The 53615-nt window shown below is 35.4% G+C and overlaps 1 protein-coding gene across 1 annotated transcript; it reads right to left on the reverse strand.

Moving 5' to 3' along the window:
* Positions 1-25874: 25874 nt before the first annotated feature.
* dpep1 (dipeptidase 1) lies at positions 25875-47451 on the reverse strand. Its single transcript, XM_056462147.1, has 10 exons — positions 47234-47451; positions 44417-44543; positions 43901-44033; positions 39871-40021; positions 38070-38139; positions 36029-36205; positions 29846-29930; positions 29653-29728; positions 26210-26345; positions 25875-26116 (listed from the first exon to the last, which is right to left on the reverse strand). The coding sequence occupies exons 1-10, from the start codon at positions 47350-47352 to the stop codon at positions 25946-25948; spliced, it is 1245 nt and encodes a 414-aa protein (XP_056318122.1). The 5' UTR covers positions 47353-47451; the 3' UTR covers positions 25875-25945.
* Positions 47452-53615: the final 6164 nt, after the last annotated feature.

Consider the following 53615-nt stretch of genomic DNA (forward strand, 5'->3'; position numbering starts at 1 on the left):
ATTGTAAACAACCTAAAATGTACAAAATTTCCAGGAGTTAACTAAGTTGGGCTTAAATTCGGATGGTCAAATGGTCATTCTGATGATTGAAAGCTTGTCCATGCACACATCACAAGTGAGTTTATGTAAAAATTGTTCAGACGTGATTTTATGACTTGGCTATTTCCTAAGTAATCACATGAAATTCACAGCCAATAACGTGAACAGAGGAAAACACTAGAAAGCTGAACTTGTAGAATTTTTATTTTATTTTATTATATTTTATTTTGTGGAAGCACCATCTACTGAATCAGAGAACCACGGTCCAAGCTGCATTTTCAAGACTTTACAGTACTTTTAAGGACCAAAAATGTGCAACTAAGGCACCCAATAACTACCTACAGTTTTAGGGCATTTAAAAGTTCCCTACACAATTGATAAAAGATGGATGTTAAGTAATTATTGTGACTCACAACCATAATAATAACATTTTTTTATAAAAAAAAACATTGAATGATGGTACAGCAGCCTTCTCAGTCAAAACATGAACCACATTTTCATGTACAGAAGACACAACGATGAGTAAGGTAAATGTAATATTTAAGAAAATAACAACAGTTGAACATCCAGTCAATCAACCAACCAAGCAACCAACAAACCAATCAATCCATCAATGAATGAATGAATGAATGAATCAATCAATCAATCAATCAATCTATTAATCAATCAATCAACCAACTAACAAACCAATCAATCAACCAACCAACCAACCAACCAACAAATTGCTGTCGGCTTGAATTTGTGAGGTGTGTCCAGTTGAATGAGCTGATCATAAAATCATGTTCTATATCACTACATTAGAATGATTTTGAATCCACCTATTTCACCCCTTTTTCAAGATTTAAGATACATCTTTTGTGTCTACGGAGACATGTTAATACATGGCAGTCAATCAATTCAGCCGGGGAAACCACACTCCTACGTTCCATTGTAGACATTACACTCATTGTCAAACGGGAGAAAGACTGAAGTCAAAGTGTAAGAAGAAGTCAATGAAAGGTGGAAGTGTCATGGATGGTGTCATCTGCAGCAGTACTGCAGTAAGTCCTTTAACAGATACACAAAAATGCAAATGTTCATCAGAAGCTCCTTCAGCAACATGCGTTTCCATCCTTCATACTAATACTTGATTGCTGCAACCTTTAGAATTCTCAATTGTACCAGCGTGTTTACCACTAATTATAAGGCTATTGTTAAACTAGCACGGCAAAGCCATGACCAAAATTCCTTCCAAATTTGAACGATGCACTGTAGGTGACTATTTCATAATATTTATAAATAATTTTCTAATGTTGATCTCCATTTATTGCAAAACACACTTAAATTAGGTGTACAAAACATTACTATCAATTTTATACACTTACAGTTTACACAAGCTGAATATCATTTCCATATGAACTATTTAATGAATGGCACAGTATACTTTTCATAAGGATTACCTATACTATAAGATGTACTATATTACTGTATAGTATGTTTGTCTGATTTATCTGCCAGATGGCACTATAAATATGAAAAGCAACAGCACAGTTTGTTTGTAAATGTGATTTAAAGACTAGTCTTAATATTTTTTGCCTCCCACAGATTACGAAAGCAAACTGCCTCTTAAATTGTGTGCTGTCGTCCTTTCAAACTTCCACATCAGTCAAATCCCGCCTGATCTCACAAGCAAACAACTATTTTACTTTTTGTCAGTCTGGTGGCCAATATACAAATTTGTATGAGTTTATTTTTTAATTTTTTATTTTTTTACGAATTGCCTTGAGATTAATTTCATAATGTTATTGTAAAAAAAAAGGTTTAAAGCATACAGAATGACAAAAACACACCAAACTTGCTATAAAATGCTGGTCTTTGTAAAATTTCACTAAGTAGTCGATTGTCTTTTATGAAAACCAACATTTTGGAAAGTACTACAACAGTACATGAACTACTAGGCAACATCAGATAGCCTACACTCAAAAAATATATATATTTTTACTTGTTCAAACTACTCAATTCAAATGAGCTGAAACAACACAATTTTTGAGATTCCAATGGGACAACTTAATTTTTTATGTTCAATCCACATAAATTTGTTAAAAGTGTTAAGTTAACTTAATTGAGTTGTGACAACATGAATGAATTGTGTGGAACCCTGCATTTTTTACAGTGCATGTGCTTTTGGTCTTAAAGTGACCACCGCTTTAGAAACCTGCTCTTGTCTCAATCCTTTGATTACATGACAAAGAAAAATCATTCAATTATTTAATTAAAACCGAACTTAATAGCATGGATAATAATTTGACTATGTTATATAAATTTCCATATAGTTGACTATTGTTTTTAGTAGGATTTTCATTTGTATTTCTCTCTCTCTCTCTCTCTCTCTCTCTCTCTCTCTCTCTCTCTCTCTCTCTCTCTCTCTCTCTCTCTCTCTCTCTCTCTCTCTCTCTCTCTCTCTCTCTCTTATATATATATAATAGGGAGGACTTTATTATGAATGACAAATGAACAACCAGTTGTCAAAATGAATGTGGACACAGCCACTAGTATTGTTTTTGAATAAACAGGCCTCAGGACCTCTGGAGGTTAATGGTTAAATATAGATAACAGGAAGAACAAGTAATAATAATAATATAATAATAAACATAATAATAATCAACTTACAGTACCTACAAAAATATTGAGTTGAGACTGATGCTGTGTGTAACAAATATATTTAACATATCTGTATATTCAATTATGTCCACCAGGCGGAGATGTTGACTTGCAGTTTTAAAAAGCAGCACAAGGCTGACACACTCCGGATGTTTTCAACACATATTCGCTGTGAGCCTGTCTTTTAGTCACTCAGCAACGTTTGAGATAGAAACAGTCCGAAATTGCATTTATCTTTATAGACAAATAATAAATCTAAATAAATGGATAAAAAAATTAATGTGTAGTTTTATATTTTTAATTATTAAAACCAGTAAATTTCAATGGATTCTACTGTGTTTTGGTACATATTAAACTAAGACTCCATATTCCAGTAGAATTTATTGATTTTAACTTGACATGATGAATAGCAAGCAGTAATTTACAAATTGTTGATGTCGTGATGTTCATTCAAAGCGCTATTCTGACATTGAAATTTTGACACAGGAGGATTGGGTTTAAGGGTGGGGTAAGGACAAATAATAAGTCGTTTTTACTGTTTGAAAGCATTATGCCTACTGTGGTGTCTGGTTGGTTTAATAACATTAATTGTAAAAGACACAAAACTTCACTTATATATTTGAACATTCCTATGCTTAGCAAAACCATAGATGTATACACTGAATATTCCATACTGACTCATTCAACTGCACTATAGTCGAGACTAAAGCCAATGTGAAGATGCTGAATTTTTTCATAGGTAAGATTTTGTTTTTTACGTTTTTTGTATGTTATGAACTTTTGTGCTCAGCAATTAACGTTATTGATGAAAATACAGTCTCTTACTGCATTCACTGTAATGCAAAGTAGCACCAACTTGCACTAAATACTTGGCTTATGCTAGTTTTGCTGAATAAAATAAGCAAACAATGTTAATAAAATATGACAATAAGATTGTATTATTATTGTCAGCTAAATGAACGAGTCGATCATCATTCCATGTTTACAAACACACGCTCTTTGTCAGCAATGCCAAAGGTCACTTATCCATCAATGAAGAAAAGTGATATGAAATTATACATTTCCAAATTGAAAACAAATTAGCATACTGACCACCGGGAAAACTCCAGATCATAGATATGTGCATATATGTATATATCTCTTGCTCTGGATGGCCACAGTCCTCCACTGCACCTTGGTCCAGCATTCGTTTCATAGAAGCACTACCTTGTACTAAAATGGCAGCTCTATTGATGCATTCCTTCCAATATACAACAACAGGGTAGGCGACATCTAATGTAAATATCTATGACCAAAACAGCTGTTAACAATGAGAGAAAGCATAAGAGACGACAGAGGAGCCTTCGACAGAGAGACTGAAGTGGGTCAGCCATCTGCTGGTGCTAAAGGAGGATACAGTCCAGATAACAGTTCTAAACAATTGCTAATCGCAACCTGGAGGAGGTAAGGGAATGCCACCTCCAAAAGAAGATATCCTTGACCAGCTAAAAAATATGACTTTAGTGGACAACCCTGATGAACTGTCCAAATGTTGATTTACATATTTAGAGATATACTACAAGCTACCTTGATATAGATATTCTACAAGCTTTCCTGATATAGTAATACCCAAAAATATCAGCAGTTACACATGTATGAATACTGTGCAAAAGGCTGGAGCATACAAACCAGCAGTGCTCTTAACTGACTTCTTTATACTGAATGTCTTAGGCCCTTTATTGTCTGCGGAGAATAAAGTAAATGATTTTGTTTTGTTCTCTTCCTCATTGGAGAGGACACTGGCTTCATTTGCAGAACCCATCAAGATACCTTGTGTGGTAAGGTATGAATCTAATTATTCCTTGAACAACATTACTAAGATGGTCCTAAACAAAACTAGAGCTAATATAGCCAAGAGGGGATTCTGGTTTCTTTATTTAATTAGGGTATTAAATAAAGGCATCCCGCACACTATGGAAAGGGCCTGTAAATCACCAATACCAATATGTGTGTCAGTTTGTTAATGTGCATAGATCACCTTGTTTTGTTAGGACCTTGCTGCATCAAGTTCATCTGCTGGTGTGCCTATTATCTGAGCCTTGAGTTCCCTGTGTTTTCCTGTTCTCTGTGTTATTGTCTGAACTGCACTGCACTTTGTCTATTGTGACTATAGTGCCATGCTCTTTGTTTCAGAGGTTTTTGGAGGAGCTCAAAAGTGTGTTTGACTGAGCGGCCTAGGGCAGAAAGGTGGAATGGGTCCTAGCTGAACTGAATATGTACCTGCACTGACACTTATACTATAAGACTTAAAATCTCTGGTAATCACTCTGAGACTATTCGTTTTTTTTTAACAGATTCCACCATTTGTCACAAGCTCCATATTAACTGCAGTCATGTCTTATGTATGCTTGTTCTCCTGTGTCTTGTTTTGTTTTTCGAGAGAAGCACGTGGACCTGTCAGATGTGTCTTTTGATTACCTCAACCGAGAGAATCATCAAGCTGCTTCTCTACCTCCACATGGTCGTGACTGTGCAATAGATTTATCACAAGGTACGTCTCTGCACTTCTGCACACATCTCCACTGTCTTCATGATGATCTGAGATCAGCTCTGGCCTTGAGAACCAGCTGCATCACTGATCTCCATGAACAACAAGTCAAGTGGCGTTTCTTGATGTAGCAGCAGACTGTTATGAGTTGCTGGGCTCCTGAGCTCATGTGGCTTTATTTGACAGCATTTTTTTTCATCAGTTTATTATGTATACAGTTTAAATCTCAGGTTCAAAGCCGAAACACATTTAGCTGATGGTTTTTGCCTGCTCTACACAGATTTTTCTGGATTTACTCAATATTTTCACAAAATTAAATATGGTCATAAATTGATTTTCATTTAACATTGATGAATGCGATTTTTGAGTTATTTGATTCTCACATGACATTTGGCAGGGCGACACGGTGGCTCAGTGGAAAGAAGTTGCTGGTTTGTTTCTCGGCTGGGTCAGTTGGCATTTTTGTGTGGAGTTTGCATGTTCTTCATGTTCATGTGGGTTTTCATGTGCTTCTTTTTCCCCCACAGTCCAAAGACATGCGCTATAGGTGAATTGAAAAAAGTAAATTGGCCATAGTGTATGTGTGTGAATGAGAGTGTGTGGGTGTTTCCCAGTACTGGGTTGCAGCTGGAAGGGCAACTGCTGTGTAAAACATATGCCGGATAAGTTGGCGGTTCATTCTGCTGTGGCGACCACAGATTAATAAAGGGACTAAGTCGAAGGAAAATGAAAGACTTTTGACACAGAATAATGAGTCATGATCCTGCCTTATTTACAAAGACTGATCCGCAAATTTTATGCCCAACCATGAAGTCCTCACGTATCACCAATTCAACTGCTTATTGTGGACCGAAACTTAACTTAAAAATTGCTTCATTTGGATACTCAAAGACCATTTCACTTTCAATTTGTCCCTGTCCAAACTTTTTTGTGGTGTGCTTCAGGCATCAAAATTAAAATGTGTTTATATTTCCAAAATACAATTAATTTACTCACTGAAACACAGGAAATGTTTTCTTTTTCCATTTGTCAATTAAATAAAAAGTTTGAAGAAAATCAGCAAATGGTATATTTTTGATTTTATAACAATAAAAAAAAGTGGCAACTTTTCTGCAATTCAAGTTGTTGACACACTCACATACGCGAATCACCGTCTGTAACACAGAGTAGTTGGAAAAACATGGAAAATTCATTCAATACTTCAGTCATAATGCAGATAGAAAAGAAAGGAGAACACCCTAAACATGTTCATTCATACACACACACCCACACACACACACACAGACACACATACAGGTATATAGTGTTTACAGGGACAGCATGTAACCACTGTGGTTTAGGGGGACACACCTTTCCTTACAACCTACAAATGAAATTTATATATCAAACTATCTGTTATGGCCTCATTAAGATACATCTCACTTAAAAAATCACATGAGACCATGGAGTTGTGGCAAAACTACACCTGTTTTTTCACAGGCTTATAGGGTCATCTGTATCATGGTTTGTTGGGACACACAGGTTTAAAGGGTCTCCTTGTGTAAATCATTCATACACAACAAGCAAAGTGGTTTAAAGGGTCAAACATGGTTTACCAGGACCAGTAACAACAAAAACACTGACTGGGGTTAGATGCATACTTCAAGAAAATTATGAATGAATGAGAAGTTTTTTTAATTGTTTCTTAAACATCATTGATCTGTGATCTGTGCTACACATACTTGCTGTTTACATGTACACACATTGTGCTAATTCATAGTAATCTGAGTAAAGAGTTAATTGCATTAATAATAACATTATAAGAATAAGAAGTAATAATAAAAACAAGCTGCCACAAAACTTACTGAATACTAAAAACAGTATGCAAAGGTTAAAAATGTTAAAACTGAAGTACATCAAGTACATCATACATTTGAAGAACAGGAGTAAAAACCCTGTTACAACAGTGAATCAAAATGTACTCATGAAAAACAAAACCTTGTCATCGATAACAAATAGCGGGAAAAAAATCTTACCCTAGTCATTTCAAATTAACTTCATATGCTCAGATATAGAAAGGGATGCAATAAATACTAAAATCAGTCCAACATTTAAAATGAGTTTAAAACTGTTATTTTAAAAATATTTAAAAAGTAGAAATCTAAAGTTTACAAAAGTAGAAATTGTTCACAGCGTTCACATTTTGACTTAGTACAATTGTCCAAATGACATCTTTTAGACTTTTTCTTTAGACATTAAAATGAACCGTGATTATCAAGGCATGTATGCCTTAATATAATGTAAATCATTTTTGATATCAAGAATTTGGGCTGGTACTTGTGGAAATGTAATTCCTGATATCAACAATCAACATTTTTGATATCACAAATGTAATTATTGAAATCAAAAAATATACGTTTTGACTTATATTTATTCTCAGGATCTATGGCAAGCCGTTTTGACTTTTATTCATTCTCAGTATACGTATTCTTGATATCAAGAACTGAATTGTTGATTTCAACAATCAACATTCTTGATATCAACAATTTAGGTAAATTTTGATTTCAATATTACATTTCAACTAGTAACAAAGTTAATTCTTGTTATCAGCAATGATGTCACCATTTGCAGAAATACAATTGTTGATATCAAGAATTCGGATTTTTGAAATCAACAATTTAATTCTTGATATCAAGAATTTATATCCTGTTATCAATAAAAGACAAAACGGCTATTCTGGCAAGCCGTTTTTACTTTTATTGCTTAACCAGATATGAATTCTTGATATCAAGAATTAAATTGTTGATTTCAAAAATCCGAATTCTTGATATCAACAACTTAATTGTTAATATCCAGAATGCGAATTGTTGATATCAGGAATTGCATTTCCACTAGTAACAATGATAATCCTTGATATCAACAATTCAGTTTCACTAGTTAAAATGTTCATTCTTGATATCAGAAACTGAATTTCAACTATTAAGAATTAGAGTTATTAATATCTGTAATTGTATTTTCACTAGTTAACTGTCACCATAGGCTGCCATCCAAATTTAATTGTTGATGTCAAGAACTGATTTCTTACTAGTTAAAATTTTAATTTTACAAATCAGAAATACAATTTTTACTTGTACATTTCTTTTACAATACAATTCTTTTATTTTTTATATCAGTTGTCATATGGATACCAGTGCAAATGTCTATTCTTGATATCAACAATTGAATTGTTATTAATGAAAATTGTAATATTTGATCTAGTGAAAATGTTAATTTCTGATACCATTTTTAGATATCATAATTTATATTCATATCAGAAATCCATTTTCAGATATCAGAAATAACAAATTAACATGTTGAAATACATCTAACTAATATCAAGATTTAACATTTCAACTAGTATCAAATTAATTCTTGATATCAGGAATTGACATTTAGGAATTGACTAGTAAAAAAATCATTATTCATATCAACGAAGGCAGCTGATATCTGAATTTAGCTTTACAACTCGTGAAAATATAATTACTTATATATTCAATGATATTTTAACTAGTAAAAATATTCTTGCAGATATCTAGAAATATCATTTTTACATGTAGAAATACCGGTAACACTTTATAATACACACTATGAATCATTTACCAAGCATTAGCATCTAGTGAATTCCCTATCTGTTAAGCATTAACTGTACATTAATAAACGTTACTAAGCAGTTTATAACTGCAGCTACAAATGATTTATTATTGACTTACAACCACATTCATAATGTGCTTAATAATTGTACTTTCATACTTTGTTAATGATTTACTTTTCATTACTAAATTAAGTATTGCATTATTAACAAACCAGTTCTATTTAAGAGTAGTCGATGGTTAGTAAATGATTAATAAACTATTGAAATCAACATTTATATATCTTATTATTCAGGCATATACTAATAGTTAACTAATATGTTAATAAATGCTTTATTAACTCAACTTCATTCAGTTTTGTGATCTAATCTAAAGTGAGGACTATTTATGCTTTATAAATCCCTTATAAATGACAATTAAAGGCTCAGTATCAGTTGAACAATCATTGCAAACTTATCTAAAAAGTAAAATTACTGTAAAGTTTAAACATTGCTGAATAACAGGAGTGTCAAAATACAACATAAAATTGGATAAAACAACAGCAATATAGTAATTTAACAATATAATAAGATGCAGTGTTTAAACTGTATGGTAATTTTATTTCACGTAAGGTTGCAGAGATTTATTATTTATTTGATACTGTTTCATTTGTGTATCTTTAAATGAATAGGTATGAATAATGTTGTTTATGTTTGGTTTTCCTGTTTGGAATATAACTGAGCCTTTAACTGTCATTTATAAGGGATTTATAAAGCATAAATAGTCCTCACTTTAGATTAGATCACAAAACTGGATGAAGTTGAGTTAACACATTTATAATGTGCTTAATACTTGTATTTTCATACTTAGTTAATGATTTATTTTTCATTACTAAATTAAGTATTGTATTATTTACAAACCATTTAAGAATAGTTTGTGTTTTTTAAAGATCATTCAGAATGAGTTAGTAAATGATTAATAAACTATTAAAATTAACATTTATAAATCTTATTATTCAGGCATATACTAATAGTTAATTTGTATGTTAATAAATGCTTTATTAACTCAATTCAAATTTAATTTCAATCATGTTGAAATATAATTGCAGATATCAAGAATTAACATTTCAACCTGTGAAATTAAGTTCTTGATATCAGGAATTGACATTTTTACTAGTGACAATTCAATTGTTTATCAAGAATAGACATTTACACTAGTATCCATATGACAACTGATATCAAAAACAAATGCATTTACAAGTAAAAATTGTATTTCTAATTTGTAAAATTAAAATTTTAACTAGTAAGAAATCAGTTCTTGACATCAACAATTAAATTTGGATGGCAGCCTATGGTGACAGTTAACTAGTGAAAATACAATTACAGATATTAATAACTCTAATTCTTAATAGTTGAAATTCAGTTTCTGATATCAAGAATGAACATTTTAACTAGTGAAACTGAATTGTTGATATCAAGGATTATCATTGTTACTAGTGGAAATGCAATTCCTGATATCAACAATTCGCATTCTGGATATTAACAATTAAGTTGTTGATATCAAGAATTCGGATTTTTGAAATCAACAATTTAATTCTTGATATCAAGAATTCATATCTGGTTAAGCAATAAAAGTAAAAAACGGCTTGCCAGAATAGCCGTTTTGTCTTTTATTGATAACAGGATATAAATTCTTGATATCAAGAATTAAATTGTTGATTTCAAAAATCCGAATTCTTGATATCAACAATTGTATTTCTGCAAATGGTGACATCATTGCTGATAACAAGAATTAACTTTGTTACTAGTTGAAATGTAATATTGAAATCAAAATTTACCTTATTTGATATCAAGAATTAAATTGTTGATATCAAGAATACATATCCTGAGAATGAATAAAAGTCAAAACGGCTTGCTATATTACATTTGTTATTTCTGATATCTAAAAATGTATTTCTGATATCAACAATTAGGGAAGTAATTTATGATATCTAAAATTACTAATCTCACTAGTAACAATTACATTCATGATATTAGAAATGAACCTTGTCACTAGTGACAAACCAATTGTTGATATAAAAAATTTTACATCTTTACTAGTTGAAAAGTATTTCTTAATATCAACAATTTAATTCCTGATATCAACAATGAAATTATTGATATCAACAATTACATTTTTCATATCAACAAATAAATAATTGATATCAAGAATTGCATTTAAACTAGTAAGGAATCGATTCTTGATATCAACAATTAAATTTGAATGGCAGTCTATGGTGACATTTAATTAGTGAAAATTCAATTCTTGATATCAAAAATTTAATTGTTGATATCATAAATGTAACTGTTGTTATCAACAATTAAATTGTTGATATCAAGTATTTTAATTCTTGATATCAACAATTAAAATTTTGATATCAACAATTACATTTTTGAAATCAACAATATCCTTTTTGATATCAAGAACTGAATTGTTGATATCAAGAAAATATATCCTGAGAATGAATAAAAGTCAAAACGGCTTGCCATATTTCTTGATATCTCCAATTATATTTCAACATGTTACATTTGTTATTTCTGATATGTAAACATGTATTTCTGATATCAACAATTAGGGAAGTAATTTATGATATCTGAAATTACTAATTTCACAAGTAACAATTACATTCATAATATCAGAAATTAACATTGTCACTAGTGACAAACCAATTGTGGATATCAAAAATGAACATCTTTACTAGTTGAAAAGTATTTCTTGATATCAACAATTTATTTCCTGATATCAACAATTAAATTATTGATATCAAGAATTGCCTTTTAACTAGTAAGAAATCAGTTCTTGATATCAACAGTTAAATTTGAATGGCAGCCTATGGTGACAGTTAACTAGTGAAAATACAATTGCTGATATCAAAAATTGAATTGCTGATATAATGTAATTGCTGATATCAAAAATTAAATTTTTGATATCAGCTATTACATTTGTGATATTAACAATTACCTTTTTGATATCAACAACTGAATTGTTGATATCAAGAATACATATCCTGAGAATGAATAAAAGTACCATACCATGTAAAATACCATGTCCCTGTATACCATGATGGTGTTCAACACATATGAGTGACACAGTGATGAACTGGGTAGGGTTGCACCAGCTGTTCGTAAGTTTTTTCTTAAATTCAAATGAAAAGTCCACACTAGAGGCTTAGTAACTTGTCCTTGTCTTGGAACGCCATCATGATTTCACACATATATGATTGACATAGTAGTTAACTAGTGTCTATGGGACTTTATACACTAGTCCTGCTATACCAAACCATGTCCCTGTATACCATGATGGTGTTACACACGTGTGAATCAGTGATGAACTAGTGTCTATGGGACTTTATACACTAGTCATGCTCTACCAAACCATGTCCTTGAACACCATGATAGTGCTACACACAAATGAGTAACAAAGTGATGAACTGGTGTGTATGGATTTGCATACACAAGTCTTGCTATACTTAAACATGTCTTTGTAGAGCACGATGGTGTTGCACACATATTATTCCTGCTATACCAAACTATGTCCCTGTACACCATGATGGTGTTACACACATATGAGTAACACAATGATGAACTGGTGTCTATGGGACTACATACACAAGCCCTGCTATATCAAACCATGTCCCTTTATACCATGGTGGTGTTACACACACATATGAGTGACACAGTGATGAACTGGTGTCCATACGACTACACACACAAGTCCTGCTATACCAAATCATGCCCCTGTATACCATGATGGTGTTACACACATATGAGTAACACAGCACTGAACTAGTGTGTATGAGACTTTATACACAGGTCCTGCTATACCAAACCATGTCCCTGTATGCCATGATGGTGTTAAACACATATGAGTAACACAGCACTGAACTAGTGTGTATGAGACTTTATACACAGGTCCTGCTATACCAAACCATGTCCCTGTATGCCATGATGGTGTAAAACGCATATGAGTGACACCGTGAGGAACTGGTGTCTATAGGACTACATACACAAGTCCTACAATACCAAACCATGTCTCTGTATACCATGATGGTGTTACACAAATGTGAAACAGTGATGAACTAGTGTCTAGGGGACTTTATATACTAGTCATACTCTACCCAACCATGTCCCTGTATACCATGATGGTGTTACACACATATGAGTGACACAGTGATGAGCTGGGTAGGGTTGCACCAGCTGTTTGTAAGTTCTTTTTTAAATTCAAATGAAAGGTCCACACTAGAGGCTTAGTAACTTGTCTTTGTCTTGGAACGCCATCATGATTTCACACATATATGAAAGACATAGTAATTAACTAGTGTCTATGGGACTTTATACACTAGTCCTGCTATATCAAACCATGTCCCTGTATACCATGATGTGGTTAGACACATATGAGTGACACAGTGATTAACTTTTCTCTATGGGACTACATACACAAGTCCTGCAATACCAAACCATGCCCCTGTATACCATAATGGTGTTACACACGTGTGACGGTGATGAACTAGTGTCTATGGGACTTTATATACTAGTCATGCTCTACCAAACCATGTTCCTGTATACCATTTTGTGGTTAGACACATATGAGTGACACAGTGATTAACTAGTGTCTATGGGACTACATACATAAGTCCTGCTACACCAAACCATGTCCCTATATACCATGATGGTGTTACACACATATGAGTGACACAGTGATGAACTGGCATCTATGGGACTTTATACACTAGTCATGCTATACCAAACCATGCCCCTGTATACCATAATGGTGTAACACACATGTGAAACAGTGATGAACTAGTGTCTATGGGACTTTATACACTAGTCCTGCTATATCAAACCATGTCCCTGTATACTATGATGGTGTTACACACATTTGAGTGACACAGTGATGAACTGGAGTCTATGGGACTACATACACAAGTCCTTCAATACCAAACCATGTCCCTGTATACCATTGTGGTGTTACACATGTGTGACAAAGTGATGAATTAGTGTCTATGGGACTTTATATACTAGTCATACTCTACCAAACCATGTCCCTGTACACCATGATGTGGTTAGACACATATGACTGACACAGGGATGAACTTGTCTCTATGGGACTACATGGACAAGTCCTGCTATACCACACCATGTCCCTGTATACCATGATGTGGTTACACACATATGAGTGATACAGTGATGAACTGATGTCAATGGGACTATATACACAAGTCCTGCAATACCACACCATGTCCCTGTATACTATTATGGTGTTACACACATATGAGTGACACAGTGATGAACTGGGTAGGGTTGCACCAGCTGTTTGTAAGTTTTTTCTTAAATTAAAATGAAAAGTCCACACTAGAGGCTTAGTAACTTATCTTTGTCTTGGAACGCCATCATGATTTCACACATATATGAGTGACATAGTAATTAACTAGTGTCTATGGGATTTTATACACTAGTCCTGCTATATCAAACCATGTCCCTGTATACCATGATGTGGTTAGACACATATGAGTGACACAGTGATGAACTTTTCTCTATGGGACTACATACACAAGTCCTGCAATACCAAACCATGTCCCTATATACCATGATGGTGTTACAGACATATGAGTGACACAGTGATGAACTAGTGTCTATGGGACTTTATACACTAGTCCTGCTATATCAAACATGTCCCTGTATACCATGATGTGGTTACACACATATGAGTGACACAGTGATTAACTTTTCTCTATGGGACTACATACACATCTACTGCCATACCAAACCATGTCCCTGTATACCATGATGGTGTTACACACATTTGAGTGATACAGGGACGAACTGATGTCTATGGGACTACACATACACAAGTCCTGCAATACCAAACCATGCCCCTGTATACCATAATGGTGTTACACACGTGTGACACAGTGATGAACTAGTGTCTATGGGACTTTATACACTAGTCCTGCTGTACCAAACCATGTCCCTGTATACCATGATGTGATTACACACATATGAGTGACATAGTGATTAACTTGTCTCTATGGGACTACATACACATCTACTGCCATACCACACCATGTCCCTGTATACCCTGATGGTGTTACACACAGATGAGTGATACAGTGATGAGCTGGGTAGGGTTGCACCAGCTGTTCGCAAGTTTTTTCTTAAAATTAAAATGAAAAGTCTACACTAGAGGCTTAGTAACTTGTCTTTGTCTTGGAACGCCATCATGATTTCACACATATATGAGTGACATAGTAATTAACTAGCGTCTATGGGACTTTATACACTAGTCATGCAATACCAAACCATGTCCCTGTATACCATGATGTGGTTAGACACATATGAGTGACACAGTGATGAACTGATGTCTATGGGACTACATACACAAGTCCTGCAATACCAAACCATGCCCCTGTATACCATTATGGTGTTACACACGTGTGACAAAGTGATGAACTAGTGTCTATGGGACTTTATATACTAGTCATGCTCTACCAAACCATGTCCCTGTACACCATGATGTGGTTAGACACATATGAGTGACACAGGGATGAACTTGTCTCTATGGGACTACATACACAAGTCCTGCCATACAAAACCATGTCCCTATATACCATGATGGTGTTACACACATATGAGTGACACAGTGATGAACTGATGTCGATGGGACTATATACACAAGTCCTGCAATACCACACCATGTCCCTGTATACCGTGATGGTCTTACACACATGGGAAACAGTGATGAACTAGTGTCTATGGGACTTTATACATTAGTCCTGCTATACCAAACCATGTCCCTGTATACCATGATGGTGTTACACATGTGTGAAACAGTGATGAACTAGTGTCTATGGGACTTTATACACTAGTCCTGCTATATCAAACCATGTCCCTGTATACCATGATGTGGTTACACACGTGTGACAGTGATAAACTAGTGTCTATGGGACTTTATATACTAGTCATACTCTACCAAACCATGTCCCTGTATACCATGATGGTATTACACACATACGAGTGACACAGCGAGGAACTGGTGTCTATTAGACTACATACACAAGTCCTGCTACACCAAACCATATCCCTGTGTACCATGATGGTTATACACTCATAGGAGAGATGCAGTGATGAACTGGAGTCTATGGGACTACATACACTAGTCCTGCTATACCAAACCATGTCCCTGTATTCCATGATGGTGTTACACACATATGAGTGACACAGTGATGAACTAGTGTCTATGGGACTTTATACACTAGTCATGCTCTACCAAACCATGTCTCCCTATACCATGATGGTGTTACACACATATGAGTGACACAGTGATTGACTTGTCTCTATGGGACTATATACACATCTACTGCCATACCAAACCACGTCCCTGTATACTATCATGGTGTTACACACATTTGAGTGACACAGTGAAGAACTGGTGTCTATGGGACTACATACACAAGTCCTGCTGTACCAAACCATGTCCCTGTATACCATGATGTGGTTACACACATATGAGTGACACAGTGATGAACTGATGTCGATGGGACTACATTCACAAGTCCTGCTTTACCAAATCATATCCCTGTATACCATGATGGTATTACACACATAGGAGAGATGCAGTGAAGAACTGGAGTCTATGGGACTACATACACAAGTCCTTCAATACCAAACCATGTCCCTGTATACCATGATGGTGTTACACACATGTGAATCAGTGATGAACTAGTGTCGATAAGACTTCATACACTAGTCATGCTATACCAAACCATGCCCCTGTATACCATAATGGTGTTACACACGTGTGACACAGTGATGGACTAGTGTCTATGGGACTTTATACACAAGTCCTGCTATACCAAACCATGCCCCTGTATACCATAATGTGGTTACAGACGTATGGGTGACACCGTGAGAAACTGGTGTCTATAGGACTACGTTCACAAGTCCTGCAATACCACACCATGTCCCTGTATACTATGATTGTGTTACACACATATGAAACAGTGATGAACTAGTGTCTATGGGACTTTATACTCAAGTCATGCCATACCACACCATGTCCCTGTATACTATTATGGTGTTACACACATATGAGTGACACAGTGATGAACTGGGTAGGGTTGCACCAGCTGTTTGTAAGTTTTTTTCTTAAATTAAAATGAAAAGTCCACACTAGAGGCTTAGTAACTTGTCTTTGTCTTGGAACGCCATCATGATTTCACACATATATGAGTGACATAGTAATTAACTAGTGTCTATGGGACTTTATACACTAGTCTTGCTGTACCAAACCATGTCCCTTTATACCATGATAGTGTTACGCACATATGAGTGACACAGTGATGAACTGGGTAGGGTTGCACCAGCTGTTTGTAAGTTCTTTTTTAAATTCAAATGAAAGGTCCACACTAGAGGCTTAGTAACTTGTCTTTGTCTTGGAACGCCATCATGATTTCACACATATATGAGTGACATAGTAATTAACCAGTGTCTATGGGACTTTATACACTAGTCCTGCTATATCAAACCATGTCCCTGTATACCATGATGTGGTTACACACATATGAGTAACACAATGATGAACTAGTGTCTATGGGACTTTATACACAAGCCCTGCTATATCAAACCATGTCCCTGTATACCATGATGGTGTTACACACATATGAGTGACACAGTGATGAACTGGGTAGGGTTGCACCAGCTGTTCGTAAGTTTTTTCTTAAATTCAAATGAAAAGTCCACACTAGAGGCTTAGTAACTTGTCTTTGTCTTGGAACACCGTCATGATGTTACACATATATGAGTGACATAGTAATGCACTGTTGTCAATGGGACTGCATACACAAGTCCTGCTATATCAAACCATGTACCTCTATACCTTGATGGTGTTACACACATATGAGTGATGAACTGATGTCTATGAATGGATGGATGGATGGATGGATGGATGGATGAATAGATGGATGAACAGATGGATGGATGGATGGAAAAAAGACATGGATGGATGGATGGATGGATGGACAGATGGATGGAAAAAAAGACATGGATGGATGGATGGACAGATGGACAGATGGATGGATGAACGGATAGACGGATGGATAGATGGATGGATGGATGGACAGATGGACGGACAGATGAACGGACGAATGGAAAAAAGACATATGGATGGATGGATGGATGGATGGAGAAAAGACATATAGATGGATCGATGGACAGATGGAAAAAAGATTTATGGATGGATGGATGAATAAAAAGACATGGATGGATGGATGAGCTGTAGTTAGAATAATAGTTCATGGTTGTGTTCCACTAAGCCCTATTCATATAGAACGTTCCAACATTTAACATAAAAAAAGAAACATTAAAGCAATCTCTTTTACGTCTAATTTGCTTTCAAAGTACTTTTTGCAGTTCAGTTTGAGCAATCATCATACTGACACTTGTGCTCCCTTCATAGTGCACTTTGAAATCATTTATGCCATGTTGAATTCAGCCGTGGCTCATGACAAAAGCTATAGGTGACCTTTGGAATGCAGAATGTACATTATGTCTCCAAAGCTTGGGAAAACAAAAATATATTGGCTACGTTAATGGTTTTAATTTATAGTAGCCTAGGCTATTTATTAAGAAATGTATGTACTGTATATGACATGGGCCTATAGGCTAGAACAGGGGTCACCAATCTCGGTCCTGGAGGGCCGGTGTCCCTGCAGAGTTTAGCTCCAACTTGCCTTAACACACCTGCCTGGATGTTTCAAGTATACCTAGTAAGACCTTGATTAGCTTGTTCAGGTGTGTTTGATTAGAGTTGGAGCTAAAATCTGTAGGGCACTGGCCCTCCAGGAACAAGTTTGGTGACCCCTGGGCTAGAACATTGCTGCAGCAGTGATATGAATGTGTCAAATTTGTAAAAGTAGACTATAATAAAAAAAACATAATAGACTACTTAAAAATTAAAAACTACAAAAAAAATTATATTATATATATATATATATATATATATATATATATATATATATATATATATATATATATATATATATATATATATATATATATATATATATATACACATATACAGTTTAATTCAGAATTATTAGCCCCCCCTGATTTATTAGCCCCCCTGTTTAATTTTTTTCCCAATTTCTGTTTAACAGAGAAATTTTTTTCAACACATTTCTGTACATAATAGTTTAATAACTCATTTCTAATAACTGATTTATTTTATCTTTGCCATGATGACAGTGAATAATATTTGACTCGATATTTTTCAAGACACTTCTATACAGCTTAAAGTGACATTTAAAAGCTTAACTAGGTTAATTAGGGTAACTAGTTTGTTCTGTAGACTATTGAAAAAGCTATAAGGGGCTAATAATTTTGACCTTAAAATGGGTTTTAAAAAATTTAAAACTGCTTTTATTCCAGCCAAAATAAAACAAATAAGACTTTCTCCAGAAGAACAAATATTATCAGACATACTGTGAAAATTTCCTTGCTCTGTTAAACATCATTTGAGAAATATTTAAAAAAGAAAAAAAAATTCAAAGGGGGCTAATAATTCTGACTTCAACTGTATATATATATATATATATATATATATATTCACATATACATACACAGTTGAAGTCAGAATTATTAGCCCCCATTTATTTTTTTTCCCAATTTCTGTTTAATGGAGGGAAGATTTATTCAACACATTTCTAAACATAATATTTTTAGCAACTAATTTCTTATAACTCATGATGACAGTAAATAATATTTTATTAGATATTCCTAAAGACACTTCTATACAGCTTAAAGTGACATTTAAAGGCTTCACTAGGGTAATTAGGGTAACTAGGCAGGTTAGGGTAATTAGGCAAGTTATTGTATAATGATCGTTTGTTCTGTAGACGGAAAAAATGCTTAAAGGGGCTTATAATTTTTACCTTAAAATGGTTTTTAAAAAATGTAAAACTGCTTTTATTCTAGCTGAAATAAAACAAATAAGACTTTCTCCAGAAGAAAAAAATATTATCAGACATACTGTGAAGATTTCCTTTCTCTGTTAAACATAATTTGGGAAATATAAAAAATAATAATATTAATTCAAAGGGGGGCTAATAATTCTGACTTCAACTATGTATATATATATATATATATATATATATATATATATATATATATATATATATATATATATATATATATATATATATATATATATATATATATATATATATATATATATATTTAATTATTATTTTATTATTATTAAGTTGGATATTGTTTTGTAATTTTATTTCTTAATAAGTAGCCTACTATAAATTAAAATTATTAACGTGACAATTTATATATAACATTAGAATATGAGTATTTTTATATTCTATTAATATTCCATATTCTATTCTAAAGCATAAAATCACTTACAAAACTCTGTTTTGTAAGTGATTTTATGTTTTAGAATATATTATGGAATATTCTCAATAATATTCATAAAGGAAACACAGGCCGTATATGTGCCATTTATATATATTTCAATTAATATGATTAATATGGAAAATGAGTGCATGTTTTTTTCCAAGACTAATATTGGATTTTTTTGTTAAAATGCATGTGCATGTAAAGCAATAATTTTCACAAAGAAAAAAGTTATGGGGATTTTCTTGAAAGTAGTTGCTAGTTCATCCCATTTAGAGCATCATTATGGACATTTTACTTGCTCTGTTAAACAAAATTTCCTTGCTCTGTTAAACATCATCTGGGAAATATAAAAAATAATAATATTAATTCAAAGGGGGGCTAATAATTCTGACTTCAACTATGAATATATATATATATATATATATATATATATATATATATATATATATATATATATATATATATATATATATATATATATATATTTTTTTTTTTTTTTTTTTTATTATTAAGTAGGATATTGTTTTGTAATTTTATTTCTTAATAAGTAGCCTACTATAAATTAAAATTATTAACGTGACAATTTATATATAACATTAGAATATGAGTATTTTCATATTCTATTAATATTCCATATTCTATTCTAAAGCATAAAATCACTTACAAAACTCTATTTTGTAAGTGATTTTATGTTTTAGAATATATTATGGAATATTCTCAATAATATTCATAAAGGAAACACAGGCCGTATATGTGCCGTTTATATATATATTTCAGTTAATATGGAAAACGAGTGCATGTTTTTTTCCAAGACTAATATTGGATTTTTTTAAAAATGCGTGTGCATGTAAAGCAATAATTTGCACAAAGAAAAAAGTTATGGGGATTTTCTCCTGAAGGTAGTTGCTACTCCATCCCATTTAGAGCATCATTATGGACATTTTACTTTATAACTAATGTAGTTCAAATGATGAATCTGTGACAGAGCAAGTAAAGTTTTGGGAAACACTCGTCACTGTATCGTTCTTATACCAAACGATGCATTGTACTATGATTGTGCAGCCAAGAGTTACGTTGTTGTTTGGGAAATGCACCCCTGTGCTGTTGTGTTGGCATTTCAGTTACTGCAAACTGCCCATGCTGCATCATTGGAAAAAAAAAAATTATTACAAATTTGTTAAATGTGTTTGTAGTTGTGTAAAATAATGTGAAAAATTTAAAGTTATTAGTTTTGTAAAGCAGAGTGTCTTTTGATTTAGTTGGTTACCTCAGATGTAGGCTTATTAATTCGCATGTGATTCAAATGGTGTGGGACACAGAAGATAGACTCAAGCTATTTTGCCATGCTTGAAGCTTAGAGGTGGAATATAATTAGAGTTAGTTTCTGTGTGCACAGGAGGAACCACAAACCATACCTGTGTCTGCCAGAAAACAGGAGTTGGTGTGCGGTTAACGGTTAAATGTTGGATCAGTTCACTTAAAGTAATCTTATTTGCACCAAATCATGGAAATGGTCCACATATGAGTTGGTCACGTAGTGTATTTATGCATTTAATCACTCACTTTTCTGACACACATACTCTAAATGACCCTCAATAAGCAGATCTAATTTCTTATTTAAATACGTAATTCCAAATAGTATTAAAATACAAGTTAATGTTTAAATTTCAAAGGTATACAAATATGTATATGTACATGCAACATATATTTAAAAATTTATCAAAAACATTTCCAGGTTTTGATGAATAAACTACTACATGTTTATACTTTACATTTAAGTACATCAGTTCTTTTTTGACTTTTTAAGAACAGAGCCATTTTTGATACATTTTTAAAAGCACATGGAATCTACACTGTTGTGATGTCACAATTGCATTGCATTCATTGCATGTGTGAGATTGAGAGAGTGTATGGGTGTTTCCCAGTACTGAGTTGTGGCTGGAAGGGCATCTACTGTGTATAACATATGCCAGAGTAGTTGGTGGATCATTCCTCTGTGGCAACCCCTGATAAATCAGTAACTAAAAAAAATGAATGAATGATTAAATAATAAAAATAAAGCTGCAAGTAGCGAAAAAAGAGACCTCACTGTGGCAATGATTTGCAATGAAAGGGTGGCGCTATGACTGTGACTCAATATCGGAACATAGATGTCTTCAGGAGAGGAATCTCAGTTTGTGAATTTTCAGGAAGATCAGACATTATGTGGCTGAGTTATAAGTACTTCCTCCTCAGTGGCGAAGCACTGAACTTTATCAGTCTGCCACGGACACGCCCTTTGGCGAAAACTATGGATCATCACAATTTATCATCACAAAGGCCTTTGGATTATACTAACAGAACTTGGATTCAATCTGATAAAATTGCTTGTAGGAGTTTGTTACAGTGTAAAACATTTCATTTAATGTAGCCAGCAGGTGGCGCTATAACTGTAACTGGATATTGGCATGTAAACGTGTTCAGGTCAGGACATCAAACACGTGAATTTTGAGGCAGATCGGATCATGCATGTCTGAGTTATAACAACTTCCTGTTTCGTGGTGAAACATCAAAGTTTGTGAGGTCACCACGGACACGCCCTTCCACGAAAACTCTGGATCTTCACAATTTAACATCGCCAAGGCCTTTAGATGACAAAAGCCAATTTTGGTGTCGATATGATAAAATCTCTAGGAGGAGTTTGTTAAAATACAATGACTGGAAATGGCAAAACCTCCACTTTTTTGAAAAGGAATTTAAAAATATCCCACTTCCTGTTCACGTTTGGATTTCGCTCCAAGACACTTTTTTGTAGGTTTTGGCATGTTTGATTTGTGTGTTAATTTTCATATGTGTGCGTGAAATGTAGCTTGGGGGCTACTCTGTCAAACGCACATAGGTGGCGCTGTCGAGCCATTTTGCCACACTCATTTCCGAAGCCCATATCAAACGTAAATATACACCACTTTTGGCGTGTGTGTAAAGTTTTGTGAGTTTTCGAGCATGTTTAGACCCTTAAAAATGCTATTCATTAGAAAAGGGAAATTTCCCGGGAAATTGTAAACATCACATCATGGTTTAAGGGGACAGTTGTAAAATTTCCCGGGAAATTGTATTGTATGAAGACATCACATCATGGTTTAAGGGGACAGTTGTAAAATTTATACACATGCACATCATGGTATGTAGGGTCAATTTTTCAAATGCCTAAAAAACTAATAAGGGGCTTTATTAGGAGTCATAAAACAACATAGTGGGTCTCAGAATTACAGGGTCACGGAAGTGTCCCTCTATACCATGGTGACCCTGTAATGCTGGTGAGTAACCTGGTCTTTTGACCCTGTAAACCATGTATACAAGAACACACAGACACACACACACACACACACACACACACACAAACACACAAACACACACACACACTATAACGTTTCTCACAGCATTTCTCACATTAATCACAGTTTATTGAATATATTGTCGTTTACAAGAATTGTAAATATATAAGAAAATATGAGAAAATAATCAACCAAAAATAGTTCAGACAATAACAATATTTATTTTGACAATATTTACACATTTATCAATACTTTGTTTGAGTTTGAGTATAATATTCCACTGTTTCTATATTTTGCTATTCTTGCTTACATAAATGAACGATATATATATATATATATATATATATATATATATATATATATATATATATATATATATATATATATATATATAAATTATTATACACACACACTTTTGATTGTTGTTTCTATTAGTTACTGTTCACTAACATTTTATTAATTAAAATTGTTTACATTAAAAGTGCATCATTATTAAATGAATCAAATAGATAGCATTTTTTACTTTTTCACTTTGCACTCTCATTCTAACTCAGTGTTCAGGATTTTGAATTTGTGTTTTATTTAAAGGGATAGTTCATCGAAAATGTAAAAATCCTGTTATCATTTACTCACCCTTCACTTGTTCCAAACCTGTTTGACTTGTTTTCTTCTGTTGAACACTGAAGAAAATATTTAGAACAAATCTGGAAACCTGTAACCATTGACTTCCAAAGAAGGAAAAACAAATACTATAGAAGTCAATTGTAACAGGTTTTCAGTTTTCTTCATTTTCTTCAGTGGTGAACAGAATAAACAAACTAGTAAAGATTTGGAACGACTTGAGGGTGTGTAAACAGTGAGTAGATTTTTAATTTTATCTAAACTGTCTCGTTAATAATTGGGTCACAATTTATTTGAGATAAAATTCTCCCTATTAACAAACCATTAACTTATACTTTTAGCTCAATAAACTGCTAATTTGCTGCTTATTAATGATAGGTAAGGTAATAGTTGATTTTAGGTAAAGGGTAGGATTTGGGTAATAAGCCAATATACAGTAGTTAACAGTGGGAATTGGGACTTAAACTAAAGTGTTACCAATAAATGTAGATATAATTTTGAACTATAATTATATAGCCTAATCATGTTATGTAGGGAGCTGTTCATGAAAATCATTGTGTTTTTAAGAGAAGAGATGATTTTGTCATAGTTGTCGCATGTGTTGTGTAGTGTGTATGGGAATGTGTGGGTGAAGGCATCAAGATAAGGGTGTGATCCTGCTGGAAACAGGGCTGGTTTGTTTTCTGGATTTCAAATAGCAACATCATTTTCCAGAAATCACTTACCGCATCTTTGATAAGAATCATTGCCAGACATTCAAAAGTAGTCAGTATTACGTACATCAAAAAAGCACCGAGTTACTTTGCTGGTATTGACGTCAAAAAACTACCTTTCCAGTAGAGGCTGTTTTTGATGAATTCGTAAATAAGTCAAAGATTACTGAATTAAGTTATATATACATATATAAGTCCAGTTATTTCAGAATTTCATATTCGGTTCAACATTATTTACTATCAATTTATGATTTTTTTTACAAGACTTCATAGCATACATAGAAAATACTGACATTTTTTAGATTGCAGTTATTTTAACTTCATTGTAAACTGGAAAAAAAAATCACTGTTATTCTTATTTAAGCTATCGCAGAATTGTTTGTTTTGTTGTTATTTAGGCCATGTAAATTAAGTGATTAAATTGATGTTAATGTGTACTTTTTGTCCTGTGAGCTTTTTGCCAATCAATAGTTGGCCTGTTTTGTTAACTTAAAATTAACCAAGTTACAGGTTTTTCTTTTGCTAATATGTGAACACAAAACTAGTCACAAGAGTCATTTTTTTGAGAACAAAATTTATATAATCTGGTGAGCTTTCCATTGTTGTGTGGTTTGGTTTGTCAGGACAGGACAATATTTGGCTGAGATACAATTATTTCAATATCTGGAATCTGAGAGTACAAAAATCTAAAAATCAAAACACAGAGTAAATAACCTTTAATGTTGTCTAAAGTTTCTAATGATTGATAAAATCCAAAATTAGGTTTTAATAGATTTACAGAAGGTTATTTGCAAAATGTTTTCATGGAACATGAGCTTTACTTAATACTCTAATGATGTAATATTTATATATTAGATTTTACATTGAATGTTCTTCATATTTTAGTAGCTTAATTAAACTTCCAAACATCCAAAATAGGTAATTATTTTGCCATTACTGTACTATACTTGCCACATATATCACTTTTTTTAGTCTTAAATGTTTTAAAACTCTCTCAAATGTGTCTTCAAGTCAACTCTTTATCAAAGGTCCCAAAACAGTAGACAATCTAAAGAGAGATTGATTACAACAACTTGTTTAGCAGTGCTAGAATCAGGACAAGTGGATAGAAAGATTGTGCGCAAGTTGAGCTGGATTTATCAGAATAACCATAGTCTGTCCTGCAGGGGTTCTGGACTTCTTTAAGAGGAATGGGCTTATCATCTGGTTTGGTATTTCTCTGGCTGTCTCTTACCTAATAAAATATAAAAGTTAGTTATATGAAAATGTTTGAGCAGACAAACCAGTGTGTTTGAGCATGTATGCATGGCATGTGTCTGTTTCTTACAATCTCAACATCTCTGAACACTCTCAGCAGATTTCCTCCCAAAGCATCTTTGATCTCATTATCTGACCAACCACGCCTGAGAAGTTCAACCACCAGGTCTGGGTACTTTGACACATCTTCTAGACCAACCGGCACCCTGGTGAAAACATATTATTTTTTAATTGTTACATTTTTGTTGTTAGTGTTATGGTTAGGGGTGGACATTATTTTTACTTTACCCCTGAAGTGCTTTGAAATGTGCATTTTTGTTTAAAGTGTGACGTAATTTCAGCTGAAACATGACGACAATGCCTGAAAATGAGTAGTTCTTCCCCTTTTTTAAAAAACAGCCAATAGCATTCTGTTGTGGCAGATACTAGAGAGCATTTGAGTATGAGGTGACGTCAGAAAAATTGTTTGATCCAATTAGGCAGTAGTGATAAACTACAAGCTTCGTATATACAGTTTACACAGTTTATATTTAATACAGTAGATATAGATTAAATATAATTTATATCAGCGGTCTCAAACTCAATTCCTGGAGGGCCACAACTCTGCATAGTTTGACTCCAACCAAGTCCAACTCACACCTGCTTAATAGTCTCTAGTATTATTGAACATCTTGATTAGTTGGATCAGTTGTGTTTGATTAGGGTTGGAGCGAAACTGTGCAGAGCTGTGGTCCTCCAGGAATCAAGTATATGATCTATATAGATATACAACGGGTGACACTTTAAAAGGAGCACTCATGCTGCGAGTGGCACCGCCGCTGGACTAAAGGAGTAAAAACGTGTTTTTAAGTATAAATGCCGCCAGGCGGCATAAAGGGATAGGATGCGAATGAACAGAAATATACAGTAGCTGTAAATACCCTGCTACTTGTAAATGAAGATGAAATAATGAAACAAAGCATTATAATTCCTTCATAATTGAATAAAAATTTGTCAACAAATTTATTATCATTGTAAATTAGTTAAGTGAAATGAGGATTCATTTTGGAAAGTAAAATAAAAGAAATAAAAGACAACTAAAATGAAAGTACAAACATACATACACAAATAAGTAGGCCTAAATAAATAAATAAATAAATAAAGCAGTGTTTTAGCCTAAATATAGAGAGATGTTCGATGTTTGTTATTTTAAAGTGATAGGACTAAGACAGTCAATAAATAAGCTTTTTCATTTACATTTTTCATTTACAGTTTATTTAGATATTTGGTGTTGATTATATTTTACTATCTCATTTTATATCTCAATTATTGAACACAAATAATAAAAAAATAATTAAATAGGCCTAAATAATTTTTTGTTTAAAGATATGCGATTAGACTGATACTGATACTAACATAATACTGATACTGATAAAAACAAAACTCTGATTTCACTGGGACTTCAAGAATATATTTTAATTGATTGGAGTATTTTTATCTAAGGTAAATTTGCTTTCGGGCGACGTGGTGGCGCAGCGGGTAGCACGTTCGCCTCACAGCTAGAAGGTCGCTGGTTCAAGCCTTGGCTGGGTCAGTTGGCATTTCTGTCTGGAGTTTGCATGTTCTCCCTGTGTTCGCATGGGTTTCCTCCTGGTGCTATGGTTTCACCCACAGTCCACAGACATGAGGTACAGGTGAATTGGATAAGCTAAAATTGACCGTAGGGTATGAGTGTGTGTGTATGTGAATGAGTGTGTATGGATGTTTCACAGTGATGGGTTGCAGCTGGAAGGGCATCCGCTGTGTAAAACATGCTGGATAAGTTGGCGGATCATTTCGCTGTTGTGACCCCAGATTAAAAAAGGGACTAAGCCGAAAAGAAAATGAATTAATGAACGAAATTTACTTTTACATACTAGATACTGAAACAAAATAATGGACTTTTTACTCCACTACATTTCCTGAAAGAAAGGTAAAAATTTATTATCCAGAGATTACTAAGTACTAAGAATTCATCACTTAGTACTTTTACCATCATTACTTAAGTGGATTAAAAAATAAAGTACTTTTGTACTCAAGAAAAAGGAGAACTTTACACTTTTACTGGAATAATATTTTATTAGGGTACCTGTACTTTTACTCAAGTGCCTAGTTTACTTGTACGCCACCACTGGTATGTGGTACTGTTTATTTGTCCACCTGTCTTAAAGGAGTCTTAAATAGTAATTAAAAATGTTTGATCCGCTCATAATATTAGCATAATTTTGCATAAAACAGTCTGTGAACAGCCTCTCTTTGAAACACTCTGAAGCCTGATTTATACTTTCGCCTGGCACCGTGTCGCAGACCTCTATTGACTGTGCGCACACCTCACGGAAAGAACAAGGTTTTTATACTTGATGCGTTCACCGTTGAGATATTCTTTAAACGACAGGGGGGCTATGTTATGTCATTAATATTCATTCAAGATTTTTAAACTAATTATTTTTATAAATTATTTTAATGATTATAAAGATTTTTATAACCATTCAAGATTTTTTTAAATCAAACTTTAATGCATAACATTTTTTTGTTTATATCTCTGACAGTTCTACCTATTGAACTTTATTAAAATATTAATGACAACAGAACATGGGTTGCTGATTAGTTAACCAGGCTTAACAAGTAAAGTAAAGGTAGTTACAGTACCTTTTCAAAGATTTACACGTTTGGTAACACTTTATTTTGATGGTCCATTTGAGTATTAGTAGACTATCTGCTTAATATGTTGATATGCTCCTTCAACAGACATTTAACTGACTATAAGCAACTTTGCAAGTACATGTTAACTTACACTAACCCTAACCTTAACCCCGACCCTATCCCCAATATGTCCAGCTTATCATTTAATGAGAATAAGTTGGCATGTAGATGCAGTGTAGCTTAAATTCAACAAACGCACAGTACATTAAAGGTAGACTTTAAGACTACCTTTAATTTTATATGGGGTATATTTGTGGTACTTTTTACTAAAATGTACAGGTTAGAAGCTAGTAGTTACCTTTTTAAAAACATACTCATACCTACCCAGTGACAGCTTTTTGTACCTTCTTCTGAAAGTGTAAACATGCCACATTTGTTTTTATTTAGTAAAAGTTAATGTCAGATTGCTGTTTTGTTCTTGGGAAACAACAATGACGTGACAGTAGTTTTTACACATAGTACAATATTTAACAGTGCAATCGAGGTTAAATAATGTTAACTTGTTAAAGTATTAAAAATATGGTTTAAAATAATTTAAATAATATTATTAATAATAACAACACTCAGTTTCACTAACAGATTTTTTTTTTTTTTTAGAGTTGGATAAACGTTTCCTTTTTATATTACAATGATCTCTGAGTCAAAAGATCAATATTTGATTTTTCAGTTCATGCTCCCTTTAAGAAATTCTCATTACATACAATACACATGCTTGACAATGCCTCGTACCATCAAGCTGCATGATCCTTAGATTACAATACAGGCAGTTTCTTGACTAATCTTCATGCTTACCTTGGCACACCATCATAATCTCCTCCAAATCCAATGATACTGGCATCAGCCACTTTCTTGATATGGTCGAAGTGATCTAAAGTTTACATATAGAGGTTAGGTTAAGACATCAAAGTGTTGATTTGTATCTGAAAGTGTTCAATGAAGGGAGTACTGTTTGCTTAGAGGTTGCTTTTAAGGTATTTTAACTTACCGGCCACATCTGAGAGGGTAGCATGTTCATTGCAGGTTACATAGTCATTATAAAAATTAACCATGACAATCCCCCTGTTTAATTTCTGAAACAGAAATTCATAAAATAGATAATTTGAAAAACATTACTGTTGGAACCTTTTACGGGTTGCAATTTTCTTTCGCACCACTAGAGGGTGTGTATGGTATTTATGCTCTTCTCACGATGAGCTGAGAGGTGTAGAAGAGGGTCAAACAAACTTTTTGACGGTTTTTGTTTTGATGTTTACTTTTTAATTTTGACAAAATGGACAATAAATGGATTGGAATATCCAACTTTATTTGCAAAAGGTATGGACATTTAACTTTATTATTGACCTGTTCAAGCAACAAGCACGTCAGAACCAACGACCAAAATATACGCATCTACAATTACTAAAAACGTTTAAATATTTCTCACAATAGATGATATTTAACTGCTAGTTTTATATTAAACTTTTTTTGCAATGTAATGTAAATGCAAATGTTGTTTTCTGCACTGCAAATGCAGTTTTCATGGAGTTCCAAAGGATTGTGACTCAACGGCTTTGCTACTGTTTATATTGTGTTTTCAAGAACCAAGGAAACTTACAGTGCTGCCATTCAGACATGATAATGGATGTTTCATGTCTGACATGCCCACTTTTGAATATGGTTGGGTGTAAACCTTTTGTAGGAGCCAAAACAAATCTCCAAACAAAAGTAGGCCGGTATATGAAACAACAAATACTGATTTTGGCAGAGTTAGACATGTTTCTGGGTCGACATAATTTAATGTTGAATTCCTGAAATCACACGGAAATGATTGCCAAAAAAATGGTGATAGTAAACATATTTCTCAAGTCTGATTAGACACTCTAACCCCAACAGTTGACTTTACTTTAAAATTGTGTGGAAACCTGTTTTAATAAATGAGACAAAGTTTGTCAATGAGGCGAAACTCAAGAGCCCAACTTGAATTAACATCCCATTAACCAAAGTCTCCAAATTATGTATTTTAGACATTTTTTATTAAATCTCTCAAAATCACAGCATAGAATCATCAAAAAGCACCAGCAGCTTCACTTATTACTGTACAAACCTGTTTGACTATTTCTGACCCTACGTCTACTCAAGTCCTTATTTACATTTATCGAGAACTAAGTTTTAAAGGGCATAAAGGGCACCTATGATAAAAATCCTCTTTTGTAAGCTGTTTGGACAGAACTGTCTGTAGGTATAATGTGTAAATAAACACAAGTTTCTTTTTTAAAATTTCCTGATGTTAAAATAGGACCCAAATACCAGTGATTCTGAGGCCCACCACAACGTAATGTAGGAGTGCGGTTTTCCCCACCCACTTTATTGATTGACAGATGCCATGTTTCTATAATAACATGTATACACATGTCCACAGAACAATTTTTGCGAAGAAACTGGGATTTAAACATCTGTCCCAACTCTCTGTGATTTTTAAGTTTTTAAAACCGAGCATGTTCGTAATAAAGAGAGTAAAATTGCTCTTAACTGCTATAATTACCACAGCTGTATGGTGTCAGTAAACGCTAATATGTGTGTGTGTACTGCAAACCGCATTTGTGTGTGACTCATCAGTTTAGAAAGGCTTAAATAAACTCCACCACATAGACGTGAAATAAACTTACATGGTATTTTTGACTAATGAGCTCTATTACAGCTTCATCCGTGTCTGTTTCTATCAGTGACGGCTGTTTATCTGACGTAAAGCAGGAAAAGCACACATGCATGTGGGAGGAGTGGATGGGAAGAAGCAGCTCATTTGCATTTAAAGTCACAGGCTACAAAAACAGGTACAATTCATAAGACACTGAGCATATTCTGGAGGCTATAACAAATTATCTGATGGGTATTTTGAGCTGAAACTTTACAGACACATTCTGGAGACACCAAAGTCTTATCTTACATCTTGTAAAAGGGGTAAAATAGGTGCCTTTTAAGGAGTCCCCATTGTGGTGAAGAGGGGTTGCTTTACCTGCTCCCTTTGATTCTTCGTTCCTCATATGTACTTTTATTTGTGTGCTGAAACTTTGTTTTATGACAAGACATACTAAAAGCAAAGTGATTGTTGCATAATTTTACTATCAGTTTTGATTCACTGATATTGTCAGTGATTTTAATCTTAATTATGCTATGTAGTTATCTCTAAACTGATAATAGAATACATTATTGAGGCCCAGCAGAGAATAGGTCATGTTTTAAAAACACATTGAACATCTGAATCTAAATGAAACACAGCGTGCACTGTGGCAAAATAAATAAATGAATACAAATTCACCATTGTTGAGATTTATGCTCAGATTCTTGATGTCTGTGTGTTTTAAGGGATTCATATGTACATTGTGTCTTTAAAACCTGTCCAAAGTACGTCTGGCTTTCGTTCTGCGATCAGTACAGTGTAATCAACACCACAGCACCATTATTATACATTAAAAAAAATCACTGACCAGTGAACCAAATGTTCATTTGACAAAGAAATATAACCAAGTAGCTTCTTGTTTTTATTGCCATAACATACAGTGGCAGCAATCTAAGACAAACCTAACAGTAAAGTTCACTCTTCATCAGTGGTGACATCAAATTTAAAATGTTTTATTCTCAATAACTGTGACTGAGGTCAAAGTCAAAAAGGTTAGCAAAAAGTGAAGTCGTTGATGCAGTTTGTGAAAATGTTTAAGGTTTGGGTATAATGTGATGTTATTTAATTAGATCTGTTTAGTTTCACCTTGTGCAAAAAATTAAGTAGTTTAAGGTAATGGATTTACATGTAAATTTGGCAATAATACACCATATTTTATTCACTGCATGCTGTTCAAATCCAAGCGTGAGCAATAGCACTTTTTATAATATTAATATGTTATTTTAGGTATAATAACTGGGACATTTGTTGTCTGTGTATAGTATACACAAAGCCACATAAGTCTCACTTCCTTTGATTTTTTTAGCTTATTTTGAAGTATTAAGAGGCAATAGTGGTTAACCTAGTTGATGGCTTTTAGTGTGAACAGATCAAAGAGTTCCAGAGAGCTGTTAAAATACCATACACTAAAGCAATCAGTGAAGAACAAATAGACTGGCACTATTAAAGGGTAACTTCATCCAAAATTATTAATTAATTAATTTTCCTTCAGTTTAGTCCCTTATTTATCAAGGATTGCCACAGCGGAATGAACAGTTAACTATTCTGGCATATGTTTTACGCAGTGTATGCCCTTCCAACCGCAACCCAGTATTGGGAAACACCCATACACTGACATTCATAGAATTACACACAAACATTATGGCCAATTTCTTCTTTCTTTTCGGCTTAGTCCCTTTATTATTTAGGGGTCGCCACAGCGGAATGAACCGCCAACTTATCCAGCATATGTTTTACACAGCGGATGCCCTTCCAGGATACCCAACACTGGGAAACACCCCCACACTCTTGCACACACTTACATACACTACTGCCAATTTAGCTTATTCAATTCACCTGTACTGCATGTCTTTGGATTGTGGGGAAAACCGGAGCACCCGCAGGAAACTTACGCAAACATGGGAAGAGCATGCAAATTCCACACAGAAACCCCAACTGACGCAGCCGATGCTCGAACCAGTGACCTTCTTGCTCTGAGGTGATTGTGCTCCCCACTGCGTATGGCCAATTTAGTTTATCCAATTCACTTATAGTGCATGTCTTTGGATTGTGAGGGAAACCGGAGCACCCGGAGGAAACCCGGGGAGAACATGCAAACTCAACACTGAAATGTCAGCTTGTCCAGCTGGGACTTAAACCAGCAACCTTCTTGCTGTGAGGCAACAGTACTAACCACTGAGCCACCGTGCTGCCCCACTCAAAATTATAATTATGTAAATAATTACTAAGTTACCTGATGTTCCAAACCCCTCACCTTCACAACAATTTTAGGTATTTTAGGTCAAATCTGAGAGCTCCTTTATCCTTCGTTGACAGCAAGGTTCACAACCAGAAAAATACCAAAAAACATCCTCAAAACTGATCATATGCCTTTAGTGGTTCAAGTATATTATTATCAACAAGAATACTTTAGTGCTCAAATAAAACAAAAATAAGGACAGGAGATCACTTTGCATTGATTTATACCCCAAATGGGCCAACAAAGCACAGGTGCATGCAAAGTATTATGTTACTGATATTGAAGATTTTGTTCAATGTGTGCACAACAGTATTCTGATTAAACCACTGAAGGCATATGGTCTATTTTGAAGATGTTTTTGGTATTTTTCTGAAATTGCTGTCTATGGAGGATAAGGGAGCTCTCAGATTTCACCTCAAATATCTTAATTTATGTGATGGATGGAGGTCTCAGGGGCTTGGATCAACATGAGGGTGAGTAATTAATGACATTATTTACATTTTTGGGTGTAGTAACACTTTAAGTCTAAAAAAATTATTAAATGTAACCCAACAGTTTATTCTGATTCTTAAATGTAATAGGGTGTGCTCTGTTTTCAGAATCTCAGAATTATTTCTCCATATGTAAAATTTCTAACAGATAGTGTCAGATGACTAAACTCACAGGGAATGCATACTACTGCATTTGTGTCACATAATGCAGTTTTAAGAATTTTTTAGGAAACTAAGCTGTTATGTAGATGTCAAAATATTATTTTTTTTTCTAACAGAGATGGGGAACTTGGAGAGACATTGTCATATATGGTTTGCTCCAAATATGTGAACACTATAATAAATTCCTTCAAAACCACTAGAAAGCTACAGGTATGTGTGTTTTATTAGGATTGGAGCTAAACTCTAGACTGTAAACTCATAGTTTTAGGGGATGTGAACTCCAGGGGTTCTCAAATACCTTAGTGCTCATAAACATGCCAAGAACAGCCTCAACTCGGAGACTTCTTCTGAAATCTGCCACTGGCTCTGATAGTGATTAAACATGAGAAATAATTATCCTGAGCTATATTTAATGGTCAGTCTTATTTATCTATTATTTATTGGCAAACAGCTGTGGTTAGCAATGATAGTTATTATTATTAGTTATCATTTATTAAATATTATTGTCCAGTCAATTCATTCATTCATTCGTTTTCCTTCAGGTTAGTCCCTTATTTATCAGGGGTTGCCACAGTGGAATGAACCACCAACTACTTCAGAATATATTTTAGACAGCAGATACCCTTCTAGCGCAGCCCAGCACTGGGAAACACTCAGACACTTATACACTACAGCCAATTTAGTTCATCCAATGTCTTTGGACTGTGGGGGAAACTAGAGCACAAAGAGGTAACATTGGGAGAACATGCAAACTCCACACAGAAATGCCAACTGGTCTAGCGACTCGAACCAGTGACCTTCTTGCTGTGAGGCGACAGTGCTAACCACTGAGTCACCGTGCTGCCCTTGTTCAATCAATAATATTAGCAAAAGTATTTTATTTTGAGAAACGGCATGTGTGTTTGTTAGTAATGGTGACTGACTTTAGTTCATCATTTCATTGCTATGCCTTTAAATGGTAACAAGAGACTTTCATTAAGAGTGGAAGAATAGGTACCAAAGAGTTTATATTGAAAGAGACCAATATAAGGGTGTAAACAAGGACTTTAGTTTTACAAGATGGAAGATCTGCACTGACTAGCACTGTCATGGGATTACACAATGAGAAATATATTAACAGCAGACAGTCAAATTATTGTTTTATTATGTACATGATCTGAGGAATAAGCAGCCTCTCTCAGTCAATCTCTTATAAATAATACTTTACATAAAAAAATAAACTATTAAGTTACTTAAACATTCCTTTGTTACTTGCTCTAATGCGAATGTTTTACTGCTATTTTTACCACATCACACAATATTAGTTCTTTCTATTTACACAATTGTACAGTTGAACCATTATAAAAACATAATATCATACGCATATCTGTGTGATATAACTCTATATTAACAAAGCTGAGATTACCTCAAATAACAGCCATAAAATATGTTAATATAAAGCCATATCACACAGCATCTTGATTGTAGATTACATTTTTGTTTCACAAAAGCAATATCTCACTTACAGTCATATATGACTGGTCATAAAAAGTAATATGTCACTTATGTAATTATATGACTTGCTATCTATCTCATGATAAACTACAGCATTTGGAGGTTGTAAGTTTATGGTGCGCTTACCACTTTTACGAGTACATCATCAGGAACATTTCTCTTGTGTTTACAGATGCTGTAGGCAGAAGAGTGGCTGAAGATGACAGGGGCTTTGGAGATGTCCAGCACCTGGTTCATCACTTTCTCTGACACATGAGACAAGTCAATAAGCATTCCAATGCGGTTCATTTCCCAGATCACTTGCTGAAAGGATCAAACAAACTGATGACCACATATGCAACAATAGTCTAAAACTTTCTCTAAAGCAAGACAGGACATTCTACTGTATCCACAACTATGTTCCAAGTTAAAGAGCACCTATGATGAAAATCATCTTTTGGGAGCTGTTTGGAGGTATAGTGTGTCCACAGTCATATTGGGGTGATATAAAGACAATAAGTTTTTTAATTTCCTGATGTTAAAATAGGATCCAAATCCCTCCCATTTTGAGGCCCACTGCAATGTGAGATAGGAGTTTGGTTTCCCCGCTCACCGAAATTGCTTGAAAGCCACCTATTAACATGTCTCCACAACCTGATCTCATAAGAAAACCTAACTATTTTACATTTTGTCAGTTTAGTGGCTAATTTTTACGAATTTTTACGAAACTCAACAGTCATTGGGTAATGAGCAAATCATACTAAATTGTACAAATTAGATCGTATGAATTCATTCGAATTAGCCACTAAATCAAAAAGTTACCAATTGCTGTGAGATTGCGTTGAACTCAATAGTAATGCGTATAATCATATCAACAAGACAGGACGTGCGCAAAACAACTGGGATTAAAAGATCTATTCAGCTCGCTGTGAACATCAATCATCATCAAATGTGGTCAAGAATGAGTTTCACAAGTTTAAAACCTTTTTAAAACAGTGTATGTTTGTGATAAAGAAAACACAGTAAAATCGTCAGTACAATTATAAAAGAGGATGCTTTAATCCCGGTTTGTGGACGTTAAGTCAGGTTTATTTTGTACAATAACATAACGGATATCCATAGAGCAGTGGATATTAACGTATATCCTGTCACATTTGTCATGCAAAAACAGTGCAAAGTTAAACGCGTGAGCTGTGTGTGTGTATGCGTGCGTGAACTTCGTTATGACATTGTGTGTGACTCATCATTGCAGAAAAGCTTGAATTAACTCCCCAACAAATATATTAAATAAACATTAAGAAAGTTCTTACTGTAGTATTTATCACAAACGTTGTGTGAGATCTGCTTCCTTCATGTCTGTCACTGTGCTGTTTATCTGACACAGCCTGAGAATAAGACACGCTCTGACAGGCATGTGGGAACGGTGGACGGGGAGTACTTGCTCATTTGCATTAAAGGCACAGGCAACAAAAATAGCTACAATGTGGTCAGAGCTGAAAATTCCAATATTCTGAAAGGTATAATAAATAATCTGATGGGTGTTTTGAGCTGAAACTTTACAGACACAATCTGGAAACACAAAAGACTTATATTAAATCTTGAAAAAAGAGTAAAATAGGTGCCCTTTAACATGGTAAATGTAAAAATCTATTAATTGCAATTAATTAATTGACAACCCTTAAAACAATAATATATCACACATTCTAAAGACTAAATTCTTCATAAATGGAATCTATAATTTGAAACCAAAAAGTTGAAAATATCAAAATCTGTAATATCCAAATACTGTTTTATTATCATTTTTCAAATCTTAGACAAAATTAAGGAATCAATTGGTGATAAGAATCTTAAAATGACCCTTGAAATGCATTTTGATTAATTTATTGTACTAAATTAATTGTAATTAAGGATGCCTAAATAACACAATATAGCCTATATATAATTTTCATATATCATGTCTTTATATAGTTCATAGAAGAATAAATTAGCAATAAATAAATAAATAAACAAACAAACTGAATTTATGGAAAATAAATGATTTTGTAAATAGATATTTCAATAATTTTAAGGATCAAACCAAACCATTACCGTCATTTAAATACATTTGGCTGTAACCTTTATTTTATTGTTTGCACAATTATATATTGGTTTAGGTGGTATAACCAAAAGTGTGTTAAGTGTATCTAACCTTGCCGAATTCAGACAAACCAATATTTGACACAGGATTGGATTCTGTGTCCATCAGCCAGTTGTCTGCCCTAGAAGGAAGTGAGATAACAATGTTGTAGCGGGAAAAAAACCAATGTTATTTTAAGAGAGAAATTTAAATGTCTTCCTCAATCAGATGTGCATGTGCGCTACTGTGGCTTTTGTCAATTCCTAGGAAAACTAACATTGCTTTGATTTCAGCCCGCACTTTATCTCGAAATGCCAAATCTGTGAAGAGATCATGTTTTGAAGACAGTTGGCACCGGCCTGGAGTTTCCCTCAGTTTCCATTCACTTTCTAAAGCAGCTGTCAGTGTGTGATATGGGCGTGTTGCCAAAAAAGCACTGTATTGTAGGGTGTAAAAACACCTTTGGCAGTTCCCTTTCCCGACAGGTTCATGTTTACTTTCCTCCAAACTCATGAGATATTTTTAAATTTGAATTTCCTTACAATGCAGGATAAACCAGTTTGTAATTTTTTTGGAAGTTGATCAATTTCAGATTATGCTGTAATAGGTCAGATACAGTTGAAGTCAGAATTATTAGCCCCCCCCACCCCGTCTTTAATTTTTTTTTCTTTTTGAAATATTTGCCAAAGTGAAGTTTATTTATAAACTAAATTCGAGAGGATCACGTGCTCATGATGGCTAGAGGCTGGATCCGCATTATCCAATTCTCAATGCACCAATAAGATGGCTCCTTAGCCACTACAAATACCCTGGGTTACGTACCACCGCTATCTTTGTTTTGAAGATTCCCCTCTTCCACCCCTACTCCTCCTTCCTAGATGGGTGACATGGTGGCCCAGTGCTTAGCACTGTTGTCTCACAGCAAGAACGTCTCTGGTTCCAGGCTTTACCAAACCAGCAGACGTTTCTGTGTAAAGTTTGCACTTTCTCCCCGTGCTCATGTGGGTTTCCCCCGGTTTCCTCCCACCATCCAAAAACATGCAACTTAAGTTAATTGACTAATCCAAACCAGCAACATAGACATGCTCTTAGTAAGTAGTTATCGCTTAAGAGCAATCACTATCTGTTCATCAGTTACTACGGCAGGGGAGTTCTCGAGATCTATCTGAGCTCAAACTCCCCTCTCGCCTTGCAACGGGAGGGAACCTCGGGCTCGAGGATCTTATGAGCTCAGGGCTCTCTCCCGGGACAGCATGCCAAACAAGCTTATTATTAATTATCAGCTAAGTGTGAACTCTTGAATGATGTTTAACAGAGCAAGGAAATTTTCACAGTATGTCTGATAATATTTTTTTTCTTCTGGAGGAAGTCTTGTTTGTTTTATCTCGGCTAGAATAAAAGAAGTTTTACATTTTTTAAAAACCATTTCAAGGTCAAAATTATTAGCCCCTTTAAGCTATTTTTTTTTTTTTCAATTTTGTTTTGCAAAACAAACCATCGTTATACAATAACCAGCCTAATTACTCTAACCTGCCGAGTTAACCTAATTAACTTAGTTAAGCCTTTAAATGTCACTTTAAGCTGTATAGAAAAAAGAATAGAGTATAGAAGTATAGAATATATATGTGAATATATATGTGTATATAAATATATATGTATAGAAGCTGTCTTAAAAATATCTAGTAAAATATTATTTAATGTCATCATGGCAAAGATAGAATAAATCATTTATTAAAACTATTATGTTTACAAATGTGTTGAAAAAAATCTTTCCGTTAAACAAGAATTGGGGAAAAAATAAACAGGGGGCCTAATAATTCAGGGGGTCTAATAATTCTGATTGCAACTGTATGTTTCGAGTACGGTCACTCACCAGGGTGTATTGCAGCTGTGTGTGAGAGTAAGATATCGGACCCCCAGTTGGTACATTGTGCGCAGGGTACCCAGACTGCTGTCAATCGAATGCCCACCTTCTACGCCAATCAGACTGGCTGTCTTATTCTGTTCAAATGCATCCATTATATCTGTAACCACATTTTAGTTATAGTTTAAATTAAAAACAGTTATAAATATGCACACATTTTTTTAATTTCTCAGATGTTGCAACAGTATATCATTTATTATGTTGGTGCATTGGTGCACGACGGGTGTGATTTTGCCAAGAAGGATGCAGCCCTGGATTAACAACTATGTTGATGCTGAAACATCATTCTTGTTCGAAAATGTAATCCAGGCCCAATTCGTATCCCTAAACTTAACCATAACTGTAAATTACAGTCAGAGGGGAATAACAGTTGGATAACAATTGTATATGACCCTAACTGCCTTAACTTAGCATAAACTGTCAATTTATCTCATAAATCTTTTTGGCTTATTGGAATGTTGTTCCTGGATCAACATATATCCACAGATAGTCCTACTCGGTGGAATCACACTAACCATCAGTGCCAACCCAGGTTCATTATTGATAAGTATTCCTATATAAATTTCTGGAGATCGCAAAATACGTCCCAGGAGTTTTGTTTTATTCGCAGTTTTTGTTTTCACGAATCCACCAGAGGTTGCTTTGTATGATTTTTCAGATCTCAAATTTCTCTTGTGAGTGCCATTCACACCTGCTGTTCTTGTGAAACACACCAAAAGGCAATGTCAGCTGACTGACTGACCAACCGACCGATCAACCTCACCCACCCCCTTCTCTAAACTCAGCGGATAGTATTTTCAAAAGCACCGACTGACCCGATCACCCACTTCCCTAAACCCAACCAACAGTGTTTTTAAAAGCAATCTAGAAAAGGAAAAGACCTTGTGGTCGCCTGATTTTTATCACGTCTTCAGATCTTACCACATTCTCGCCCTGTGATTTACTTTCTGGAACCGTTTTTCACCAGACTTAAATACAGTCATCACGGTCAACTCCTCTTTGCATCTCAAGTCTGCTGAGGTATGCGGGGAGCTACTGGGCAAACTGGTAACAGTGGAAAAGATGTCTACACGGAGGTAAGTGGTCAGCTGGTAGCGCGAAAAGAAAAAGAAACCGTTGACTGTGTCATACCACCCCGTAGCATTTTTTTGAAGACAAAATGCAGCCATACGTAGCTCTGGATATATAATTCATGCTCTCTAGAAATGTATACAGGTGGGCATTTTTACAATGAGCCTGTGTTGATCAGTGCACAATTTGTGATTTTTGGACACAAGCTGCCCACCAGAGACAAAATAAACTCCGTATACATCAGATCATACATCATCAGTTTTTTAAGATTCCATGACACTCCACAGCCTCTATTTGAGGCAAACTGCTGAAATGTAAATTCATTGAAAACATAATAAAATTTCACATCTGCTGTTTTGTCTTTTTAAATTAGTGTATTGAAGATTACAGTTTTTTAATTGTGGAAACTTTTAATTGTCACGATCAAGTCTAATCTGTCAATGCTCAAGCTTCTGTTCTTGACTCATTAATTTCCACTTTAACTGCTGAAACTTTTAATTCTGACACTTTAATCAAATCTGTGAATGCTCAAGCTTCTGTTCTTGATCAATTCAGAGTTAAACATGTGAATTCCTTAAATGCAGACTCTCCTGACCGGATCATTTGAATCAGTCAATGATTAACTGCAGAATCACTCTGACCTGATCATTTGAATCAGTCAATTGTTAACTGCAGAATCACTCTGATCGGATCTTTTGAATCACTGAGTTGATCTGAGATGCAGATAGATCAGTTCAGTTTACAATATTTGTTCAGTGCGATTTGTGAAATGACAACTGAAGAGAATCAGCTTTTTCATTCAACATCAACATTCATTCATTTTCTTGTCAGCTTAGTCCCTTTATTAATCTGGGGTCACCACAGCAGAATGAACCGCCAATTCATCCAGCATTTGTTTTATGCAGCGGATGCCCTTTCAGCCACAACCCATCTCTGGGAAACATCCACACACACTCATTCACAACAGCCAATTTAGCCTACCCAATTCACCTGTACCGCATGTCTTTGACCCGTGGGGGAAACTGGAGCACCCAGAGGAAACCCACACAAACGGAGGGAGAACATGCAAACTCCACACAGAAACACCAACTGACCCAGCCGAGGCTCGAACCAGCAACCTTCTTGCAGTGAGGCGACAGCACTACCTACTGTGCCACTGCATTGCCCAAATCAAACATTTACTAATACTATCCTCTCTGAGTGAAGGTTCTACATGTTTTAAGACATCCAGTGGTGTAAAAGGTTTGATATTATGCATAGTAATGTAGTGACGTAAAATAAAACACAGCACATAATGTAGAAAAACCCCAACATTCTAAAAACGTAGCCCTATATACATTTCTGAATATTTGCAAATTATGTATCCAGCAAAACGTATAGCTGCATTTCGTCTTTATAATGAACACTACGTAGGGGTATGATGCCATTCCTTTTCACGCTTACCAGCTCACCGCTTACCACCAAGTGGATGGCTTTTCCGCTGTTTCCAGTGGTCAAGTGGCTCGTTGTGTACGTTAAAGGACTTGAGATGCAAAGTGAAGTTGACCATGACGATGGGGTTCGTGTCCAGTGAAGAACAGTTCCAGAAAGCAGATAAGACAAAGCCAAAAAACAAACAAATAAATAACAGGGTGGAAATGTGAGAAAATTTGTAGATATGGTAAAAATTTGGCTGCCGCAAGGATTTTTTCTTTTTCTGGAATGCTTTTGAAAACACTGTTGGTTGGGTTTAGGGAAGGGGGAGGGTGGGGGATATCTGCCGGTTTGGTCATTCAGTCAGTCAGTCAGTCGATAGCGGCTTCTGGTGGATTTACGTGAGAACAGCAGACCGAATGGCACTTGTGACAGAAATTTGAGATCTCAAAAAGCGTAAACACCAGCCTCTGGAGGATTTGCAAAAACAAAAACTGCAAAAAAAAAACAACAACAAAAAATGTAGCTCCAGGGACATATTTGGCACTCTTCAGAAATGTATATAGAACTATATTTTCCAAAAAATGAGCCAGGGTTAAAAAAACATGTACATTGAAAAAAATTGTTTATTTACACATTTTTTTCTTTAGAGGTAAGTGGCTGCAAACAATTCATATTCACTGAATTTAAACAAATTAATTTTAGTTATGTTCAACTTAATTTGTTTGTTTAAACTCGTTTCATTTGTTTGCAACCATTCATCTGAAAAAAAAATTGTAAATCCAATGAATAATTTTTTCAGTGTACCTAAATACAGTGATAAAGTAAAAATATTGTTACTCTCAACTAATTTGAACATGTCATGGATGCTGATGAGTTTTCTTGCAAACAGTATGTTCATTTGCAAATGTTAGAATCTTAAAGGGATAGTTCACCCAAAACTAAAAAAAATCTGTCGTCATTTACTCGTTCCAAACCAGTTTGACTTTCTGTCTTTTCTTGAACACAAAGGTATTTGTTTAGAAAAAAGTTGGAAACCTGTAACCGTTGACTTGCACAGTATTTGATTTTCCTATCATGGAAGTCAGGGATTACAGGTTTTTCAGCTTTCTTCAAAATATCTTCTTCTGTGTTCAACAGAAAACATAAACTACGCTTGCAACAAATGAGGGTTGAGTAAATGATGACAGCATTTTCAGTTTTGAGTAAACTATCCTTTTAACTCTAGTGCACAGCATGACATGGCTTTGTGTCTGACAAGCTACAGTCATAAAGGACTACTATAAATTGTGCAGTAGGCATCTGGTTTAATCAGTTCCCTCCTGACAGTAAAATAATAAATGTTTCCACTTTTCCAGTTCCTTTTTCTTATAATGCCACAAATACTGAGGCCTGTTCCTGTGGGTGCACTGAAACCGTCACATTACACCATACTGACCTTTATTTGATTTACTTTAAGTGGGATTTAAATTCACTACCTTTTCACATGGCTTACCTTGACTGCTAGCAGCAAATTTGAAATCATCTGGGTATTTGTCACACATCCTGTGAATTACATCAATCTGCTCCAAGGTCTGTCTGACTGCATCTTTGTTCTGGGTATCACATGGTACATAGGCTGCCCAGAACTGCATCAGAAAATCAAAACCATTCACATGTTGTGTGTGTGTGTGTGTTAGGGCTAGGTTTAGGGGATATAATATACAGTGTAAAAGTATATTAAATAAATCATTAAACCATTACATCTATGGAGAATGTCTGGGATTTATTGTGGGGACCAAATAACACCAACCATTTTTTACTTTAAAGGAAATGTCTCATTCACATGATGAGTAATTCAGCTTTCAAATCATTTAGAATGAAGTGTTTTGAAAAGGTAAAAATGCAGAACATTTTCTGTTAGTGTTTGAGGTAAGGAGATTGATCATACAGTTTGTACATTATAAAATGCATTATGTCTATAGGAAGTCCCCACAAAGATTGCTATACAAGTATGTGTGTATGTGTGTACCTGTGCTGAGAGGCGCCCGTGTTTGATTTTTTCAATGTTGGTGTGTGTGGAGTTTAGTCTGTGCAAGTCCACATCATTGAGCTGATTATTAAACAAGTTTCTCATCTGCCAGGGCAAGTCATTGTGCCTGTTTATTGAGAGATTTAAAAAAAAATAACAATGATAAAAAGAAAAGATAATTAGAGAATCCAAGAGAAACATTTTGTAACTGTCATTGTTCCGACAAGACATTTGTAAGATCAAATAAGGTAAGAAATGCAATTAATTTTCACAATTGTAATCTACTGTATAAATAAAGGCAAGGCAAGTTTATTTACATAGAACATTTCATACACAATGGTAATTGAAAGTGCTTTACATGAACAAAAATACAAGAAACATAAAATACAAGTATAAGAAATAAAAACAACAAAGAATAAAAATGATTAAAAACGGAATAAAAATGTGTTAAAAACAACCCAGACTCATTCTGAATATGGAGCCCCTTTATACATTTCTGGAGAGCAGCAAATACGTCCCAGGAGGTGTGTTTTTTTGCAGTTTTTATTTTCACAAATCCACCAGAGGCCGCTGTGAATGAAGCCCCACCTACTAGTACAGTAGCCAATCATCGATTGCTGTAGACTGACATTTCTCCATGGAGAATCTCGGATCAGATGTGTGCTTTAACAACAGTTTGGTGGTCAGAAAAAGCACTGAAATCTCAGTGAATTCTTGCTCCACAGACATAAGAAATATACCCACATAAGGCTTGAAATCTGTACTTTTAAATGGACCCACTACATTGACAACAAATTTTTTTTGTTCTGTAATCTGTATGAAATGAACGAAAGGTCCAGTCCGTCCTGTCAAATGCACATCACATAACAGCAACTACTCAAAAGCCCACAAACTTGTAAACAAAGAGACGCTTTCATTTCTGGAGGAGATTTGCCATCAAGACCAAGCTGTGAATGACTTCAGAAGACCAGCGCGAAGCATTATCCAGAGGATGATAATGTGTAGAACGGCCATAAATGAGGTTGGTGTCGTGATCTCGTTTTTTTTTTCGAGTGCGCATGCGCATTAGCTCGGGCACCCTGAAAAAAATTTGAACGTCGAGTTGAACGTTTATAAACGAAACTTATTAGACAGCAGCTGTTTAATTTTATTGGTGATTCCAAAAATTTAATGTAACTGTAATCTTGGCAAACAGTTTTGGAGAATATGATGTTTCCCCATTCAGACAGAATGACCAAGCATACTGCCCGAGAGGCATTTTAAAGATGGCCGACGAGTGAAATGACTTGCCTTAAAGGGACTTTGTTTTGACCATGTCTTCAGATTTTACCACATTCTCACCCTGTTATTTACTTGTTTATTTTATTGGTCTCCTTTATTTTAACTCCTCTCTGCATTTCAAGTCCACCAACGTACATGGTGAGCTACTGGACAAACTGGTAACTGTGGGAAAGCTTTCCACACGGAGGTAAGCGGTCAGCTGTTAAGCACAAAAAGGAACGGCGTCATACCAGCCCGTAGCCTTTCTTGTAAAGATAAAATGCAACCATACTTACTTCTGGTTATATAATTTGCGATCTCCAGAAATGTATATAGGGGGACGTTTTCAGAATGAGCCTTTGTTGGTTAAAACAGGTTTTAAAGAAACAAAAAAAGAAAAGAAAGACATGAAACTTATTTGACTGATTGCACCCAGTCAGTTCTGAAAAGGTTGTAAAATGCAATGAAGTCTAGAATGTCTGTCTGAATTGTCAGTACCCGGTAACACTTTATTTTGATGGTCCATTTGAGTATTAGTAGACTGTTTGCTTAATATCTGTTGATACTGCTCCTTCAACAGACATTTAACTGACTATAAGAAACTTTGCAAGCACATGTCAACTTACAGTACACTAACCCTAACCCCAACCTAACAGTCTACTTATAATCTAATGAGAATTAGTTGGCATGTAAATGCAATGTAACTTAAATTCAACAAACGGACCATCAAAATAAAGTGTGACCCAGTACTCTTGTGTTAAATTGATACAATAAAAAAAGCATATTGTTTTCACCAGCAAACTTAACTGTACTTTGTAAATATTAAAAAATTTGATTTTGAATGCTGCACCACGCAAAAAAAAAAGTTGGTACAGTAGCGTAATAAAAAAGTTATAGAACATGCAAATTAAACAATGCACAATAAACAGAAACAGAGCAGTTTGGCAAGCAGAATGAACATGCTAGACTGGCCTCTCTGCAGTCCAGGTGTGCATTTCTAAAAACTAGCATTAGCCAACTAAGGTCGTGAGTTCCGTTGTCACAATTATAGTTCATTGATTTGATGTTTTAGTGGATAGATGGATTCAGGAAACACTGAATATCTGAACTATAATTGTGAAAACAGAAATTGTGACCTTAGTGCTTTAATGCACCCCTGGACTGCAGAGAAGGGTGTAGTTAGAAGGATAGTTCCTGGTTATGTTCTATTCTGAGTTATTCTAACTATGTCCAATTCCTGTTGCAAAAAATAAATAAATGAAAATAAATAAATAAACAATGGTCAGGGAATATTTTTAAATCCCTGAAAATAAATTTTAACTCGGATTCAAGAGACCTTCACTTCTACAGCACAATGCAGATTGTGTCAAAGCAGCTTTTCAGAGATGAGCTACACTCAGCAATGCAAAGAGAAATTAGATAGATAGATAGATAGATAGATAGATAGATAGATAGATAGATAGATAGATAGATAGATAGATAGATAGATAGATAGATAGATAGATAGATAGATAGATAGACAGATAGACAGATAGACAGACAGACAGACAGACTTACCCATCTATAAGTGGGGTTTCACCCATCAGTTTCAGTGCCCGTTCCATCAATTCATCTGCTACAGAGCTGAATGAGAAAACCAAGAGCACTAAACATAAAATCTTGACCCATTCCATCATCACCACACTATTTAGCCACTGTTACTCCTGAAATAACACTCGTTTAGCTCACTGCTAGATGTTTATCCTCCTCTCTGTGTACAGAGTCACTAAAATGCAGAGTCAAGGATAAGGTTCCCATAATAATTATGCACTTTGCCAAATGTCAGTTAATGTATAATTTTGGGCTGTAAAGTTGCCCCATGAACACGACAACTGTCACATAAAAGCCATATCTTTATTTTAATGATAGAGTAAGGCGATTGTGGTAAAGTACGGCATGTGATACTTTTTCAAGTTCATGTTTAAAGTCTCTGCAGTCTCTGGACAATGTATTTAGAGAAATTCCTATGACTGGAGAGACTTAAATACAGCTTAGATTTTAACCTGCATATCGTCCATGGTACCCAAAGTTATAGCAGTCCAGGAATGCTAAGGGGTTAATGTATACTATCATTAGAAAGACATGTTCCCATACAAAAAGCAAACAAACAAATGTATACTCTATAACTGAAGAATACAGATGATACACTGTTAGGCTGTACTTGAATTGGTAACTCTTTCTTTTAAGCGAGGGTCCATTAGGTCATGAAATGTTTATAATTATGGCATGAATATGTTATGCATGCTTATGACAACTGTCGTTAAGTGTCATTTGTTCATTTGTCAGTGTCATTTTAAAGTCAAAGGTGATATTGATTGATTTGTCTTTGTTATGACTTGACATAACCAAATACATCACAACCTTGACATTATCAAGACAACATATTTCCACTGTAAACCCCACTGTTGCCATTACTAAATATATTAAGTTAATATAATTTGACGTTGCTTAATATACTAAGTTTTGGCATCAAAGCTTAAACATGTATGTTACCCATTAGGCAGCAAAAAACTTTTAATTAATATTTTAAGTTCTCTGAACTTAACATTTGGTCACACTTTTTTTTTGATGGTCCGTTTGTTAAATTTAAGTTACACTGCATCTGCATGCCAACTAATTCTCATTGGATTATAAGTAGACTGTTTGGTTGGGATTAGGGTTGGGGATGGGGTTAGGGTTAGTGTAAGTTGACATGTACTTGCAAAGTTTCTAATAGTCAGTTAAATGTCAGTTGAAGGAGTATATCAACAGACATTAAGCAGACACTCTATTAATACTCAAACGGACCATCAAAATAAAGTGTTACCTAACATTTTAATTTCTTTAAACGATTCACCATGTCTCTGTTTAAATAATTGGTTGCGCTTGAAATTTTGCCCTGACAACAGTGCTGATTGGTCGATATATGTTGTATGACACAAGGTGGTCATTTTGCTTGTGATGCTGAATTTTGCTGAAGCGCGGCAGGACAGAGGCACTACCTGAACTCATCTGACGAAAAAAAATAGTTTAATAAGTAAGTATATTTAAATGCTTATATACATTTTTTTAATTGATATACATGCAGGGTGTAGCACTGTTCGAGCAAGAAGGTCGCTGGTTCGAGTCCCGGCTGGGTCAGTTGGCAATTCTGTGTGGAGTTTGCATGTTCTCCCCATGTTGGTGTGGGTTTCCTCCAGGTGCTCCGGTTTCCCCCATAAGTCCAAAGACAATGTGCTATAGGTGAATTGGGTTAGCTAAAATTGTCCATAGTGTATGTATGAATGTCCTGGTCCTCCAGGTTGGGGGTTAAGTGTTGGGCTAATAACCCACCTCGTAAAAATTAGATGTTACGAAACACCAACATATTGCGGCTAAATATCAGCTTCGATATAAACGGCCCTGGGAGTAAGTAATAAGATTATAATAGCTGTAAAATTTGGAGGTTTAGTCTAATAGCCATTTTAAGTTATCTATACTTAAACATTTAGGTTAATTAAATGAAGAGACCACATTTGGTCAACTCAATTAAATAAGTTGTCAATTTCCCATTACTCAAACGAACTGATAATAATTTGGACGCTGAAGTATAAGGAGTGCTATCCTGCTGAAGAGTTTGCCCTCTCCTGTGGTTTGGAATGTAATGGACGGCACAAATGCCTTGATACCTCAGGCTGTTGATGTTGCCATCCACTCTGCAGATCTCTCGCACTCCCCCATACTGAATGTAAACCTAAACCATCATTTTTCCTTCACCAAACTTGACTGATTTCTAAATCTTGGGTCCATGTGGGTTCTAATAGGTCTTCAGCAGTATTTGTGATGATTGGGATGCAGTTCAACAGATGATTTAAAGTATGGAAAAAAATCTACCTTCTGCCACTTTTCCAAATGATCAACTAGACATTAAGTTATTGTTTTTTTTTGCTTCTACAACTTGCATCGATGACAAGACTTTTGTCAGGTAGTGTAGTGTATTTTAAAGAATACTGGTGGACGGCATCATTGCCTTCATAGTAATTATTTCCTACTATGAACATCAGTCGTCACCTTGGAATTATAAGGTTATATCTGAGTTCTGACTGATTTTGAGATATTGAGCTTCAAAGTTTTTTACATTCCATATAGCAAACAGTATGTGTGTAACATTTGTTTTTTTAAATAAAAAGTCTTAAAATGTAACAACTTATAACAATCATTCCATAATGTAAATGAGTCATTTAATAAGAATATGTCAATAATTCAATTTTGACAAAAATTTCAGATAGAAACTTATAATTCTACGGTGACGAAGTGGGTACCAGCATTTTTCAAAATATCTTCTTTTGTGTTCAACAGAAGAAAGAAATCATAAAAGTTTAAAACCACATGGGGGGGGGGGGGTAAATTGTGAGGTTATTTTCACTTTAGGGTGAACTACGCTTTTGTGTAATGTGAAATAAAAATATTTTGCGCAAAAACTTGCAGTATTTGTACTGTAGCACAAGTGAACTCTATGCTATGAGGAAACTGAATGCAACTGCGTCACTGCAGCAGAAATGAACACATCACCTTTAAACTTTCAAACGGAGGATGTTTCATTACCACAGTACAATAATGACCAAGTGGTCTGACACTTTTATCCACAGTCACTGACTCAAGGCCGCAACGCTCATGACTCACAACCTGTTACTTATGGTGAAAGAAGCAGCTTTTTAAAGGTACAGTTAAGTCACTACTTTCTGTATTATTCTTGACACATAAAGAAAGTGTTTCACGGCATGTTTCTGTTTCTATAAATCGATTCACACTTCCAGAACAAAAACGTGTGACATGCCAATTATCTTTATTTTTCTTCTTCTTCTTCATGTGAAACCAAATATGTAGAAAAAGTGGAGTTGGTTTATGGAAATCACCTTGATTGGACAAGTCACTATAATTTTAAATTTGTTATTCATAAATCATTTCTCACAAAACCGGCTGGGTTTCCATCTATCGAGAAAAAAAAAACTAGTATCTTTTGTAACATCTTTTTTTTTTCAAGCACATCCTCTTTGACGAAATTAACCTCCTGCTGATAACTCAAACACCACAAAATAAAATGTATCCATATTTTTCCCTATGGCTCTTCCTGTTGGCTCAAACTATACACCTGTCAAGCAATAACTCATTTTGAACATACCTTCAATATATGTTCAACATACTTTACAATATGTACTGTATTTCAAGAAGGCAATGCAAAACCATAAAAATATTCCTTTCGGCTTGAGAGAAATTAATCTGTTACAGAATCTTGTCTTGGCGGTTATGTGTTTTTTACAACACTTTTGATTCGGCTTCCTGTACGCCACTGTGCAAGTCTGTTCCCCTTCGGGAGGGGAACTTTAATGCTATGTACAAACTTCCATTATGGGGGATTTCGTCAGAATCCAAACATCTGAAAGAGTATACAATCGAGCCAATGAAATGCTAATGAGTTGGTGGCGTCAGCATGCCCAGCTGGCTGTATTTACAAGTAATCTTGTATATAAACGCTGCACATGCCAAGCTGAGGCATCCTTTTCGCTTCGGACCTTGCATGAAGCTTCTGAGAGAGTCATATGAGGGTTTCTCTGACTGTTACAACAGAGAGAGAGAGAACGAGAAAGCGGGCTGCTTCTCCAGGTCCAGAGAAAGCGATACGCAGTGGCAGACAGTCGACCTGGGTTTCTCCCTTGCCTGGCATTCTTTGGGTCTGGTCCTCCAGAGCGGTTTGTGTTGTTGCGAATTTCCTACAAGAGCAACACGGTTGTGCAGTTTTTTCAAGATGTCGCTTCGACTGTGCGTTTCTGGATGCGGTGGATTCCTGTCCCCAGATGATAGGCATGAGCACTTTGTTTCATGTCTGGGGGTCCAGCATGTTGATGCGGTGATGCGGGCCACCCACCCCAGTGGCAACTGCTCTGCAGTTGGCACTCGGGCATATCTGAGGGTTACAGTGGGAGTAAATCCGCCGCCTTCGGGCTTGCAGACCTCTTGCTCCTCCACGCGCTCCATCCAAGCATCGAGTGAGAGAAGCGCCCCGTCCTTGGATGGTCGCCCTCTCACTTGATGACACAGAGGCTCAGATGTCCATCGATGCATCGAAGGATGGGCTGCCATTGTCTGATGAAGATTCGAACCCACTCCCTCCCTCCGGGGTAGCGAGTCTGGCGTCGGATCTAGAAGCAGACATGATAACCATGCTTTCCCGGGCTGCTTCGGCCATGGGCCTGGTTTATCCCCCAGCCCTGCGGCCAGACCGACTAGATGGGTGTCATGTGGAGGATGTAAAGAAGGAAAGGCCTTCTAAGCCTCTCGCCTTTTCTTCCCGGAAGTGCACAATAGGCTCACGCAGTCTTCGCCCTGCACGCTATGGCCACTCACCAGCACTACCAAGCACAGGCGCTGACCTAGCTGCACGAGGATGATTCGGACCAAGGCTTGTTACACGAGCCCCGCACCGCAACCAACTGTGCTCTACGGACCACAAGTCCGCTGCGTGTGCCACATTAGTGGTCCAGGAGTGCCACCTCTTCCTAAACCTGGCAGATATGCACGAAGTTGACAAAGTTCGCTTTCTTAACTCGCGATATCCCAGGCTGGCCTGTTCGGCATCACCGTTGGTGAATTTACGGCAGTGCAGATGGGCAGAGTCATCTATCGGCAGGAATGTAAGACCGCTCCCCCAGCCAAACCATCCACATCCACATCCACTACTCCTCGCTGAAGGTGCTCTCCACCCCAGGGCGCTGCTAAGTTCGATAAATGGACCACGAAGCGTCCCTGAGACAGGCCATCTGGAAAAGAGGGAACTTGCTCTTTCCCCGGTGGGGGGCCGGGCTCTTCATCCAACAGTGTTTTAAAAATGGCATCAAACCCTCAAAGAAAGAGCATTTTCCTTTTCACAGGATGTGATAGCGGTACTTCAGCGATCGTGCCGATGATGCCGCTAGTGAGGGCTCTGTCTGCCTGGTTAGCGCAGACCAGCCCGTCGGGGTGGCTCATTTTGCACAGTCAGACTTGGCTATGCAGATCAATTTGTGAAACGGCCTCCCAAGTTCATGGGTGTGTGTTTCTCCAGGGTCAGCCCTGTGTCCGCCCCTGTCTTACGAAAGGAGATTGCTGTCCTCCTGCCGAAGGATGCAATCGAGCCAGTCCCTCCAGCCGAAACGGAGAGCGGGTTTTACAGCCCGTACTTCATTGTACCCAAAAGAGTTGGTGGGCTAATCCTAGATCTGCACGTTTTGAACCGCTGTCTTCACAAGCTGCTGTTCAGAATGCTTACGCAGAAGCTCATTCTCTGGTGCGTTTCGTCCTCGGGATTGGTCTGCAGCAATAGACCTGAAGGACGCAAACTTCATGTCTCCTACTTTCCACACCACCGCCAGTTTCTGTGGTTTGCATTTGAAGGTCGAGCCTGGCAGTACAAGTTGTCCTTTTCCGGCTCTCTCTGTCTCCACAGGTTTCACTCGCGGAGGGTGCACTAGCACCCCTTTGACCCGTGGGCATCCGCATACTCAATTATCTTGACTGGCTGATTTTAGCGCTCGTGGGATCAATTGATTATGCACAGAGACAGTGTGCTTCAGACTTCAAAACCATAAAAATATTCCTTTCGGCTTGAGAGAAATTAATCTGTTACAGAATCTTGTCTTGGCGGTTATGTGTTTTTTCTCTTGATTCGGCTTCCTGTACGCCACTAAGTGCAAGTCTGTTAACCTTCGGGAGGGGAACTTCAGTGCTATGTGGAAACTTCCATTATGGGGGATTTCGTCAGAATCCAAACATCTGAAAGAGTATACAATCGAGCCAATGAAATGCTAATGAGTTGGTAGCGTCAGCATGCACAGCTGGCGGTACTTACAAGTAATCTTGTATATAAACGCTGCACATGCCAAGCTGAGGCATCCTTTTCGCTTCG

The sequence above is a fragment of the Danio aesculapii genome, chromosome 7 (genome assembly GCF_903798145.1).
Source record: "Danio aesculapii chromosome 7, fDanAes4.1, whole genome shotgun sequence".
Taxonomy (NCBI): Eukaryota; Metazoa; Chordata; class Actinopteri; order Cypriniformes; family Danionidae; genus Danio; species Danio aesculapii.

Bases quoted from the DNA above. Each gene is read 5' to 3' on its own strand.
- dpep1 (XM_056462147.1), bottom strand. From the start codon at position 47,352: ATGATGGAATGGGTCAAGATTTTATGTTTAGTGCTCTTGGTTTTCTCA. The intron at 44,544-47,233 runs GTAAGTCTGTCT...CTCAATAAACAG, and splicing joins GAAACCCCACTTATAGATGG to GCACAATGACTTGCCCTGGC. The intron at 29,729-29,845 runs GTAAGTTAAAAT...TGTAAACTTTAG, and splicing joins TACCCTCTCAGATGTGGCCG to ATCACTTCGACCATATCAAG.